Below are 72,089 nucleotides of genomic sequence, written 5' to 3'. Positions count from 1 at the left end.
GATTACCACCTAATCCTTGACTGAGTAAAAGAGTAAAATATTATACGGTGAATATCTAAGAATAGACATTAATGGCGAGGTCAATTCTCCCATTTGAAAAGCAACAGATGAGATCATTTGCTAAACTTCTAGGAGGCCGTTAAGAGTCACTGGCATAGCGCACTGGGAATCCAGTGTCACAGATCCTGGAGACATCACAAAAGTTAGAGATTTCATAAAATATGCAGAATACCCCTATTTACTGATCTTTTAGACCGAGGTTGACAGAAAGCAGATGATGTTGCTTATCTGTCAATTCAAGTTTTTATCTAGAGCACAATATTTATCAACCTAACTTCCTCTGTATTTGTTTGATTTGGTTACTAGGAATTACTAATAACATAATTCAGGAACATTCACCTCCCTGACAGAATGAAAAGAACATATTGCATGCATCGATACATGAGGGGAGGGCAGATGATTCCAGGAAATTTGAAATACAGACAAATTCTGCGCCTTGGATGATAGTTTGACCGTTCGCCATCCTGTTGAAAGCCAAATGGCATAGCCAGAATAAAATACTTGTAAGGCCAGCAATCAGCTGGATGAGCATGTGACCAGCCACCCTGAGACAATATCATCCTGTAGAGTATACAAGAACCATCAAATCAGTTGTTAAAAAAAAATCAATGCTGCCAGCTCAGAGTCTTTTCAGCCGGGTTAAATTCTGTTCAGAATCTGCAGTGAAAGCAAAATCTCAAAATAAATATTTCTTTTAAATTTAATCACAAACAGCAATTCTACACAGTGGAAATATTCCAGTACCTTCAGGATCAGACAAATACTCTCCCTGAATACAGTGACATTATCATGATTCACATTCAACTGTACCCTTAATAAAATGCTCTGAATTGCAACCTTCGTAAAGGAATCTTTGCTAATCCACCACATTGAACAATAAACATCAGTTTGTAGGCAAATAAAAAGCCTAACAGTTTGTCTGACCTTTCAGTCTACCCATGAATAGCAATGTAACCCTTAGGTATTTTGATTCTTAACATATGGTGCAATCTTGCACTTGATGACACAAATTGACATTTCATGCTTAAGGCTCAACTTCCAATCATTCAACAATGCTGTTCAAATATGCACACATGAATGAAAAAGCCTCTGTCTTTTTTTAATCAAAACTCTTTGATAATTGTGAATTCAAATCCTTACGTTCTCAATGAGAAACATTACAGAATGATAGTGTTTAACCTTAGCTTGTAAATTTAACAGCATCTTTTGGAAAAAAAACCCAAGAAACATTAAGACTGAATTTTACTGGAAATCAGCGAAGTGTACATTTTGGAGAATTGCATGGTGGTTTCCCTTCATAATTCCCCCGTAAGTTATCTCATGCAGTTCCCTGCTGTTCACCACAATATCTCCATCTTCGATGATGGCAGAGCCCAACACACAGGTTCAAAAGATAAGGCTGAAGTATTCACTGTAGTCTTCAACCAGAAGGGCCAAATGGATGATCCAGTGATACCCAGCATACCAGTCTTTAGCCAATTCTATTCACTCCACCTCATATCAAGGAATGGTTGGAGGCACTGGATACTGCAAAGGCTGTGGTCCCTGACAACATTCTGGCAATAGTAATGAAACCTTGTGCCCCAGAACTTGTCACTCCACTTGCCAAGCTGTTCCACTAAATTATAAAACTGGCATCTACCTGACAATGTGGACATTTGCCCTATACATAAAAAGCAAGACCAATCCAATCTGGCCAATACTGCCCATCAGTCTATTCTAAATCCTTATTAAAATGATGGAAAATGTAATTAACAGTGCTATAAACTGCTCACTGATGCCTGGTTTAAGTTCCACCAGGGCCACTCAGCTCCTGACCCTATTACAGCCTTGGTTCAAACATGGATAAAAGAGCTGACATCAGATGAGAGTCACATCAAGGCAGCATTCGATCAAGTGTGGCATCAAGGAGCCCTGGCAAACCTGGAATCAATGGGTATCAGGGGGCAAATTCTCCACTGGTGGAGTCATACCTGACACAGAGGAAAATATCTGTGATTGTTAGACATCAGTCACCTCAGCTTCAGGACAGGAGTTCCTCAGGGTAGTGTACCAGGCTCAACCATCCTCAGCTGCTTTATCAATTACTTTCCCTCCATCATAGGGTCAGAACTGGTGAAGTTCACCGATGCTGGCCCAATGTTTAATACCATTTGTAACTAATAGAGTCAAACAGCACGGAAACTGACTCATCGGTCCAACTGGTCCACGCTGACCAGACAACCCAATCTGGCCCAGTCCCATTTGCCAGCACTTGGCCCATACCCCTCTCAACCTTTCCTATTCACATACTCATCCATGTGCCTTATAAATGTTGCAATTGTACCCACCTTCACCATTTCTTTTGGCAGCTCACTCCAAAGGTGCCTGACATTTTGCATGTAAAACGTGCCTCCAGGTCCCTTTTAATCCTTTCCCCTCTCACCTTAAACCTATGCCCTCTAGTTTTGGACTCTCCTACCCTGGGAAAAATGACCTTGTCTATTCATCTTAGCCATGTCATTCATGATTTTAGAAACCTCTGCAAGGTCACCTCTCAACTCCGAGGTTCCCGGGATAAAAGGCCCAGCCTATCCAGCCTCTCCCTACAATTCAAACTCTCCAGTTCCTGCAATATCCTTGTAAATCTTTTCTACACCTCAAGTTTAATACCATCCTTCCCATGTCAGGGCAACCAGAATTGGAAACTCCTCAGATACTGAAGTAGACCGTGTTCAAACACAAAAAAATTTGAACAATATCCAGGCTTGGGGTAACAAATAGCAAATAACGTACACATTACGTAAATGCCAAGCAATGACCATCTCCAATAAGAGAATCTAACCAGTTTCCCTTGAGATTCAATGATGTTACCACTATCAACATCATGTGAGTTGCCATTGACAAGAAATTCAACTGAACTCACTGTAGTTACAGTGACTACAAGAGTAAGTTAGAAGCTACAAAGCTGCTTTGGAATAACTCACCTCCTGACTCCCAAGAGCCTGTTCATCATCGAAAAGACACAAATCAGGAAGATGGAATGCTCCCCACTTGCCTGGATGAGTTCGGTTCCAACAACACTCAGAAACCGTGACACCATCCAGCTCAATGCAGCCTGTTTGATTGGCACCACATGCACAAAAATCTGCTCCCTCCACCATTGATGCTCAGTAGCAGCAGTCAGTGTATTATCTGCAAGATCCACTGCAGAAATTCATTTAAAATCCTTAGATAGCACCAACCAAGCCCATGACCGCTCCCATCTAGAAGGACAAGAGCAGCAGAAATGAAGGAAAACCACCATCTGCAAGTTCCCCTCCAAGCAAATCACCGTCCTGGCTTGGAAACATATCACTATTCTTTCACTGTCGCTGATTCAAAATACTAGAATTCCCTCCCTCAAGGCATTTTGGGTTTATCGACAACATATGGACTACAGTAGTTCAAGAAGGCAGCTTCTTAGATATGTTTTATCGAAGACAAAGTTGCATTGTTCTTTGAGTGTTTTATGTTGTAAATATAGTAAAGTAGAGATATGTACACTCTGCATTACATTTCTATTACTTGGTGTGCATTTTACACTGATTATGTGGACCTTTTGATCAACTGACATTCCCGGTCCCAAAGGGGCCAGTTAATAAAAGGTCTGCTTTTAACAGCATTTACAATGCGTATTGATAACCTTATTTTTGTTTAAATGCAGTAATCCCTTTCATAATCCTTGTTCTTCTTTTTTGTTAAAATAGTCATTTTCCAATTTCAGTCCACAATTGAAAATACAGAAAAATAAAAGGATATGTTCTTTTCCAGATTCTATTGTCCCTTCGGCATGAATGCAAGGATAGCATCAATGCATTGAAAAGAACAAAGGCATCAGCAATTTCAAGATCAACAGAAACCTGCTGTGGACGCCAAACACAGCAGGTCAGGCAGCATCCAAGGAGCAGGAGAATCGACGTTTCGGGCATAAGCCTGAAGGGCTTATGCCCGAAACGTCGATTCTCCTGCTCCTTGGATGCTGTCTGACCTGCTGCACTTTTCCAGCAACACATTTTTCAGCTCTGATCTCCAGCATCTGCAGTCCTCACTTTCTCCTAGTGGATACCAAACAGCCTACATATGAAAAAGTTGCAGCAGAAGATTCACACTGGGATACTGAGAAGGCCAAGAGTACACTGCCCTCATTGTTATTTCCTCCTGATGACTGAAGCCAAGTACAGGCACAGACTAAAGATGACCTGGGAAGATGGAACAGAACTGAGTCACTTGCTGGAGCGGCATCTGTGTTCTGAAGGAATGGTGGCCATTCCATCCCACGGGCTGCCAAGATATCAGGTAGATCAACAGCTAGATGATTTTATGGACTTGTTTAGGTAGGCCAGAGAGGGTTACCTGTTGGTTTTGGTGCCTTCAGCAGCAGCAGAGGAAGAGGGGAGGATGTCAGAGCCAGAAGGCAAGGGAGATGTTGGTACCAGCTGGGAATGTCAGGTAAAGCACCGGGGGGGGGGGGGGGGGGGGCTTGTGAAGGGGAGTTGCTAAGGTCATTAGGTGGGGAGGTTTGGAGCCAGGTAGAAAGATTGTCAAGCTGGAAGGGTTTCAGGCTAATGATGTAGAGTGTGTTGGGTTATACAGGATGGGGTTGGTGTGATATTGAATTGTGCTGGGCTGTGGTGTTCTGGTTGGATTGGGGTGTGAAATTGAGTTGAGTCCAGATGTGCAGGGCTGGCAGGTAGCTGCCAGGGTGACAGTTGGCAGGGGAAAGAGTGTAAGAACCAGGGGAGGAACAGCTTAATAGTTACCCAGGAATTACATTGCATTTTACTGAACATTTGCTTGGGAACTGTTCAATTAATGGAAGCAGAACCCTCCAAATCTCCAATATTGAGGGTTGTTATCAGAGGGTACCACACATAGGGAAGTTGTTCATCAGAACCTTCAATTTCCCAGGCAACTCTACACTGAGTCTGTTGTGTCTGAGATGCTATAAGCTCCTGAGGTACAACGGCAGTCTGCACTGCTCCAACAATGCAAGCCAGTACTTCAGGCCAGATGATCTCTGTTTCTCCCATCTGATGCTGTTTGGCCTTTCGACTTTTCCCAGCACTTTGTATTTTTTGCTGCAAGAAAGAGTGGATGGGAGATGGTGGTTTAAATACAAATCTTAATCTCAGCTTGTTGTTAAATCATAGCCTGTCAATTCAAATATAAGCATCAATCCCCTAACACTAAACTAGTTAATAAATTGTGATGTTTGCTTGACAAGGAGTTAAAATAGAATCTTCTATGAATTGATAAATGTCCTTGTCAGGGTGTCAATGCCAGTGGTTTTACTGCCTTTTCAGAAATCATGAATTCTAGTCCTCTAACATCCAATCTTTGTCTCCTCCACATCCTTATAGGGGGCAATAGAATTCTTGTTTCATTTAATTTTTGAAGATATAGTTTCTTCACGTTCTTCACAGTCATAAATCTAAACAACAGCTTTCATCTATTTCGTTCGATGGATTCACTGTTTGTTTTTTTAACCTCTTGATGTTCTTCACTATCTTTTCATACCTCAGATAAACTTCTGTGTTTCCCAGATTGCTGACACCATCTTCAAGAAATTCAGGAATGTTCTTCTCCATTGGAAGTGATTCAAACTATTCAGTGAATCTTTCTGGGATGCCTGGAGCCTGAAGGACGGGCAGGGAAACATAATGGGGTGGGATGCAAAACGTCAGTTTCCTGACAGCATAATGTTCTCAGCATCTTTCAGGTGGGTTAGCTTTGATGTCCAAAACCCTGTTTTGCATTCACTAGCAAAGCATTTACACTGATTAACACCCCAGCTGATATATTTGCAATCATAGAGTTGTTAGGCAAAAATGGGAAGAAAAAGTTCATACGCCCAATTATATTAAAGTCCTCTATTGAAGTTACCTCATTTTGGTTTAATGTTGGCAAGGCAATGGTGCTTGTAGTCTTGCTGAATGTAGTGAGGGTCATTTTAATGCCATGGTCCTATGTGCTGCTGAATTACAGTATTAACTGGGCTTCAGAACATCAATTTCGAAATCAGTGAGTGTTTGCATTCCTGTGGGATTTTTCTGGGATTGCACTGCAGCATTTCACAACAGGACTATGGGTTTGAAGCTCCTACTCTGTAGTGGATGCTTCCTGACCAATGACACGGACCATGGAGGAAGCTGCCATGACATGGGCAGAGCAGTCATTTTGAGATAAAGATAGTCACTGTTATTCCTTTGTCATGAAGGAGGGTTGGTTTATCTACCATGATGAGTTTCATGAGTGAACTGCTTTAAAATAAAACACTACTTGAAGTGACCTGAATCCAGAGACAATAAATAAATGGGGAAGGGTGCCTTCTGCACTTCTGCAGCATCATGATTCATACATTTCACAATCATGGAGCTTTTTAAAGAATTGGTGGTACTGTGGTGTGAAAAACACTTTTAAATTTGCACTAGAGATTAGGGTTGTGTATTTAGAATCAAAGAGTCTTAGAAATGTACAGCACGGAAACAGACCCTTCGGTCCAACTCATCCATGCTGAGCAGATATCCTAAATTAATCTGGTCCTTTTTTTTAAATATAAAACATTTTAACATTTATTTGAGAAGCTATTCCATTTAATGATTTAGAGATTTGCCAGTGTAAAAAAAAAATCAACTTTGCAGGCATAACATTTTCCTAATAATGAAGACTTGATAAAATCATTCTTCAAATTTTACACTGATATGGGAATCTATCACACACTTAAAATTATTTCGTTTGAAGTCACAATTTTCAGAAGCACACTTAAGTAAGGACATACTGTGCCTGGCAGAGTAGATTGCTTCCTCCATACTCTTCCAGACCCAAGCCATTTCTTCGCATGTATACTAATACTAGAAACTTCCCTTAATATTCTATGTCAAAGTCTAGAAAGGCATTTATTTGTAGAGTTCCATGTTACGATAATACCTCAAACTTCAAGAAACACAATTTGAAAGTATATCTATTTAGCATCTGTTACTTTGACTGTAAGTGAACCATCAGTTATTCCTCATAACTAATTCAATGAAACACATACCAGACTCAAAATACTAATGCTGTTCCTCTCCCAAAGATGCTGCCAGACCAACAGAGCTGCTCCAGCATTCTATGCATTTATTTCAGATTTCCAGCAAATATAATACTTTGATTTTTCTGGAGCACCTTTTATTTTTGTGCTTTTGAAAATTGTGGACTGAAATGGAAAAGAACTGTTTTAAAACCAATGTTTTAAAGGATTGTTGCATGGTTTGAAACACAAGTCATTTGACACTTGTGACAAGCATCGTGTAAACAACCAGGAGAAAATGAGGGCTGCAGATGCTGGAGATCAAAGTTGAGGGTCTGGCGCTGGAAAAGCACAGCAGATCAGGCAGGAGCCGAGGAGCAGGAGAGTTGACGTTTCAGGCATAAGTCTTTCATCAGGAATGAGGCTTGTGGGCTGGGGGAGTGGCTGTGAGATAAATAGAATGGGGGTGGGGCTAGGGGAAGGTAGCTGTCTTGACCATCGTCTTTCCCACCTATTCGCTCCACCCTCCTCTCCGACCTAGCACCTTCTCCCGCACCTTCATCTACCTGTCGCATTCTCAGCTAGCTTCTCCCCAGCCCCACCCCCATCTCATTTATCTCTCAGCATCACCACCCCTTCCCCCACACTGCCCCTTCCTCCACTCTCTGGCCCACAAGCCTCATTCCAGGCCTTATGCCTGAACCATCGATTCTCTTGCTCCTTGGATGCTGCCTGATCAGCTGTACTTTTCCAGCACCACACTCCCGACTCTGATCATGTAAATAACCATTTGAGCTAGCAGTAATTGCAATGGTTGTAGGTAATTTGGAGCTCCAGGGTTTCTGTGTACAGATGCAACTGGATAACAATAGGTTGATTGGTCAATGGACTAGTGACCATCTGTCAATGACAAAGTCTTTTGCCTAACAACAACCATAAGGCATTGGTAGTTAACTGACTAGCTTGGGGCAGGAAACAAAAGATGGAGAAAGGTTTTGATCTCTACCCACTCAGGTGCTGTCTTTCTATTTCCTGTGGTCAAAACTCACTATACACCTGAATAAAAACAATGAATTTTTCCTTCAACAATTGCAGTAAGCAATGGCTTTTAATTGATAAATTAAAAGGACCAGACACCCTCTACATCTTGCATATCAATGGATGTAATTGGAATGGGGAAGCCAGTCAGCAATGTTTGGAGTAGTGAGAACCAACTTGAGAGAACTTATGGCCAAAGTTGCTGTATTGTTTTTCTGTATTTCCTTTGGACCCCTGCATTTGTCTGTACATCTGTATATCTGTGTGTGGGGAGTTTAGGAGAGATGAGAATTTTAATTGGTAGTGTGATTTGTTACCAGTTTATATTTGTTTACCTGTACTTGGAGTGTAATCACTTGTAAACAAAAAATTCAGTACAGACACCTGATCTGTGCTTTCTATAAATCAAAATTAAGGAAATTTCTGTATTAATTTTAAAATATTTAACTTTTGTGATGACTTTGGGAATATTGTGGCTTGTTTCCAGTGTGCTATCCCAGTGAGTTATGGCACAAAACAAATATACAAATATTTACTCAAGTTGGGCATAGGATTGGGGATAATGTACTGATATAAATAGAGAACTAGTTGACAGACAAGAAACAAAGAAAATGAATAAACAGCACATTTTCTGAGTGGCAGCCAGTGACTAGAGGGGGTACCACAGGGATCAGTGCTTAGACTCAGCTGTTCGCTATATATATATAATATATAGATAAAGCAACTAAATATAATATCTCCAAGTTTGTAGATGACATGAAGCTTGTTGGGAGGGTGACCTGTGAAGAGGATGCAGCGATGCTTCAGTTGGTTTGGCCAAGTTGGTGAGAGGTAAATGCTTGGTAGGTGAAACATAATGTAGATAAATGTAAAGTCATCCACTATGTCAGCTAAAACAGGAAGGCAGATTATCATCTGAGTGATAATAGATTGGGAAAGAGGAGACCTAGATGCCCTTGTACTCCAGTCACTTGAAAATAAGAATGTAAGTGCAGCAGACACTAAAGAAGGCAAATGGTGTGTTGGTCCTCATTACAAGAGGGTTTGATTACAGGAGCAGTAACGTCTTGCTGCAAATAAATCAGGCTTGATGAGACCACATCTGAAGTATTGTGTGCAGTTTTGGTCTCCTTATCTGAGCAAGGATTTTCTCACTGTAAAGGAAATGCAACAAAGGTTTACCAGACTGATTCTTGGGATGGTAGCACCGCTGTAACAAGAGAGTTAGAACTATATTTGCTGTAGTTTAGAAGAGTGAGGAGGAAATTATAGAAACCTATAGAATTTGAACAGGATCAGGCAGGTAAACACAGGCAGGATAGCCCAATGACTGGGGAGTCCAGAACTACAAGTGACAACCTAAGGATGCAGGGTCACTTATGTCTGGAGAAATGTATTCATCTAGAGAGCAGTGAGCCTGTGTAATTCTTTGGCACAGAAAGTAGTTGAGGCTAAAGTATTGAATATTTTCAAGAAGAAGTTAGATATATTTATTTGTTTTAAAGGGATCAAATGGTATAGAGAGAAAATGGGAACAAGGTACTGAGTTGAATGATTAGCCATGATCATATTGAATAGCAGACCAGGCTTGAAGGTCCAGATAGCCTACTGTTGCTCCTATTTTCTATCTTTCTATATCAGTTCTTAACATAAAATGGAATCAGACAATGAAGATAAAGTACACTTAAGTGCCAAATCACATTGTAGTAATAGTTTGATCTCATCCTTTGATATCATCTAAGTTTTTGTAATGTGTTGGTCGATGTTTATGAGACCTATTTCATTTGGACCATCTGCAAATTGAACAACTGACCCTGTAAACATTAGATTCAGAATCAGGTTTCACTAACTAAAGTTTCTTCACCTGGTGTTTACATTCAATGACAGCTAAGTGAAGGGCCTTATATTCAGAGGAGACTTCCTGGATGGTGACAACTACTGAATGCCTGATTCAGTGTCACAGAAAAGACTATGGTCAAATGTTACAGGTGCCTCACACTCAAATGCATTGTGTGACCTACCTTAAGTTAGATTAGTGGAAAAGGAACAAAGAATGAGTTGTCAGAGCTCAGTCATTCAACTAGCTGGTTGCAATAGATATTGATAACAATGGTCCTGTCAGAGTTTTGATCCGTCTTGATAATGTTTATAATGGCATCCTACAGTCTGACTACACAGTCCCTCAAATCAAACACAGGGATTGTGCAACACCAGGAACTGCACTGTTCAGAGTTATCCAGGCAGCATGTCGTCAGCTTATCGGAGTGATTCCTGCCCACAGCTAGTACTGACAATGCTGAGCATTACCCACGCACAACAGCATGGGGTCAAAAATCAATAGTTTGTATCCATGATTAAAGTTAGTTTGATCATTTAACTCTAGACTGGACGTTTCAAACGAGAGGCATCTTGCAGCTGGAGTAGGCACTGAGGGATGTAGAAATTGAATCTGATGTGGTTTTCAGATGCTGCACTATAGGCCTTGATACAGCTGGTCAAAATTAAAAAGGACATCCCAAGTTGACAGGGGGCAGAGACCCTCTAGCTCGATGCTCAAAATGTGGAACAATATAGTCATAATGGTCGACATCAATGTCTAACCCCACGAACTTGGATATGGTGCCACAAGACACTCAATGAACTTACATGAATATTTAAGATCTGTAATTGCAACTTCAAATGCCATATCCTACCATTAATCTCACTTGCACGGCACAAATCATCATTCTGCATTTTTTCACTCCCAGCAATCTCAACCAAGGAGGATATATTCATTTGCTTTACCTTATTTCAGAGCTCTGCCATACACATCCTTACTTCACAACCTCCACACGCTACTTACTTTTCAATAAGGCAACCATATCAGCTAAACAAGCCACATGAAGCAGATGGTACTGACCATTGTTAGAATTCCAATTGTTAAGGCCATGGCCAGCAATTGGGCTCAAATTGTCAAAAATTGATTCTTCTATCTAATCCTTCATGTCATGCATGTCCCTCGTCCCATACAGTGCTCTTATTTAAAACCCGCAAAGTTTGTCCAAGCATGCACCTTATTTTCCACCCTTCGTCATGTCCTAACCATATTCTGTGTCTTTTTTCCCTTCAGAAACCACACAACTGCAAACTTATCAGGCAGTGTGGCAGCAACAAGAGTGATGACAATGACACAGCACTGTCACATGATTCCACACGTGCAACCATCAGCTCAGATACTGACATTTTCTTCATATTGAAGGTCGCACTCAGGGAGGGGGGGTGGGGATGGGAGATGGGCATCCTGGGGTGTGATAAGGCAGTAAAGTTGGGGTGTAAACAATGGGGAAATGATAGCATGTGTGTTAATTTACAGAAGGGTCCGGTTGCACCTGCAAACTGAAATGAGCACATCAACAGGGCAACTTTCGAAAGAATGTTGAGGTGTATGTGTATCAAATGCATTGTTGAATTGGAAAGCTTGCTAATAAGCCTGTGGTCAATGGAGCCCAGCATGGAGGAGTCCAGCACTATTTAGACACAGAGCTGCATAAGCTCGTGATTCATAGCCATCCAAATACTTCAATGAAAGTCTAAGTTCTTCCTCACATGCTGCAGTAACTGGACAGCACTGTTTTGGAACAATGGAGCGAATGTAAACACGCAGAAGGCATGTGGTAAGGGAATGTGCTAAAGCACATGGATGACTTCTTAACTTAAACATGGAATGATTACATTTACAAATTTGATTTTCATTGCTCAGTTTGCAATAGCTGTAAGTTTTGCATCGTGGCCAAGCAGATAGTGTGATCCTGGTAAGTAACAGGGAATGTATGACATTGGACTTTGGGTGAGTGAGGAACTAGGGTTGCTGTTACTCATTTGCACGCAGAAGTATTTTTCATAGAAAGGTGCTGCCTTGGCTTCCTCCTCCCTTCTTCTTCCTTCAATTGGTCTTATTTTAGTGCCACATACTTCTGAACTTCAGATGCTCTTGGAATAACTGGTTATAAGAAGATGGCACTTTTTGTTTTTGTAATCCTGTGTAGAATATACCAGCCCAGAAACTGCTATATCCCACACTGCTGAGTACTGCAGGGATCTTTCATATCACAGTCAAATCTAAAGAGGCCTGGCTTCGGTAACCTGGTGATGATAACATTTAATGTGACAGCATTTCTTTCATTTTAAGCATACTGTCCATTCCTGTTTGGGTCATAAATCAGATTGTCAGTGGATGACCCTTGATGTCTATTCAACAACCTCCAAATGCCTGTGATAGCTCAGATAAAATAGCACAGGATGAAGGCATCAGGACTGTTACCAGGATATTGACTATTGACATACATGATTCTGTGCCTAACGACACATACCTCCTGTTTGCCGAGTGAGTAGATTTTTTGCTGGTTCGGATGTAGGGTAGTATTGATATACAGTTGGTCCAATGTTATGTGTGTGCAGTCAATAGTACCTAGTACAACAGTAAGTATGTAATGCTCGTGAATTCCTCGCGCTACCTGCTTGGCTCTGGTAAGAAAGAATTAAATGTAATTAATTATTATTTAGTAGACATCTCTGAAAGGTCAGTGGATGCCAAACGGTGAGATGCAGCAATACCTCCAAAACCATCCAAGAAGAAGACAGATGTAAAAAACTTCATTGCCATGGTTACCTTCACAGCTTTAGGCAGTATGCAAGCAGTCCTCAATTGCAAACCAGTTCATTCTGGAGTCTGTCACAAGTCAACTTGCACACAGCTGGAATATAATGCAGAACAATATAAAATATCTAGGAAATGTTCATATGTCAAAACTTTAAAATTATACCCCTTGTACGGGATGGCATTCGTAAGTCAGATGTTCATAAATCATGGAGTCCCAATAGTCTTTACTGTGGTCTTAATATTTGTTTGGAACAATTAACAGGTTTCTGTGTAGAACAGGTAGCTCACAGAACATTTCCCGATAATGTTTGGGTGGGAGAGTTGCTCCTGAGCACCCTGAGAGCCCTTTTCACTCGCGTCTTCCCTCTTCCAGTAGCTTTTCCGTTCTTTATGAATTTTGTTAATTTTCTCAACCGTGCTGCGCCCCATGAGGAATTCTCCCATCTCTGAGAGACATTGGTTTGTTCAGAAGCTTTAAAGCCATTTAGCACATACTACACCACTCCCAATGGACGTTTGTAACTTGAATCACTAAAGAAAGCATGTGGCACATGTAGAATTTGTATCAGCAGCCAGAATAAGCGATGCAGTTGAAATAACTCCACAGAGGCTGGTATCCCATCACCAAGTCACCATTATTTACACATGGAGAGTCCTTGACACTGATCCAGTTCTCTTAGCGTGACACTCCTGTTTCTTTTTTTTACCACCAGGAAGATAGGAAAAGCACCCGAGTGGCCAGTGACAAGCACTGCCCTTCAACCCAAAGGGCAACGCTGTGTGATCAAAAAGGTGAAGGGGAGGGTAGGGATTAAATCAAAATAGAGTTGGATGGGGAAATAATACACTCCACTCCCTGCGGCACCCACCTCTCCCTGAACAACTCCAGGGTGTTGGTGGACACCGTGTGCTCCTTCTCCAAGGACACCCGGGCTCTAACGTAACCCCGGAAGAGGGGCAGGCAGTCGGCCCTAACGACCCCCTCCACGGCCCGCTGCCTGGACCTGTTGATGGCCAGTTTGGCCAGGCCCAGGAGCAGACCCACGAGGAGGTCTTCAGACCTGCCCTCCCTCCTCCGTACCGGGTGCCCGAAGATCAGGAGCGTGGGACTGAAGTGCAGCCAGAAACAGAGGAGGAGGTTTCTAAGAAAATCAAAAAGGGAGTGCAAACGCCCACACCCAATATAGACATGGTCCATGGACTCCACAGCGCCACAGAACAAGCAGTTGGGCCGGGAGTTCGTGAACCACCGCAACCTGCGGTTGCAGGGGACTGCTGCGTGCAGCACCCTCCACCCCGGATCCCCGAGAGAAAGGGGGAGGACTCCCGCGTAGAGAGCCCTCCACTGGGGATCCCCACCGCCCGGTGGCAAATGGGCACGCCAAGGCGTGTCCGGACGGTGGATGAGGGAGAAGAGGTGGACAGTGTGCAGCAGCAGTCGATACAGGGCCTTCCTTTTAATATCCCTGAAAGTAACAAAATTAAAATTCCAGAGGCGGCTCAGGTTGTGGGGCACAGGCTCCCGCGGGAAGTACGGGACCTTGGGGCCAATGTGAGACACTCCTGTTTCTTGTTTTTAAATTAGATTACTTACAGTGTGGAAACAGGCCCTTCGGCCCTACAAGTCCACACTGACCTGCCGAAGTGCACCCACCCAGACCCATTCCCCTAAGTTTATCCCTGCACCTAACACTACGGGCAATTTAGCATGGCCAATTCACCTGACCTGCACATTTTTGGATTGTGGGAGGAAACCGGAGCATCCGGAGGAAACCCACGCAGACACGGGGAGAATGTGCAAACTCTACACAGTCAGTCACCTGAGGCAGGCATTGAACCCGGGTCTCTGGCGCTCTGAGGCAGCAGTGCTAACCACTGTGCCACCGTGCCGCCCACTCCTGTTTCTATCTGTCAGCCAAGGCTCTCTGATTGGACCGGATTAACAGCCCCAATCAGGAAACATATATTCTATAAGGCCCATCTGGCTGACCTCATTACAATCACTACAGCACTAACAAACTAATAAACAATGGACAATCCATGAAACAATGATCATTGGTCTACTTACTGTTGCTAAAAAAAAACACAGTCATGTGAGCTTATAAATGGGCATTGGATGAATCTTGAAAATAGTATGTGTGGAGTGCATGCTGATTGTCACAATCCTCTATCCGCCCCTCCAGCAGATGTTCATGTATACATGCTAAAACTCCCACCATTAGAACATTTGTTGCAATTACTCTACAAATGTCTGTGTATAGCAAGGATGCAGTTTCAAATTCAAGGGCTGGAGCTCGGAATTGGAGTTCCACAGGGTCATCTGTTGGGATCACTGCTGTTCACAGTCTACGCCAATGGAATCAAAAACACAATTTCCAAATTTGTAGATGACATCACATTGTGGGTTTTGTCAATACTGAGGAGGATTGTGATAAACTGCAGGACGTCAATAAACTTGAGGAATGGGCAAAAAGTTGGTAAATGAAATTCAACACATAAATTTGATGTTGCAGCTTTGGCAGGAAAGAATAATGAAGCTAATTATTACTTGGGAGCTTGAAGTTGGAGTGAGATGTAGGAATAAAAGTAATCTTGGAATGCAAGTACATCAAACGTTAAACATTTTGTTGAACAAGACCACGGAAACAGCAATATAATCATTAGCCTTTCCTTGAAGGATAGAATTGTTTTATAAACACGTATTGAACCATAGTTAGATGATGATGTTCAGGTCACTGCATGGTGGTTTGGGTTGTCAAATATTAAAAAGAATATTAAACCACTGGAGATTTTCAAAGTAGTTCTAGAAATGTGTGACTACAGAAATCAGGTCAGAGTTCGCAGATTTCTTTCGTTCTCTTTCTTTTTTTCCCTTCTTGTCAAAATTAAGGCTGATGAATGATCTAACAATTTAATAATTTTAAAAGACTTTAATTACAGGCTGCGGATGCAAAGAAAAGAAATCATAATTAGAGGCTATCAATATAAAATAGTCACCAATAAATCCAGCTGGGAATTCAAAAGTAGCCCCTTTACTCAAGAATGGGTGCATATTTGGGACTAATTGTCACAACTGAAACAAATAACTTAAGGGGAAACTTAAAGGAGCAAGTCAGGGTCTTGTGGCACAGAGGTAGTGTCACCACCTCTGAGCTAAGAAGTCCAGGTTCAAGTCCCCTCTGCCACAGTGATATGTAATAAGATCTGTGAATATGTTGTTTAGGAAATACCTTGAAAGGAGAATGTGAAAGAGGCTGAGTGATGGATTTAAGTGCAGAAAAGTAAGAAGATATTTGAGGGCGGAATGAGTTGATTCTATACTATATACAATCTGATTTAATGTCTCTTGCTATATTCCATATACATTATACTCTTCCCACTAATATCTTGGTTCTCCTTTAATTCTAAATTTGTCCAATACTGAGGCTTACTGTTCTGTCTGAGAATATTATCAGCCTATTCATTTTATTTTATATTTTGTTAAATTCCTCTTGTTTGCCAAGGCTTGATCATATTTTCTGTGTAGTCTTTTGCCATCTGAAAAGAATGTTGACTTCTCACAAATTATGAATTAGTTCTTTAAATGTTCATCATGTCATCTTTGCCATTATATTTTTTAATGTAATTTCCCAGTCTGCTTTAGCCAACTCCTTCCTCAGAGTTACAAAGAACTGAATCTTACTTTTTAAAAAAAAATCTAAATGTGAGTTCCATTATATTTTTGTTGGGTTTTCATCCTGAGGCCTAGTACATTTTTCCACTGTATCTTCATAAACTTGTCTTATTAACTATCTACTGCACACCTATGATGTCTGTCATGTCTGCTTCTGGCTGCATTCTACCACCCTGCATTTCCAGAACAATTCACCATTCAACAGATATCCATCTAAAGACCAATAAACTTTGCATCCGTGCCATCTTTAGCAGGCCAATGTGCACCAGAACAAGCAGAGCATTTCAAAGCTGCCTTACTCGATCAAGGACATTTCTAGAAGACATCAGAGTTGGCGAAGATGGCACTGTCATTCTCTGACAGAGACCTGGGGGTCGTAGTCAAGGTGCTGGTGTCCTTTTCCTGGAGGAACGGTAGATGAGGCCATGCCACCAGATCCTGGTTGCTTAAGCTGAGGTGACCCATTCAGGCAAATGCCATCTCCACACTGTGGAGGAACAGCCAGAAGTGTCGTAAGAAGGTCAATGATCTTCAACATCTTCCCTCACCAGCAATCAACACCAACCTCCCAGACCACAGACCCTCCATGCCCCTCTGTCCAGCCTACTCAGTGACTCAGGTCACCTCACCGGTTTCATCCACCTGTGAAATACTAATAGCTGTGCCACCCACTTTGACCTCACTCGGTACTTCCCTTTCTCTCATTACAGGAGAAGACATCCTGTAACAAGGTAGAGAGAACTATCATGGGAGCAGAGGTGCCTGACTTTAGGCTTCACACCCTGTGCAAGGAAGGAATCTTGACCCTTGCTAAAGGGACTGCTCCTGTGAGGATTCTGATACATCCATGCCATTGCACTTGAGCAAATAGCACTCTTCACTCTCAAATTTCACCCCTTCAGCAGCGTCATTCATTACACACCACTTCTAACCATTGGCAACAGTGCTTCCTCTCTCTATTGTGTTGCAGTATGTCCATCATCTCCACAGTGAAATGGCCAGCTCACTTAAAAGCCACCTCCTTGAGGGTGAGAGTACAGAGACCTCAGGAGAAACATCAGCATGGCTACCTCCAGCAAGCCCCCGCCAGCTTTGACATTGACACCTCAGTGGGGCTGTTAGAATCAGAAGAAGTTGGAGTAAATCTGCTGAGCACCTCTCCGCAACCCCTCCACAGCTGGCCAATGATGAAACAACCCACCATTGGCACTGGGAGAACTCATGGACATGTTTATATCAGCAATAAGAAACTTTGTCCATGTGCGCAGGGAGGAACAGGAGTGGCACGCTACAGTATATGGGACTTATTACCCAGAAGCTACAGCAGTACAAAGATCATGCGACTGTCCGGCTGCCATGGAGAGCGAGGTCCAGCAGCTTTTCTGTCAGTCAGAGAGTTATGCACAATCAGATTCCATCACTTCAGAGATTGGTCTTCAGGACTGAAGGCATGGTGACGAGTCTCCACTCAGGACATCCCAGAGGCCTCTCTGCCTAGTGAGATTACACTATTGGCAAGGCAAGGCATGGGTGGTGCAGTCATGTAGGTAGGCACCAAGTGTGAACAAGCAACCAGCCCTGAAATGCAGCCTGATCCAATCCATGTATGGGATACCTGTATAAGCCGCAAAGTGCCTCAATGTTAGTTGCTGTTGCACTCTGCAGTGTAAGTCTGTGCTTAATGAGAGGTCTGCAAATGTGTCAGAGAGTTGTCATGATGATTGTGAGGATTTCAAACATTCCAGGTGTCAATGCTAGGACAAGGAATGCAAGCAGCTGTTGTCCATGGATTTTCTCTGCGATACTATTTGGTCAAAAGAGCATGGAGATCAGGGAGCCGCGTACTCACTCTGGTTTTCACCTCGCATTTTTTGGACACCTCGTTGAATGTTGGATTCCGAGGATAATTTGGAGGTCAGTTTTGGAGAGTGTGAAGCAGATGGGGGTCAGGTCTGAAAGGACGGAGCAGGATAAGGAGGGAGGGGGCCCAGTTTGTGATATGGTTTCTGGAGCAGGGAAAGGAAGATTCGGAGCTAGTAGTGGGAGAACTGGGTTGGGTCCTGGGCAGTGACGGCACGTTATTTTGAACTGGTGATGGGGTATCAGCTGGACAAGGTGGGTCACGTCCAGTGATGGTGTAAGGGAGAGGGTCAGGTCAGGAGCTTGAGAAGTCAGGGATGGGGGAGTGGTCAAGTGTAGAGGGTGTAGGTGGTCTCAGGGGTAGGGTAGGTGCTAATATTTATTTATTCTCTAGAATCTTTGACTTTTTTTTAGTTTGGACCCTAACCTCCACAATTCTCCAAGAAAAGTATCCTTGTTCTGTTTCTGTGATAGATTTTAATGTGGACCATAGCAACATTTTGCTCCCCCTCAAACTCCAAGTACATTTCTGAATTGGAAGAGATGTCTTTAACCTCAACATTGATCAGGTGACACAACATTCTGAGCATTCACTGCTACAAAGGCCATTCCCCAGAATATACTGTCTCCTTTGAAGACTGCAATCCTTTTCATTATTATCTTCCTCCCTTGACAGCTGGAACCCTTACTTACTGCCACATTATTCTCAATGACCGATTAATTGCCTGATCTAACTTGACACATTTGATCTTTTAGCTTCAGTGGAGATGTAAAATGAAACAATATTGAATCAGAGACAAAATTATTAATCAATCCTGGAGATGGATCAAAACCCTGGAATTCCCTAATTAAAAATACCATTGGTGTTCAAGTGTAGAAGTTCAAGAAGATAGCTCACCTCCATCTTTGCAATAAATGTTTCCCATTTTAGGAGTGAATGAATAAAGAAAACCTGCTCTGTGCTTCAACTTCCTGTCTTTTCAGTTTCAGAAAAGTAGAGAAAGGATTTCGTTGTAATTGGAGTATAATTTTGCCTCATTGTTTTTATCAGTAGAGTAGCTATAATAGACGTTTTAAAGCAAGTTATAAATGACTTATGGAACTTCTTTAGCAAGGTCATTAAAGATCATTAGCTCCTCTCCACAGGACAGCAAAAGCTCTTTGAAGTGTGTATGGAAATTAGTCCGAGTGCTAGCGAGCATACACAAGAGGAGAAGGTGAATGAATAGTTCTCCTTTTAATCCTATATAAACACCTCAGACCATGTTCTTTATAAAACCGCCTGCCATTTTTTTTCAACAGCTTTCACGATAAATATAGCTGCAAATGGTATTCTGATGCACCGTGACTTTTAATATCATGCAAGTTAGACAGATTTAGACAGTTTGATGAATTTAATTATTGTTTTTCTTAATTTTGGAAAAGTATTGAATCTCAAAATTGTCAAATGACAGAGTATCTATTAAAATAGAATAGATTTTAAGATTCACAATAACAAATCAAAAAGGGGGAAGTTTGAGATTTTTAAAAGGGACTCGTGAAAAACTTTAGTAAAACTTTGTTAAAAAGTGATGCAATGACACAAATTGAGCTTACTGCAGGTATCAAGTTGCATAAACAGATTACTAAAGTAGTAAAAATGATGCATTTCTTTGACATAAAATATTTTCCAAATTCTTATACGTGAAGCCAAGATCCTTGATTAAAAAAAACCGTGACATAAAAGAAAACAGATCAACATAAAATGCTTCATGGTACAGAACTTCAACATTGCTGTCAGATAAACAGTGACTAAAACATTTTGTCTTGTGTTCATAATGCCAAATTTTAAATGACCACATCCATTTGAGAAAAGATCAAAAACTGTCATGAACATTTGAAATTTGACATTGTTGCATTCCTCTTAACATTTCTTAGACTAAGGTACTGAAATCCTTCAATTAGTTTTACAGCCCTAGGATTGTGGAAGAGACATGAATTATGAAATGAACAAAAACCATACACTTTCGAGTGTCCAAGTAGAATAATCAACTAAAGGTATTCAGGGATTTTCCATTAGAGACTCTCAAATTCAATTCTACAGAGAGATTTACAAAGCAAATTCATTCTGTTTTCAACTCGAGGAAAACCTTTAGCAAACCGAAAGCCCCGTTATAGGGTCATACAGCAAAGAGTCTGGAAACAGATCCTTTGGTCCAACCATCCATGTTGACCAAGTTTCCCAAACTCAACTAGTCACTGCATTTAGCCCATATCCCTCTAAACCTTTCTTATTCCTATATCTGTCAAAATATCTTTTAAATGTTGTAGCTATACTTGCATCTACACTCCTCTTACAGTTTGTTCTACACACGGACCGCTCTCTATGTGGAAACGTTGCCCCTCAGGTCCCTTTTAAATCCTTCCTCTCTCACCTTAAACCTCTACCCTCTGCTTTTGAATTCCCTAAGCCTGAGGAAAAGACCTTTGCTGTTCGCCTTATCAATGCCCCAAATAATGTTACAAACCTCCGTACGGTTACCCCTCAACCTCCTGCACTCCAGTGAATAAAGTCCCAGCCCATCCAGTCTCTCCTTATAACTCAAACCCTTCAGTCCCAGCAACATCCTTGTGAAGCTTTTCTGCACTCCATTGCAATTTAATAATGTCCTTCCTATGGTAGGGCAACCAGAACTGTACGCAGTGCCCCAAAGTTGGCCTTTCTATACGATCAAGCTGAATCAACAATGCTTCATAAAGGGGAAATCTTGCCTGACAAATTTATTAGAATTCTTTGAGGATATAACTAGCAGGATAGATAAAGGGGAAGCAATAGATGTTCTTCATTTGGATTTTCAGAAGGCATTTGATAGGTGTTGGAGGTACAATATTAGCATGGATAGAAGATGGGCTAACTCATAGAATAAAGGAGACATTTTCAGGCTGAAACCTGTAAATAGTCGAGCGCCACAGAGATTGATGCTGGGAACACAATTATTTGCAACATATTAATGATTTGGATGAGGAAAGTGAATATACTGTAGTAAATCTTGCAAATGACACAAAAATAGATGGGAAGGCAAGTGGTGAGGATGACACAAAGAGTCATCTATAGTTTGTAGTCATCTGTCATTTGTAGTTCCTTTGGGTCACATAATTCTAATGATATATTCTAGAAGGCTGCACAAAATCAGATGAAGCATTGGTAATGAGAGCAGTCTATATTCAAGAAATGCCCCCTCTTAGAATTTCTGATTGACATGAGTGGGACCGATTGAACGTCCATTGAACCACAGCAGGTCCAATAATTTTTCAAATAGCCCCATTTCTTGGCTGTGTTTAATTTCTAACAATTAATATAACCTTTCTCAGTTTAAGCCTCTGTTGGATAACAGGCATTTGCATGTTTACCAAAAATACAGTTCCAAAATAATAAAACACAAATGAAATAATGCGAAAAGTTGTCACAGTGGCTCTATTATGATTAGTTATAAGTACATTAATTGGCAGCCAATCAGACTGCATAGCAACAAAACATATAAGAGATTACAATTGAACAATTGTTTAAATAATTCATGCATTGTTGTCTGCAGCATGCTCCTTACTTACCTTTAATTGTAGATATTTTAATCAAGCTGTTCAGATATATAGAGGAACCTTGATTATCCAGCATTCAATTATCCGTATTTTAGATTATCTGAACAAGATCCAAAGTACCTACGCTCGGTTATGTTTTCCGGCATTCGATTATCCGGCATTCAATTAACCGAATGAAATACTCCTCACCCATGTCCATTTGATAATTGAGGTTCCTCTGTATTAATACATACCTATAGAGCAAATGGAACATGAATCTTGGCCTTCTGATGCAAAGGCTGGGGAAATTTTACTACACCTTAAGAGCCCCTTAATCTTTCCCTGCATTCTCGGTAAACTCTACTTGTGTAGTTGATTATGATGAACATTGCTTATTACTGGAAATTAACAAGTCTACTAGTACCTTTTGTGGTTGAATAGTGATGGACAATGGAAACAAATTAAAACAGTGCAGCAAAGTATTGTTCCCAGAGGTGTGCACTACTACATTAGACAGTCAGACAAAGCTCAGCATTGGATATCATCAGGCAGAGAATTGAAGCTGGAAATTGGAAGAATTTCCCATTCAAGATGGACATTCCAATATAACATAATGTTGGGAAATGTGTTGCCAGAGGAAGCAAACTTGAAATATCATAAAAGCTTAGGCCTACAAAGTGACACTAGCTCATCAGAGTCACTTGCAGTGTTTGGTACTATGCAAAACCTAGAATCAAAATACAGTGGCCAGCCATGGAAAATGACGTGAAGCAGTTTGTCAAAATAGCCACAGTTTACAATGTGCAAGCAGGCACAATGCTGCAGTGCCAGTATGTAGCACATTGTTACAGGCTGGACCATGGGCAGATGAATGCTCATTTTCATCGGGAAAGGTCATCCAAGAAGAAAACACCAATAAAACCGACAAATGGAACAAGATGCAACTCATGTTGTATACTTCAAATTGAAGCAGCAATACGACCATACTTTAATTTTCAAGTATTCCTTTCTCACTGGATTTTCCCTCTGGGTTGTAGTGATTAAATAAAGAAGCTGTTACAATGAATACATGATTGCAAAGTCTATAAAGGCAGAAAAAAATGTATTACTAAAATATTTTAGGGGGAAGAGGGTGGTGTCGTGTTAATGTGCCTGGATGAGTAATAAAGAGTCTAGACAATGCTCCAGTGACGCGTGTTCATATCCCAGTATGGCAGATGGTGGGTTTTAAATTTTATAAATAAAGGTCTGAAATTGAAAGTTGGTTTCAGCAATGGTACCCAAGAGGTTATCCTTGATTGTCAGAAAAAAAACCACTTGATTCATTATTGTTCTTGAGAAAAAAATAAATCTGTTGTCCTTACTTGGTCTACCTTTCATGTGATTCCGGAGCCCACAGCAATGTGATTGACTCTTATCTGCCCTCTGAAATGGCCTAGCACGCTACTTGGTTCAACTCAAAAAATGAATGTTCAGATTATATTACAAATCAAAGAAAGTGAACTACTGAACAAAAAAAAACTTGAAATTATATTAGTTGTCATGCACTGAACTAATCTGACGTTCGTAATTGAATAAATTAGTGTTCACAATGAGTTATGAAAATTATTTGTTAAGATTAATACAGTATGTTTCCATGCATTCATTTGTGTAATGCCAAAAACACATGAGCATGTCTGGAATCTGATCAAGCAGGGACGTCAGGATAATGGCTTAGCAGGAGATGCTAAATTATATTTGATTAAGAAACTGGCTACTATCCAGGAACTCCAGGCAGCACAAGTACAGGAAGGTGCATGAAGCAGTCTCCATTAAGATAAAAGTGAGAGGTGGAGCTGGAAGGGGGAACACACACCCAGATTAGAAACTATTAGAAACAGGGGTGAGAACGAAAGGATTTATACAAGGTAAACACAAACCAAGAGACACATTTGTCTGTCATGGATTGGGAAAGATAGGCTTTCTCTCAACTAATGGGAAACTCTTAGCAATGCACAAAATGGTGGTGGCAGAGAAGGTTGGCCCCTCCATCTGCTTTTTCTCTTTCTTTTCTTTCTTTTCTATTTTCAATTTTTTAACTTGTTTTTCCTACTTAGTAACCTTCTCAGAAGTCACATGATATCAGGTTATAGTCCAACCCGTATATTTGAAATCACAAGCTTTTGGAGGGCTGCTCCTTCATCAGTTGTAGTCACTTTACAAGGATTTTGCCAGGACTCAACAGTCTGAGTTATAGGGAGAGGTTGGATAAGTTAGTACTTTCTTCTTCAGAGCATAGCAGACTGAGGGGGAATCTGACAGAATGTATAAGATAGTTAGAGGCGTGGATAGGATGAAGGCACTCAGTCTTTTCCCAGGGTCAAGTGACTGAGGACCAGAGGACATCAGTTTAAAGTTAGAGGGGAAAAAATAAAAGGGAACCTCAGGGGCAACTTTTTTGCACAGAGTGTGGTACGTACATGGAATGAGCTGGGAGTGGTTGAAGCGGGTACATTAACAACATTTAAAAGACATTTGGACAAACACATGGATAGGAAAGGTTTAGAAGGACATGGGACAAGTGCAGGGAATTGGAGTTAGCGTGGCTGGATGTTTTGGTCAGCATGGACCAGTTTGGGCTAAATGGTCCATCTCCGTGCTGTAGGACTCTATGATTCTCTGACATCGCTTCACTTCACGGTAACTTCACCTGATGAAGGAGCAGTGCTCCAAAAGGTTGTGATTTCAAATAAACCTGTTGGACCACAACTTGGTGTAGTGTGACTTCTGACCTTGCCCACCCTGGTCCAACACCGGCACCTTCGCATCATACTTACCTTCTCGAGAAAGCTCAGTTGTGGAAGAAGCGGTACCAAAGTTATTGTGGCTTCATCAGATCCAGAGCATGACAGTGGCTGTGGGCACAGAGCAGGGACTTTGGCCGTCGATGATTGAGGCCCGTGCTGGAAGACCTTGCCAAACATGGCAGTGAGGGAAGTTGCCTGCTAGACACAGCAGTGCTGAAAGCAGGTATCCTGAAGTTTCCCAGAGAGCAGGCCAAAGTGGAGGAGGTCAGGCCCTTGACAGGATTGCAAGCTCAATCTGGTTTATCACTTAGAGTCATAGAGATGTACAGCACGGAAACAGACCCTTCGGTCCAACCCATCCATGCCAACCAAACATCCCAACCCAATCTAGTCCCACCTGCCAGCACCCGGCCAATTTCCCTCCAAACCTTTCCTATTCATATAGCCATTCAAATGCCTCTTAAATGTTGCACTTGTACCAGCCTCCACCACATCCTCTGGCAGCTCATTCCATACATGTACCAACCTCTGCGTGAAAAAGTTGCCCCTTAGGTCTCTTTTATATCTTTCCCCTCTCACCATAAACCTATGCCCTCTAGTTCTGTACTCCCCGACCCCAGGGGAAAGACTTTGTCTATTTAGCCTATCCATGCCCCTCATAATTTTGTAAACCTCCATAAGGTCATCCCTCAGTCTCTGACGCTCCAGGGAAAACAGCCCCAGCCTGTTCAGCCTCTCCCTGTAGCTCAAATCCTCAAACCCTGCCAACATTCTTGTAAATCTTTTCTGAATCCTTTCAAGTTTCACAACATCTTTCAAATAGGAAGGAGACCAGAATTGCACGCAATATTCCAACAGTGGCCTAACCAACGTCCTGTACAGACGCAACATGACCTCCCAACTTCTGTTCTCAATACTCTGACCAATAAAGGAAAGCATACCAAATGCCTTCTTGACTATTCTACCTACCTGCGACTCCACTTTCAAGGACTATGAACCTACATTCCAAGGTCTCTTTGTTCAGCAACAATCCCTAGGGCCTTATCATTAAGTGTATAAGTCCTCCTAAGTTTTGCTTTCCCAAAATGCAGCACCTCACATTTATCTGAATTAAACTCCACCTGCCACTTGTTAGCCCATCTGGTCCAGATCCTTTTGTAATCTGAGGTAACCCTTTTCGCTGTCCACTACACCTCCTTGCCTTTCCAAATACATGTACATCCTGTCCCTCAGGATTCCCTCCAACAACTACGTTTGCCATTATCCAGTCTTCTGGCACCTCACCTGTGACTATCAATGATTCAAATATCTCAGCAAAAGGCCCGGCAATCACTTCCCTAGCTTCCCACAGAGATCTCAGGTACACCTGATCAGGTCCTGGGGATTTATCCACCTTTAACCGTTTCAAGACATCCAGCACTTCCTCCTCTGTAATCTGGACATTTTGCAAGATGTCACCATCTATTTCTCTACAGTCTATATCTGCTATATCCTTTTCTACAGTAAATACTGATACAAAATAGTTATTTATTATCTCCCCCATTTTCTGTGGCTCCACACTAAGGCTGCCTTGCTGATCTTAGAGGGGCCCTATTCTCTGCTTAGTTACCCTTTTGTCCTTAATATATTTGTTAAAATCCTTTGGATTCTCCTTAATTCTGTTTGCCAATGCTATCTCATGTCCCCATTTTGCCATCCTGATTTCCCTCTTCAGTATACTCCTACTGCCTTTATACTCTTCTAAGGATTCACTCGATCTATCCTGTCTATACCTGATATATATGCTTCCTTCTCTTTCTTAACCAACCCCTCAATTTCTTTAGTCATCCAACATTCCCTATACCTACCAGCCTTCCCTTTCACCCTGACAGGAATATATTTTCTCTGGATTCTTGTTATTTTATTTCTGAAGGCTTCCCATTTTCCAGCCATCCCTTTACCTGCAAACATCTGCCTCCAATCAGCTTTTGAAAGTTCTTGCCTAATACCGTCAAAATTGGCCTTTCTCCAATTTAGAACTTCAACTTTTAGAATCTGCTCCATCCTTTTCCATCACTTTTTTAAAACTAATAGAAATATGGTCGCTGGCCCCAAAGTGCTCCCCCACTGACACCTCAGTCACCTGCCCTGCCTTATTTCCCAAGAGTAGGTCAAGTTTTGCACCTTCTCCAGTAGGTACATCCACATACTGAATCAGAAAATTGTCTTGTACGCACTTAAGAAATTCCTCTCCATCTAAACCCTTAACACTATGGCAGTCCCAGTCGATGTTTGGAAAGTTAAAATCCCCTACCATAAGCATCCTAGTATTCTTACAGATAGCTGAGATCTCCTTACAAGTTTGTTTCTCAATTTCCCTCTGACTATTAGTGGGTCTATAATACAACCCCAAGAAGGTGATCATCCCTTTTTTATTTCTCAGTTCCACCCAAATAACTTCCCTGGATGTATTTCTGGGAATATCCTCCCTCAGCACAGCTGTAATGTTGTCCCTTATCAAAAATGACACTCCCCCTCCTCTCTTGCCACCCTTTCTATCCTTCCTGTCACATTTGTATCCTGGAACGTTAAGCTGCCAGTCCTGCCCATCCCTGAGCCATGCTTCTGTAATTGCTATGGTATGCCAGTCCCATGTTCCTAACCATGCCCTAAGTTCATCTGCCTTCCCTGTTAGGCCTCTTGCATTGAAATAAATGCAGTTTAATTTATTAGTCCGACCTTGTCCCTGCCTGCCCTGACTGTTTGACTCTCTTCTGCTCTCAACTGTGCCAGTCTCAGATTGATCTCTTTCCTCACTCTCTCCCTGGGTCCCACCACTGCCTCCCCACCCCCACCTTACTAGTTTAAATCCTCCCAAGCAGTTCTAGCAAATCTCCCTGCCAGTATATTAGTCCCCTTCCAATTTAGGTGCAATCTGTCTTTCTTGTACTTCTACCCCAAAAGAGATTCCAATGATCCAAAAATGTGAATCCTTCTCCCATACACCAGCTCCTCAGCCATGTATTCATCTGCTCTATCCTCCTATTCCTTCCCTCACTAGCTCGTAGCACTGGGTAGGGGATTAATCCAGATATTACTACCCTTGAGGACCTCCTTTTTAAATTTCTGCCTAAATCTCTGTAATCTCCCTTCAGAATCTCAACCTTTTCCCTTCCAATGTCGTTGGTTCCAATGTGGACAATGACCTCTTGCTGTCCCCTCTCCTCCGTGAGAACATTCTGTACCCTCTCTGAGACATCCTTGATCCTGGCACCAGGGAAACAATACACCATTCTGCTTTTTCTCTGCTGGCCACAGAAACATCTGTCTGTACCTCGGACTACAGAATCCCCTAACACAATTGATCTCTTGGAACCCGACGTACCCCTCATTGTATTAGAGCCAGTCTCAATACCAGAAACCTGGCTGTTCGTGCTACATTCCCCTGAGAATTCATCATCCCCTACATTTTCCAGAACAGCTTACCTGTTTGAAATGAGTATGTCCACAAAGACTCCTGCATTAGCTGCCTACCTCTCTTGCCCTTCCTGGAGTTAACCCATCTATGTGACTGTATCTGAGACTTTCCCCTCTTCCTATAACTGCCATCCATCACATTACTGTTGCAAATTCCTTATCACTTCTTTCTGTCTCTCCAACCGATCCACTCGATCTGATAAGATTCGCATCCAACAGCTGCAATTTTTCCTGCAAATCACTCAATATTCTGACTTGGAAATATATTGCTATTCCTCCAAGTGTTGCTAAGTAAAAATGGAATTCCCTCCTAAATGGGACTACCTACACTAAATGGATTTAAATGGTTCAAGAAGGCAGCTCACCACCATTTCCTTCTAGGGCAACTGGGAGTTAGTAATAAATACTGGCCCAGCCCACATTTTTTGTGGTGAATAAAATGTGTTTGGGACTGGATTTCTGACTTAAATTCTCTGGATGGTACGTAGCTGTGGTACATAGTTTTCTGCCCACTTTCTGGTTGTCTATTTCTTCCATTCTCCTCTGTCCTTGAAGAGGAGAGTCCACTGTAACTTTCATTTTCACCAACATGGCTTCTTTGTAATCTAATGAATGGTAACAATGCTGAGATCTGTGCATGCTGGTAGCTCTATTACTGCAGGTATCTACTAGGTTGGAGATTTTGGGAATCCAAGCTGAACTTGCATATTGGCTCTGCATTGCGATCATGCATTTGCATGGAATTGGTGATGCATTATATACTTGAGAGATACTTGTACCTTTGAGTTCTACTTGTTGGGGTGTATAACATTTTAGTAGTTGTATAGTAACACTAATTCTTTTGTCAATTCTGGTTTTCAGTGTACGAAGACTTGCCTTTTGGGGACATATGATGTTAATGGTCGTTAACGAATCAGCTAATCCTATGCAGTAGACTTAATGTGAGTTTGACAATATGGAATGTCTGCTTATCTTCTACAGGTTGGTTTATATTGTGTAGGCTGTTCACTTTATTGATATGTCTTTTTGTATGGTTAGATGTGTTTCCATAATTCCACTGTTTTGGTCAGCTGGGTATCGATAGGGGGTGTAGTTTGGTTTTTGAAACCAGATTTTCTGCAAATGGGTGTCAAATTCCTTTGGTGTTGCATACTCTAATCTGAAGAAACCCTGGGTAACTTCTAGGTTGGTGCAACAACTACATCTATGATGGACCTTGCTAATTTGTTGTCTGAAGCAATAGCATTGTTTGCATCCAAAGTTTCTAATTGATATTGACCTGCCACTTGGCTTCATGCTGATGTCCATCTCCCAGAAAGACATCAATGGTTTGACCCTTTTTAATTGCACAGAGGATTTTTTGGAAAGACTTTGATTATAGTAACGGTGATTACTAACTTGATTAGCCTCTCCATAAGGTCTGCGAAGAGAAATCAGACACATATCCTTTACAGTGGCATCTGGTGACAAAGTCATCATTAGGCAACAGTGTGTCTGTCTTCAATATGAGTTGGAGTCTGTTAATATATAAATTGATTTGTTCCTTGGGCGAGACTTGAAGTACCTTTGAGATCTTCACTAGATCATTTAATTATCCTCAGTAAGACCTTCCTTTCCAATAGTAAGTAATATTTTAAGAGACCTCCGCTCAGAATTATTTATGGCTTGAATAGCAAAGCTGAGTATGTAACTTAAATAACTGTGTTTAATCGAAGATGTAATTCATTGTTCAATCGTAATCAAATATCTTCCATTTCTTGTTGCAGGTCTGTGGCTTTTTGATTTATTGACAAAGAGTGCAGGGTTGATTGTTCCCTTTTTTTATTTGGTTTGCTTTTCTGCCTTTTTTTTCTTCTTTTGCTTCTGTTTTATTTTTCATTGTTGTGGGTTCTTTAAGAAAATTTTGCTGAGTGTGGGTCTGCACCTTTAAAAGATACAAGTCTGTAGTAGCAGATTTCAGTCACTAGAGGGTGTTCACATTAAATTCGGACGAATGATGACACACAAACTTTGGCTCCAAATGCAGGACACAAAGTGGAGTAGCTAACTGACCACTGCAAATGGTTAAGCTTCTCTACTTTAGAAAATCATCTTTTAGTGCTTAGAAGTTCATGTTTGTCAAGAGAAGAGCAGTACCCTTTGACTGTCAGTGTGAGTTTTAAGCCTTTTGGAAGCTTGTTACTTGTGGATTTTGCTTCTAAACCAATAAGAAGTATTTTAATTGCTCTGCGTTATATCGTATGTTGGGAAATGGGCTGAAACTTCCTTTTCGTTCCTTATAATAGAAAAGCATGACTTATAGCTTGGTAGGTTGTGAATTTTACATAGAAAGAAGATCAATCTGCCTCTCAGCTATTTAATTAGGAGAACTATACTCACAAAAACTTTTGGTTGGTTGTCTGAATGTTTTATCATCTGGGCTAACTAAACTTCAGTGAAGGTTATTTTAGAAACAATAACTGATGTTAACTAACATACTGCCGCTGTGATTTGAGGTGATGAGACATATTGATGATTTTCAATACTGTCCTGTGACTTGACACCTATATTAGCTTCCACAACATAAATATAAGACAGGGGGTGTATAGTCATGAAGAATTCAAAGAACATATTACAGCTTCTAACACTTATTTATGCACACAATAATTACAGGGACTTGCTTGTCTGGACTCAAGCTAAGAAATTCAGATATACTGGTACACATTTCACTCAATGTGTTATACTGCAAGAGAACAAAGCTCAGTAAACTGGTGACTAAGAGGGCTACACCATTAGGTCATATGCCATGATATGATATTGGGGTGACATCACCAGCTTGTACCCTAGAGGCATAGCAATAATCTACCATGTTACATAATATGACAGACACCATCAGCAATATTGTCCAAAATTCACTGATGCCAGAATAGCTGTTAGAGACATTGGAAGACACTTTGGCATAATAGCAGAATTAGAGAAAATCATTTTTTTTTCAGCACAGCAACCAATAAAGCAAGTTTTTACAGCATATGTTTGAGTACATCATATTGAAACCATGGCACTCTGGTCAGCCTGTGTTTTGAATGTATTGTCTATTCTGGTCATGAAGGGGGAAGGATAACATCAGTTGAACTTCTTCCTGAAAACATATGGAATGGCCTTGGTGATAAATCTTTGGAGTTCTCCAAAAAGTTGATTGGTACACAGGAGGGGGGAACGTTCATGGGTTTCAATGCATGGATAATCTTTGGAGAATAAGTGACCTTCATGTTTGTCCTAACTTTTGTGAAATTGGTCCAGATCCTCTTACTGCACACTTGAGTGACAATTTGTAATTTGAACAGAACTTGTCTTCATTGGAAGCATTCCATTTCTGTATCTGCAAAGCTCAGCTCGCCAAACAAGTTATAGCCCGACTGTTTAATGATACGATGGTTGGACTTAGCTGTCATCACATTCATCCAAACAAAATATATGGCAACAGATTCTTTTTGACTCATTTCTTGGCTTTGGCTATGTTTTTTTTTCTCCCTGTCCATTATCAGCTTGCCCAAAGGTTTCTGTCTTCCTCTACATGGACTACTTCCAGATGTCACTTCTTTCCACCATTCATTGCTCGTATTGCTTTCTGCAGATGTTCTTTTCCCTGTGCCATCCACACTTTGAAGGTGTTTCTTCAACCTCAGTCATGTTCAAACTGTGGTTGATTGGCCTTTAAAGATATATGCCTTGTTCTCTGGATTATACTCATGCAGGCGGTTTGTTAGTGCCCAAGAGTTGAAACAGTTTGCTCAGATAAATGCCACACTGTTAATACAACATCATCTCAGCTTCTTTGTATCCATCACCTCGCTTGTCTGCACTGTTAAAAGGTCATTTTAATCAGATGCAAAGCCAATTGTCGTTTAGAAGAGTAATTCATACAACACTCAGTATCATTCAAATTGAAAAATTCAGAATGTTTATATAACCACTATAACATTCTGTCACCCGACAAGATTTGGAGATGCTGGTGTTGGACTAGGGTGTACAAAGTTAAAAATCACACAACACCAGGTTATAGTCCAACAGGTTTAATTGGAACCACACTAGCCTTCGGAGCGACGCTCCTTCATCAGGTGGTAGTGCTACCACCTGATGAAGGAGCGACGCTCCGAAAGCTAGTGTGCTTCCATTTAAACCTGTCTCCCGACAAAATCTTGTACATTATTTGTCAATTGTTCACTTTGGACTTCTTCCCTGCATCTAAAGATTGACACACTATCAGACTCCTTTTCACTCTTTCAGTCCTCCCTTGCTGTTGCAAGTATCAACTTTCCACCACAGTTTTATTTCTTATTTGCATGGTTAGTAATATTATATTTGTTCCTACTGTCCTGTTAAATCTGTTCCTATATCCACCAATTCATCAGGTACAGTTGACTCAGGTATGACCAATACAATGGGCATGAATTTTAAAAGTGCTTAATTGCATTATTAGATATATATGGATATATATTCAGGTCTGGGATTTATGTTGAAATCTATCAGCATGGTATATGTTGCAATTGCCTTCACCTCATGCAGCTGAAATGCCTCTTGTATATTTACTGCCATTGATCTTTCTTCATATTAGTCTGAGCTACTGGTGGCAAATGAGGAAGGATGCCTACACAAAATCTTCAGCTCAAGTGTTGATAAACAGAGCAGCTTTGTTACATAGTACTAAATAGCTAGATACATCCTGTTTGTGCAACATGAGAATCTCTTGCAAGACAACAGGCTCAGCTTAAGAGCAAGGACATGTTGCCATCAGTGATGAGGATTTAGTACTAAAACTAATCTGCAACTTTGAAAAGCAAGTGATTAATTCCTCCCAGGAGCAGTCCTCTAACTGTAATGATGGACAGAACTTTTCCCATGATATCAGTTAGCCCTTTCATGCAGCAGTAATTGTCTTGCACAGCAAAGAGAGTCACAAACCAAAGACCTCTGATTTAAGGTGATTGGCAAATGATCAAATGATGGCACAAGAAAAAAATTTCTTTTATTCAGCGAGCAGTTAGCCTCTGGAAGGTACAGCCTCATAGGCTGATAGAGGCAAATTCAATTCTGGCTTTTTGAAGACGAAGGTAATACAGATACTTTCCAGAAACTGAAAATAAAAATGCTTAAGTTGCAATGAAAGGTTGGGAAATTGGAGCTAACTGAATTGATCTCGCAGAAAGCCAATGTGGACGATATTCTGATTTTTAAAAACTGCATCAGTTGCTTGCTATTCCCTGTGATGAGTTTGAAAAATGGAAGCATCTGTGAGCATATGAAAGATAAACCCTGTATTTTAACAAATTAGAACTGCTCCAATTTTCTTTTAGATCATGAGAAAATTGGGAATTGTTTGTGCCACGCAAAAGAAATTTGTGAGATAAACTTAAGCATGCATGTTCTTATTGGAGCCGAACTGCTGGCTTCCTGTCCTCAAAAGAGTTACTAAAAACACTCCCTCAAGAAGTAAGGATCTTAAAGGAACCTAAAAGGATAAGATACTGGCCCTGGATTTTGACAGTGTGAGAGCAATCTCTTACTTTAATGAAGTGTCACTGAATTTTGCAGAAAAATCTGACATTGTTAATGCTGAAGCCAATATTGAAACAGAAGAAGGCTTTTTATTTTACTTTTGAGACCATCAGTAAAACAAATTCAGTTAAGAATAAACAATAAAATATTTTTTAGCAGATTTAGAGAAGGATTGATTGGTCATTAAAGATTTGGTGCTGAGATGGTCCCACCTGGTAACCAACAGGCTGTAATCAATGCTGATTTTTGTTTTAAAAACGTCATTCATTCAATTTTTGACGATGGATTGAAATTAATGGAAGATAAAGGCACACTGCTCATTAGCACTATCTATAAACCATGAGAGATTGCAGCAACGTATCTTGACTGAAACGAGAAAATAATGAAAACTTTATATTTTCAAATATTATTTCTGATTTTTAATACCTTGGAAGCATCACAATGTTTCTCGCGGCCCTTCAGATCATGTTTAATGTATTCAGATCTTGCAGTACATCAGCTCAACGAGTTATAACCATTTCAAAGAAACCACATACACATAAAAACAAATATGTGCTGGTTTGATTGGAGAGTGACTTTTGTTTACAGATCCTGCTAAACTTTGGAGTCGGTGAAATAGGTTGGAGGAGCCTTTACTCTTTCCAATCATGATAAAGTGAATTTTTATGTTTGTCATTGAAGACTTATAGAGCTAAGGACAAATGAGTTCTGTTAATTCTTGCAGCCTTGGGGGCTCAGATACTTCACAACTGACAGGAATATTCTCCGAACACAAACCTCATTGAAGTTTTATGGATCCAGGTGATGGCTAACATTCTCATCCATCTAATGCTGTGTCCAATTTTTTTTTAGTAGCCAAGCTGGAATTCGATCTCGATGGAATGGATGAAATAAAGCATCCTGTCCTGCTTCTTTCTGCTATCAGGAACATGAATTCAGCTCATCATGCCTGCCTCACCGTTCAGTCAAATCATGGCTGATCAAGAACTTCAAAACCACCTTCTGGCAGGATTCCCATATCCTTTGATGTCATGAGTATGTGGAAATCTATTGATTCCTAGTCTTGATTATACTGGTGCGGGAAAAGCACAGAGGGTCAGGCAGCATCCAAGGAGCAGGAAAATCGACATTTCCGGCAAAAGCCCCCATGGATGCCACTCACTTGCACACTGCCGACACCGCCCCCCCCCCCCCCCAATAATGGATCCAACTGTCACCATCCCCACCCCCTCAAGGACTCTGAGGGGGACACTACTTCCACAGATGACTCCATCCCCATTCCCCTGACCACCACACCCACTCCAGTTACAGTCTCTGCCCCCAGTCCCAGCTCCGGCCCTATACCAGGACCCAGCTCCCAGCCCTGCCGCGTTTTCACCATCCACCCCAGACTTCCCCCTCACCGAGGATGAAAGATCGGTCCTCAGTAAAGGCCTTTACTTCATCTCCCTCTGTCCACAGTGATTTCCAGTCTTGACCATTCTCAATGATTGAGATTCCATAGTCCACTGGGGTAGAGATCACTGTCTGAGTGAAGAAACTTCTCAGCCTTATTCCAAGACTGTCTATGATTATAGTTCTACCCTTGCTAGGCAGGCGAAGAATATTATCTAAATCCACCCTGTCACTCCCTGTACGAATTTTGCACATTTCAATGAGTTCCATTTTCTGAAACTTTAGAGAATACAAACACTCTTTCTTCAATCTCTCCTCAGAAGTACAATGCCACCAAACCAGATATTAATCTGATGTGACTCTGTTGCAGTCCCTCTGTACCAAGTAAATCATTTCTTAGATAAAGAGACAAAAACTGAACCCACTGCTTCAGATGTGGTCTCAACAAGGGCTCTATATAATTAGAATAACACATTTATATTCTATACTCAACTCCTCCTGTAATGATAGCTATCATACAGTTGCCTTCCTATTTGCTTGCAGTTCCTGCATACTAGTTTTCAGTGACCCGTGAATAAGGGCAGCAAGATTCTTTGAGACAATACTTCCCAAGCTCTAGCCATTTAACAAGTATTCCGCCTTTCTGCTTTTTTACTACTGAAGTGGGTAACTTCATATTTATTTTGCACTATATTCCATTTTCATGTTCTTGCCATTCATCTGGGTTTCAATGGGCTTTAGAAAGGCTATTTACATTCCCTTCCCAAGATAAATTCACACCCAACCTTAAGCAGTCAGCAAATTTGGAAACGTTGCATGTCACCCCTTCATTCAAAATCATTTTCTAAAGATTGTGAGTGGTTCTGGTCCCAGTAGTGATCTTTGCTGTACCCCATTAGTATCAATCTGTCATTTTGAGAATGACCCTTTTATTCCTAATCTCCATTTTCTGCCCATCAGCAAATCAGTTGTGATGGCTTTAAGAGGTGTATTTTGTCCTTTTTTTAAAAAAATGAAGAAGTATTGAGATAGAGGTATTGAACTGTCTGCTCAAAGTCAATAAAGAAAATAGCTTGTGAGGTCTTGTTTTGTTTTTAAAAGTTGGAACAATAGAAGCAGCCTGAATGGGTGTAATCAAGCTCCCACAGAACCAGGATTTTTAGTTTTAGTATTCAGCAGCAGCTGTTAGGGTCTTGAAGCTGGATATGGAAACTTTTATTTCTCCAACTCTCCAGGGAAGGTAGCCCCAGCCTATTCAGCCTCTCCCTGTAGCTCAAACTCTTCAATCCCGCCAACATCCTTGTAAATCTTTTCTGCACCACCTCAAATTTAACAACATCCTTCCTTTAGAAGAGTGACCATATTAAATGATAGGAGGTGCTGGCTGAAACAGATGCCAGATTAGGGAAATAGTTACAGAATAATTGCAAAGTCTCACTAGGCAAATCTACACGAGTTTACAATCAAGCAATATTCCTTTGCCACTGAGAGAACAGTTTGGGCCAGTGATAGCCTATTAATTCCATGCTCTTCAATTATATATAAAAAAATTAAGCAATCCCAAAAACTGCATTACAGGAGGAGTTATACAAGGCTGAGACTTAAGAGCTCATGGCCAAATGAAGAGCCGAGACTGTAAGGGAGAGAAAAATGGATAATTTCAGCATTATGTGGATTGTCAAAGGGCACATTTAACTGTCATTTTTGAAAGTAGCCACAGAGTATTTATGTAGTTGTACTAAATGTAGCATCTTCCTAAAATCTCGGACTCTTTTTAAGGAAGAGACTAAACATTTGATTGCAATTATTGTTAAGTCTTGCCATTCAATCATTATTCCATCCTTACCAATACCCAATAGTCTGTTCTGGTATTCAGTACGAGTTGAGCTGCAGCATCCTTAGCAGTGATAGTTAACAATTCAGATGTGTTTGGACTGAACAATTCACTGAGCACCAATGTGCCATGTGAACCAGGAAAGACGGAAAAGGGTCTAGCTCTCTTCCACAAAGGAGCACCTATTGGAAGGAGTGGTTAAACAACAGAACAAGTAGCCTCCTGTCATGAAAATGGTTGTCAGGCTCACATCATATTTGTTTGAGAAAGTAAAAATTCTTCAGCATCAAGAAACTTCAAATTTCATTTATGCAAATGGTTGGACTTGGGCAGATTGAATGCTGATTTGAGATTGTAACACCTGGGTTATCCAGGCAAGTTGGAGATACTTTGTCACTGGACGAGATAAGGCTCAGATGAGGAATAGAATTGTATCTTTTTACTTAACTTCTATTCGCAACTTCTTTCAATGATTGACAACAGTGGAGTGGAATTGATTCTGATGAATTCCTCAGCTAATGATTTAGAAGTGCTACAGTCTCAACTAACCAAACTAGCTAATGTTTAGGTAATTATTAGGACACTTAAGCTATACTTATAAGATGAGGGAGTTAGCACCAAAACCATCCAGGTGATTTCATTCTAGATATGGGTATCCCAAAAATTATTTCTGAATTGCCATAAGCAGTTGCTTAATTGTTCTGTTTACCTGTTCTCTTCACTATCTGTTGTCTGACAGAGTAATTAAACTAGCTTGAGTTAACAGATGTATTTCAGCGTCAGCTATAGTAACCCAAATTGATTTCTGGCACATACATTAGGCTTTTAAGTCATGGATCTTTCTTGGTATAAATAGTCTAACAGTGAGAATTTTGTATATTATAGCAGTAGCTATTTCTGAAAAGTATTCTATTAGTTGTCCAATACTTTTAAATAGTTTGAGACTATAAAAGGGGTGGTATAAATGAAAGCCATATTAACTTATCCAGTAAAAATAGTAAATGTTTTGAGTCTGACACTTTGTCACTGGACTCAAACCATTATCTCTGCATCTTACATTCAATAGATGTTGGCAAACCTGCTGAGTTTCTCCAGTGCTTTGTTTTTGTTTGTTTCCAATCTCCAGCACCCACAGTTCTTTGTTTTGTTATATTAATTTGTCCAATATTTAAGGGGCATTAATGCACCAAGTTGTGCTGGTGGATGGCATTTCAGTAAAGGAGTTAATGGAGAGACTGTGGAAATATATAAAGTAGGTATATTGGTCATGTATGTAATGCTAATTTGATGGTAGTTTGGAGCTCAATGATCCAGTTAATGCCTACTGTTGATTATGCATGGATAAACTTGCATTCATCAGCAGAAGAACAAAGGGTTCATCTACTACTTTCAGACTTGTAGTTAATTGATTTCTCACTGCTAATGCTGCAATTGTACAAGAGTTTGGTGCTTTTGAGACATATTTAAAGTTGCTAAAGTCTGCAGGGATCAGTTTGACATCTGCTAACAGAGTTAATCTTGCATTGGTACAAACCAGTCACAGATGTCGGCATTCCTAGTTGGATTACAGCATGGCTGGGAGAATGAGCAAAGTGAAGGTACTGAATGAGGAAGGAGGAGCAGTGGGAGACTGGCTGACAGCAGGAGGTCGTATCTATCCAGAGTGATTAGGAAACAAGTCTTCTGTTCAAACCTTCATGAGGAACAGTGTGTCAGATGCCAGTCTTCAAGAAGAACATTGCAACTGCGACCTATCAGTTGTTGTGGCCACAAGTGCAACCTCAGCATAGGGCAAGAGCTGCATGGTTACTGGCTGTCAAGGTGATTGTAAAAATGAAGTATTGGGGTCCCTCCAGGCTGAACTGGAAGAGAGAGAAAAAGTTACAACATTGCAGTCTTTAACATTCAGTATTGAGTAAGGGAGATTCACTGACCTTCCATTCAAAGGAAACTGATTATATTGCATCTTCTATTGCCAGAGACCAGCGTGCAGAATGAGATGCTTCTTTGTGAAGATTGTCAGTTTCTTCATGATGCAAGGTGGCATTGTTTGTACACTGGGTACGTTTATGGGCAGTGCGTATTAACTCTGAAATGTACTATAACCAAATGGCATTTCACATTATACATTGCCGATCCTCTTGGTCATTTTCAAGGCTATTGAATTCTGGGCGCTTTATGGCATATCTCTCTACTGTGGGTAGGAGGTCTTTCTGCTGAAGTTAAATGGGGGTCTATTCAGTTATCAAGCCCTCCCAATGTCTCAAATATACGTGAATAGAATCTTGTATAGGTAAGAAATGCCTTTGGTTTGTTTGTTCTCGATATTTAAATACTGGAGCAGTTTGATTCTGTATAGTACCTATGTATATAAAGATTTTTAATGAATAAATTATATTTTGAAAATTAAGAAAATCATGATGGATCTATGAGATTAACGACAGAAATCCACCAAGGCTACTTACCAGCACCTTTGATGGAGACTATGTTTGGTTCCTCCCCTGTTTGGTTCCCTGCTAGCACCACCCTCCTCCTTGAGAGAAAGGGGCACCAGGAGTGAGGTCCAGATCCCTTGCTTCTCTCTGGCCTTGCTGTTGGTGCAGAGCACCAATGGCTTGCAGAATGGAATACAGTCCACACATTTCCAACAGCCCCTGAGTATTTGTCTGGATCTCACCTTCCATGACAGTCAGGCGCATGCATGCCAGGATATGCTATTGGTAATGTTGGTGGCCTCCTCTAGTCCTCTGAGTGTCTCTGACAAACTTGGCTAGTGTGCTGCTGTGACTGTCTGTGGGTTTGCTTGAAGTTATTAGTGGCCTCCTCCATGAGATCATCTTCTGTCAGGGCCTGAGTAGATGCCTGGTCTCTTGCATCAAAGACCAAAGAGATTTCTTCCCAGAACAGTTGCAGTGATATGCCATTGACGAGCTCACCATATTGTGCTCTTGAGTATAATCCAGCTATAGTACTGAGCTTTCCTCAGGAAAGGGCTCACATTTGTATCCCTACGCCCCACCTCAGAGATTCCAGATCTGCCACAACGTGGAGCTCTGCTTCCACCACCTCTGCCTCTGTGCCTCCTTCTTTGACAAAAACTCCCAACCTCCCTCTGAGGACCCCTTCTCCCACCTCCAACCTTCCTTCTCCACTTGGTCACTATCTGTCCTGGGCCTCTTCATTGCTGACTGCTGACGTGACATCAGCTAGCTTGATTTCTCCAACACCCCCCTCACATACTCCAACCTCACCCCCTCTAAACATGCAGCGATCCACTCTGGTTCAGTATCCAAACTGCTGACAATGCGGGGCAGTGGTAGACTGGAGAATGGACCTCAATGTCACTCTTTGATGCTATGTCCTACCTCCCCCTTGCCCACGATCCCACCATGATCCATCAGGCCAAAATCCCCCACACTGTCCATGCCCTCATTCCTCTGGTGATCTCCCCTCCACTGTCTTTAACCTCATAGTCCCCCAGCCCTGCACTGCCTGGTTCTACCTGCTCCCCAAGATCAACAAGCCCAGCTGGCCCATCGTCTCCACATGCTTCTGCCCCACCAAACTCATCTCATCCTACCTTGACTTCAACCTCTCCCCTTTTTGGTTCAGGCACTTCCCACCAACATTCGCAACACCAACCACGATCTCCATCTCTTTAGTGATTTCCAGTTCCCTGGTCCCCAGCACTGCAGTCGTTATACATGTCCATACCCCATAAAGATGACCTTCAGGACCTTGGCTTCTTCCTCTCCAACAGGCCCATCCAAACCCCCTCCACCAATAACCTCCTCTGTCTCGCTGAACTGGTCTTCGCCCTCAACCAGTTTTCCTTTGACTCCTACCATTTCCTCCAGGGAGTGGCCGTGGGTACCCAGATGGGCCCCAGCTACACCTGCCTCTTTGTCGCCTACATTGACCAGTCTCTCTTCAGTACCTACACAGGCACTGTGCCTCAACTCTTCCACCGTTACATCGATGACCCCACCCTCAAGTTCACCTGGTCCACTTCGGACACCTCCCTCCCCTTTCTTGACCTCTCCATTTCCAACTCTGGCAACAGTTTCCAGACGGAGGTTTACTATATACCTAACTAACTCCCATAACTAATTGGACTACACCTCCACCCACCTAATATCCTGCAAGAACTCCATCCCTTTCTCCTAATTCCTCTGCCTTCACCTCTGCCACATCTGCTGGGATTAGGAGACATTCTACTCCCCAACTCCCAGATGTCCACCTATTTTGAACAACGTGCTTTTCCTCCCTCTCTCATCCAGACAGGCCTTCACCGCACCATCTGCATTCCCTGTTCCACTGCTCTAAAACCCACCATGAAATGCAATAAGGACAGAGTACCCGTTGTCTTCATTCAATGCATCATCCTTAAACAATTTCACCAACTCCAACTAGACCCTACCACCAAGAACATCTTCCTCCCTACCCCTCTCTGCCTTCTGCAAGGACCACTCCCTTCGACAATCCTTGGTTTGCCCCACTTTCCCCATCAAACCCCCGAAACCCCCGGATACCTTCCCCTGCAACCGGAAAAGATGCAAAACCTGCTGGCACACCACACCCCTCGCCTCCATCCTGGGACTCAAACAGTCCTTCCAGGTGAGACAGAGGTTCACCTGCTTCTCTTCCAACCTAGTTTACTGCATCAGGTGCTCCCGATGTCTTCTCGACATCAGGGAGACCGAACGTAAACTCAGAATGGTTCACTGAGCATCTTGGATGGGCCCACAGGGGCTGACTAGACCTCCCAGTCTCCACCCATTTTAATTCTCCTTCCCACTCCCTTTCTGACATAACCACCCTTGGGCTCTTCCATTGCCACAATGAAGCAAATCGCAAATTGGAGGACCAATACCTCATCCTCCGCCTGGACAGCCTGCACCCAGAGGGCTCAACGTTGAGTTCTCTAACTTCAAATAACCTCCCTTCCCATCATCCGACTCTCTTCCCAGCCCCTTCCCCTCCCTTCCACTCCTCCCAGCCAGCTACTGGGTTCATTCCTCCCGTTGAGCAACCAGGTTGTACCCTCTACCTGTCTTCACCTATCCGCACTTCACCACCACCCCTTCTCCTGCCTGTCCCTTTATCTGCAGCTCCCCCTGCACCCACCCCCAGTCCTGAAGAAGGATGACACCCAAAACATCTACTTCTCCACCTCTTGATGCTGCCTGGCTTGTTATGTTCTTCTAGCCTCCTGTCTGTCTACTTTAGCTCCATCTGGTGGACATGGTTTCTTTTGCTGGTTCACATCCAGATTCCAGTCCCCAAAGTGTGGTGCCAAGCGTTTCTGTCTGGGGCAACTCATGGGGGTATCAGGATATGAAGGTCACATCCTGGCTTGCAGCATGTGAAGTGGTGTGCAGCTGTGGTTTAAATACAGCATTGGAGTCATGAACTAAGCAAGTTCCCAGCGACGATGAGCACTTCCACTTCTGCTGCTGCCAGATTGAATGAGAATGGTGCCATGGAGCCTGATGTGTAAACATTGAGGTGAACAGAGGGAAATTGCATGAGAAAAGTTGTCATGAGCCATGGCAACTCAACCTCTATGAATCTCCCTGAAGAAAACATGAAGGCAAAGGTTGAAAGAGACATTACCTGGCTCCAGACTGTTCTCAAAACTTCAGACCTAGGTTTTGGCTTCGTCCTCTGCAATTGGATCCTCATCTTCCTGACTCACAGACTGCAGTCAGTGAAGGTAGACAACTGCACCTCCTCCACAATAACACTCAACTCTGGAGCCCCCTAATGATGTGTGTCTTCAGACCCCTACTGTATTCCCTGTAAACCCACAACTGTGTAGCCAAATTCCGGATGAATGCCATCTACCAGTTTGCTGATGACACCAGTGTGGTACGATGGATATCAAACAATGATGAGTCAGAATACAGAAAGGAGATAGAGGACTTGGTGATATCGTACAATGACATCAATGTCAGCAAAACAAAAGAACTGATAATTGACTTTACAAAGAAAGGAGGAGGAAACGCTACTATCTACATCAACAGAGCAGAGGTTGAGAAGGTCAAAAGCATTAAGTTCATGGGAATGAGGATAACCAACAACCTGTCCTGGATTTCCCACATAGATGTGACAGTCAGGAGGGCACAGCAATGCCTCTTGCTCCTCAGGTGGCTGAGGAAATTCAAATGTCCACAAGGACCCTCACCAACATTTACAGTTGTACCACAGAAAGCATACTGTCTGGGTGCATAACGGCTGAAAATGTGTTGCTGGAAAAGCGCAGCATGTTGGGCAGCATCCAAGGAGCCGGAGAATCGACGTTTCGGGCATGAGCCCTTCTTCAGGACATTCCTGAAGAAGGGCTCATGCCCGAAACGTCGATTCTCCTGTTCCTTGGATGCTGCCTGACCTGCTGCGCTTTTCCAGCAACACATTTTCAGCTCTGATCTCCAGCATCTGCAGTCCTCACTTTCTCCTGGGTGCATAACAGCCTTGCACAGCAACTGCTCTGCCCGGGGCCGTAAAAAGACTATAGTAGGTTTTGTACATAGCCCAGACCACCTCAGAAGCCAACCTCCAATCCATGGACTCCATTTACTCCTCCTGTTGCCGTGGAAAGGCTGCCAACATCATCAAAGACTCCTCCCGTCCTGGTAATGCTCACCAACATCCTCTTTCATCGGCAGAATATACAGAAACTTCAATACATGCACCAGCAGGTTCAAGAACAGCTTCTTCCCTGCTGTTATTTAATAATGAATGGATTCTTTACCTTCAAGTAACATCAATCTTGTTAATGTTGCTCTTGTCTCATGCACATCCTGTGTGCCTCATCTGCCTGTAATGGTCATAAACAAAACTTTTAACTGTACTTAGGTACACATGACAATAAGTCAAATCAAATCAAACAGGGAGTGGTTGTTACAAATCGTTTTTTGAGCTTGGAGCTGAGAAACCTATTGAGGCAGAGTAGAAGGAATTTTACACTGCAAACGATCTTGTTGGATCTGATGCTGGAGTTATTGGTGTTTTTATGGGATGCCTGAAGTAGTTAGAGTTCTCATTCTCTCCGAGTAACATTCCTTACTTCAATGTGACAACAATCAAAATAAACAAATTAATTCAAAGAAGAGAAACACAAATGAGAGAGAAAAAAATTTTGACAACTCTTACAGCTGACGTTGTGCCCTTCTTCAGAACTGGTATAAAAACATCTTACTGTGATTTTGCATCGTACACCATTCCAGCAAGTATTATAATAAGACATATCGTTTGTTCGAGTTGTCTCATCTGAAGCTAAGAATCGAACACCTTTTGTCAGCTGTTGAATTGTTAAAGTGAATTTCCTCATGGCTGCATGCATCCTTCAGATATTGTTTGCACAGCTTTGAACATTCCCTATAGTCAAATGGATCACTGTGACAGAATTTTCTTTTCTCCTCTGAATCTGTCTTCAACAGCATTTTATTTTAATTTGGAAGCATGGCTTCACTGGTAATGTCACTGGCAATTAGTGTTTTCTTTTGGTTGGAAAAGAGGCATATGATCAAAAAAAAATCTCCTCAGTCCACACAAGGTGTGCACAACCAATTTCCCCTGATATTAGGTATTAACTGCTGTGACAGAACTATTGCACATCATCTGCGTTTTATCAACTTTAATGGCAATGACAAAGATTACAATAATGGAGGCAACCTTCTGTACATTCTGATTTGGTAGATAATGTAATTTGAAGTAATTATGACATTGGTTAATTAATTTTGGTTAAATGAGTCATTTTATCAAGAGATGAGACATCTTATCCAGAGATGAGACATGCAGTGAGCAACTTGGCATTTAAACAATAGGCCAGCTGTCGTGCATTCAGGAAGTAACAGCTCTCCAATCATCACAAGCTCAGATTCGAGGTCTGCCGTCAGGATCTGCAGTGGAACTAAAATCCCATGAGTGGACCTTCTGCTCAAGGTAGGTGGAAAGAAACATTGCTGACAATTTCAGTGAAAAGAAGAGAAGAAAAAACAATAATGGAATTGGACACAGGAGAGAATGAGAGTGGAAATTAGAAGAGACAAGAATGAGGAAGGGAATGGAATGAGTTGATCACCATCCTGGCTTATTTCAGCTCTGTGGGTCCTGCCAATTGTAGCCAAGTCTTTCTGCTTACTTTCAAAACATTTTCCAAAAGACTGAAGTAGGGAACCGTCAACTGAATGCTTTAAAAATTGCAGTATAAATAATATTACATTATTACAAGCTATCCCTCATAGTTGTATACAATGAATCCCAAGATTAGTGATGAGACTGATTCATGATCAACAGACTTTATGGCAGCTAGGGCGTGATCATTGTTTGAAGTGCCTGCTTGAGAGAGGTCATTGATGTTTGTGCGCCTGCCCTCTCATTTCAAATGTAGAATTTTCTACAAGCAGCATCACACCAGCAGATTTCAGGGAATGATGGATTCCTTTGTCAGCATGAGCTTTCTGTAAAAGCTAATTTCACATGGTGCATTGTCTCAGTTATGGTGTCAAATCCTTTAGTGAGATCCACAAAAGTAAAGAGGTGAGTACTGTACTGTTCTCAGCATTTCTCTGGAAGTTGACAGAGTGGGAAAATTTTACCTCTGCTTGCCTGACACAATGATGTGCCTCTAACTATTGTTTTGGTCCTTCAATGGAATCTTGTTAGAATGAGTTTGACAAAGGTCTTCCGCGAATGCTAGTAAGTGAGATGTCCCCTTTGTTGTTGTAATTGTTTCAATTGCCTTTGTTTTTGAGTGATGTGCTTTTGTTTTGTCATGTGTAACTCGTACAGCAGAGTAGGAGTTGTTCATGGAGATCTGGCAGCAAGTGGGTTTTTCTGTACTTGGATACTTTTACCTGCTGTTCCATCCTTTCCAGGTGCTTTACTTGGAGTCATGGCGTTGGTGGTCTTTTCAAGCTCAAGTATTGAGGGTTCTGCACCAAGCTCACACCCGATAAGTTACTGCAGAAGGCCATCAAGCTCAGGCAGATAGATCAATAAATCAAAACATTAGCAATATGCAAGTTTTCACTATATATAAGCACAGCCCGATTTGATTTTTCACTGCTTAATATGTGAGAAAATTTTATCAGTGAGCAAATCCTAAGCATGGAGCTTAAGGGAAGAGAATGTGAAGGATGGCATTCCTGCTCGAACAACAGTGTGGACCTTTCAAATATCATATTTTTAAAAAACTTTTTATCTTTCCATAGGTAAATTAATTCTGAATTAAGGATGACTGCAGTAGGAATTAAGAAATATTTACACTGTTGCATTAGGGAGAAATGTGTTAATGCATATTGGTAAATAGAACAGAATGTGAACTTTCCTTTTCACCTCCCTACTTTTGAATCTGTGATGCTAACACTAGATCTAAAAAAAAATGTCAGGATCACTGCATCCTGGCAGTGATATCTCTCACTTGGAATTGAAAGGGAAGGAATCCAGCAAAAAAAATAAATGTGAAGAGCTTCAGTTGCTAGGAAAGCAAATTTTTCTTTCAGTACATGTTATCTGAAATCTTCACTTGCCTTTCACCTTTCATTATTCAATCTTATTCTGTAATCCAATTATTATGATCATAATACCTTTCTAATACCTTATACAACTAGCACAGAAATCAGTCACAAAGCTTTGTTCTTGAAACCATGCAACTTTCTCTGCTTCAAGTATGGCTGCTGTTGATTTGATTGTGTTATGTGCAAGTTCTTGTAATTTAAGGGAATTTTGATTTGGAACCCCTGTGTGGCCATTCAGTTCATGTGTTTGTTGTTTTTTGGCATAGATTCCATATCAAACCACAATCCACAAACCTGACTGCCCCGGCTGACCCATTGTCTCAGCCTGCTCCTGCCCCACCGAACTCATCTCTACATACCTCGACACGGTCCTGTCCCCCTTAGCCCAAGAACTCCCCACCTACGTTCGGGACACCACAAACGCCCTCCACCTCCTCCATGATTTTCGCTTCCCCAGTCCCCAACACCTTATCTTCACCATGGACATCCAGTCTCTATACACCTCCATCCCCCATCACGAAGGACTCAAAGCCCTCCGCTTCTTCCTTTCCCGCCGTACCAACCAGTACCCTTCCACTGACACCCTCCTTTGACTGACTGAACTGGTCCTCACCCTGAACAACTTCTCTTTCCAATCCTCCCACTTCCTCCAAATCAAAGGAGTAGCCATGGGCACCCGTATGGGCCCCAGCTATGCCTGCCTCTTCGTAGGATATGTGGAACAGTCCATCTTCCACAGCTACACTGGCCCCACCCCCCACCTTTTCCTCCGCTACATCGATGACTGTATTGATGCTGGCTTGTGCTCCCACGAGGAGGTTGAACAGTTCTTCCACTTTACCAACACTTTCCACCCCGACCTCAAATTCACCTGGACCGTCTCAGACTCCTCCCTCCCCTTCCTAGACCTTTCCATTTCCATCTCGGGTGACCGAATCGACACGGACATTTACTATAAACCGACCGACTCCCACAGCTACCTAGACTACACCTCCTCCCACCCTGCCCCCTGTAAAAACGCCATCCCATATTCCCAATTCCTTCGTCTCTGCCGCATCTGCTTCCAGGAGGACCAGTTCCAAAACCATACCACCCAGATGGCCTCCTTCTTCAAGGACCGCAATTTCCCCCCAGACGTGATCGACGATGCCCTCCACCGCATCTCTTCCACTTCCCGCTCCTCTGCCCTTGAGCCCCGCCCCTCCAACCGCCACCAGGACAGAACCCCACTGGTCCTCACCTACCACCCCACCAACCTCCATGTCCAACGTATCATCCGCCGTCATTTCCGCCACCTCCAAATGGACCCCACCACCAGGGACATATTTCCCTCCCCTCCCCTATCAGCGTTTCGAAAAGACCACTCCCTTCCTGACTCCCTCGTCAGGTCCACACTCCCCACCAACCCAAACTCCACTCCCGGCACCTTTCCCTGCAATTGCAAGAAATGCAAAACTTGCGCCCACACCTCCCCCCTTACCTCCCTCCAAGGCCCCAAGGGACACTTCCATATCCGCCACAAATTCACCTGCACCTCCACACACATCATCTATTGCATCCGCTGCACCCGATGTGGCCTCCTCTATATTGGGGAGACAGGCCGCCTACTTGCGGAATGTTTCAGAGAACACCTCTGGGACACCCGGACCAACCAACCCAACCACCCCGTAGCCCAACACTTCAACTCCCCCTCCCGCTCCAGCAAGGACATGCAGGTCCTTGGACTCCTCCATCGCCACACCATGGCAACACAACAGTTGGAGGAAGAGCGCCTCAACTTCCGCCTGGGAACCCTCCAACCACAAGGGATGAACTCAGATTTCTCCAGTTTCCTCATTTCCCCTTCCCCCACCTTGTCTCAGTCAAATCCCTCGAACTCAGCACTGCCTTCCTAACCTGCAATCTTCTTCCTGACCTCTCCACCCCCACCCCACTCCGGCCTATCACCCTCACCTTGACCTCCCTCCACCTATCGCATTCTCAATGCCCCTCCCCCAAGTCCCTCCTCCCTACCTTTTATCTTAGCCTGCTGGGCACACTTTCCTCATTCCTGAAGAAGGGCTGATGCCCGAAATGTCGATTCTCCTGTTCCTTGGATGCTGCCAGACCTGCTGTACTTTTCCAGCAACACATTTTCAGCTCTGATCTCCAGCATCTGCAGTCCTCACTTTCTCCTCCATATCAAACCAGCCTGCATCTTTAAGAATTACATGAAATTACGACATGTCCATTATATTCACGGTTACCTTATTTCAGTCACTCCTTCTGTGTAATAGAGTCAGTATAGTGTCTTCTGTCAGTCAGCTGTGCATAATGATATACAGCAATATCAGTGAGCATTGCACGGCAATTGTAGCATTGTACGTAGTTAGTGTTGTAAATGAACACACTGAGGATCATGTTATGTGGACTAAGGTATGGAAAACCATAAAGTGCATCATGATGACAATGATTGTGGTTGTACATGGACATTAAAAGCTTGTCATGACAGCGCATTAATGTCAGTCTGTGAACACTAAGCATTGAAAAGGTGGCAACAGTGCAGCAGTTGTTAAAAAAAAGTTTTTTTTTTCAAAACAGTCATCCATCAATCTGTCCGAGATCAGAGGTAGACTTGTAACCAAAACTGAAGTGCTAACAATCAAACTACAAACCTGTACTCCAAACACAGTGAGTACTTCATCTCTTTCTACATCAAAAATGTCAGTTTACAAGAGGTTCAGAACAGCTCTGATCTTTAAAAAAAACAGAGTTAAAAGTTTCTGAAAGGACAGCTCCAACTTACAAGAATTTTACAGCAAACTATAGCTTAAAAGAGTAGGTCAGAAGAATAATCTATTTTTAAAACATTTTATTGGTATCCAGGCATCAATCTTTTCATTTCTGTTCTTCTGAAATAGCATGAAAATTAGAAAAGATATGCATGACATCATGACTGATCTTTTTTTAGAAATGACTGGTTTTCACCTGCAAATCTCAAAGAGAGTAGATAATAAATGGAAAGAGAAAAATAAATTTTAAAAAGCGTGAACTTGTATTACTGAAGTATCTATTGTAATTTTAGGAAACATTAAACTGCAAAAGAAAGATGATAAGCAAGTAACCATGGACTGCTAATTTATTTTGTCAGAATTTCAGTTTTTTTAAAGGAAGAATCATTTTCTACTTTATGGATCAGCACTTGGCTGACGATGAGGAATAGGCAGTCAAGCTTCTTTCCCCTTTGGCTCTAAAGGCGTTAGGATGACTAAAATCCACAAAGACTCTGAAAAATATTTAATTTGAGAAGAACAACTTAAAGTCTGAGTAAAATTCAGTGTTCACAGGCTTGAATTCATGTTAGTTTGACAACAGCCAGGTGAGAAAATTGACCAATTTGTGTTCAGTTTTTGATGTGATATCTCCAACACTAACAGCTGAAAGGCCTTTGGAACTGGTCATTGCTCTGTATCCATCAAATCTTCAGACAAGGCGAACTCAAAAAAATACACCAATGACGCTCTCCAACATGAATGATATAAATTTAACACAATTGTAGCTGGCCAGCTGCCTTTGCAAGTGCTTGGCTCTGGAACAGTATTGTAGCTGTCATTGGAAAAGTCAAGTCTTGTATGAGGTGCGGCTTGTATCATTCACTAAAATAACGTCCAGTATTCTGTTAAATAGTCAAGCAATGATCCATAAGATGACAATGGGCTAAAATGAGCAAGAAGCCCAATTGCCCAGAGGAAGTAAACGACAACACAATCTGTGCCAAAGACCTTTTCACATTACCATCCATGCCACCAAATCGTGTGAACAAAGTCCAAGAGGTAACCGCAATGTTGCAGCTTATTGACCCCAGTGAGACAGTGCACGTAGGAAACTTAACATTCTGCATGGACATACGCGAAAGGTTGAAGCTTTAAGAACATCTAACTTACATTTCCTGAAGGAAAAGGACAGCATACATTATATAGGAGAAAGCCATTCCTGAAGAAGGGCTTATGCCCAAAACATCGATTCTCCTGCTCCTTGGATGCTGCCTGACCTGCTGCGCTTTTCCAGCAACACATTTTTCAGCATACACTATATGCCAAGATCAACACTGGGATTAGTACAAATGATATCTGTTTACACAGCTTACATGGGGTGTCACAATTTCCTCTTTGCAATGTGGTACATAAAATAAACTCACTGGTTACAATAGGTTTGACATTCCATGCATTAGCGTTTTCCATCTTAAATGTAAATACAGTTCCTCAAGTTGGAAACATGAAACCATTTTATATTAAGGGGACAGTTGGACTGGCTATAATCAGTCCGTGTATATATAATATAACATATATAATACACACAAACAGATCTCCATATTATTACCACTTACAAAGTAGAAAGTCTGTCATTTTGGAACACCCAATATACCATTGATCTTTTACATCAAAAGAGCAGAATTAGATTATAACCAGCTGAAATATGTCAAAGATTTGATCATAGGCAGGTAGCTTAACTATACGTAGCACATCCCAGAGTAAGCGCATTATTTCTGGCCATCCTAAAATGAACCTAGACTCTCCAGGAATGTAATCTTCAAGGGCAAACAAGACATAATTCTGCAAGCTCTGCATTAACACCTGTATACATCTCCCACAAACATATGGGTCACAAGGACACAAAATGAAGACATTGGAGCATGAATCCATATATTGACACAGGATTAATAGGAACATCGTTCATTTAATCAAGTTGTGTAAAATATGCCAATTCAATCAACCTCCATCAAGTGAGTCTTTCGTTTCAAGATTTCTTATGAGTCACTATGCAAGGTCGTTGATATTTTCTATGTCTAAGGACATGATTACATCCTGGTGACTATATTAAATTGTCTTTTTGGTGACAAATTAAAAATACCATTAGAGTCATAGACATGTACAGCATGGAAACAGACCCTTTGGTCCAACCCATCCATGCCAACCAGATATCCCAACCCAATCTAGTCCCACCTGCCAGCACCCATATCCCTCCAAACCCTTCCTATTCATATACCCATCCAAATGCCTCTTGAATGTTACAATTGTACCAGCCTCAACCATTTCCTCTGGCAGATAATTCCATTCACGTACTACCCTCTGTGTGAAAAGGTTGCCCTGTAGGTCTCTTATATCTTTCCCTTCTCACCCTAAACCTATGTCCACTAGTTTTGGATTCCCCAACCCCAGGGAAAAGACTTTGTCTATTTATCCTATCCATGCCCCTCATGATTTTGTAAACCTCTATAAGGTCACCCCTCAGCCTCCGACGCTCCAGAGAAAACAGCCCCAGCCTATTCAGCCTCTCTCTATAGCTCAAATCCTCCAACCCTGGCAACATCCTTGTGAATCTTTTCTGAACCCTTTCAAATTTCATAACATCTTTCCGATAGGAAGGAGAACAGAATTGCATGCAATATTCCAACAGTGGCCTAACCAATGTCCTGTACAGCCACAACATGACATCCCAACTCCTGTACTCAATACTCTGACCAATAAAAGTACACATATCAAATGCTGCCTTCACTATCCTATCTACCTGTGACTCCACTTTCAAGGAGCTATGAACCTGCACTCCAAGGTCTCTTTGTTCAGCAACACTCCCAAGGACCTTACCATTAAGTGTCTAAGTCCTGCTAAGATTTGCACCTCACATTTATCTAAATTAAACTCCATCTCCCACTCCTCAGCCCATTGGCCCATCTGGTCAAGTTCCTGTTGTAATCTGAGGTCACCTTCTTCGCTGTTCACTACACCTCCAATTTTGGTGTCATCTGCAAACTTACTAACTGTACCTCTTATGCTCCCATCTAAATCATTCATGTAAATGACAAAAAGTAGCGGACCCAGCACCGATCCTTGTGGCACTCCACTGGTCACAGGTCTCCAGTCAGAAAAACAACTCTCCGCCACCACCTCCTGTCTTCTACCTTTGAGCCAGTCCTGTATCCAAATGGCTGGTTCTCCCTGTATTCCATGAGATCTAACCTTGCTAATCAGTTTTCCATGGGGAACCTTGTCGAACACTTTACTGAAATCCATCCTCTTTGTTACTTCTTCAAAAAACTCAATCAAGATTGTGAGACATGATTTCCCACACACAAAGCCATGTTGACTATCCCTAATCAGTCCTTGTCTTTCCAAATACATGTACATCCTGTCCCTCAGGATTCCCTCCAACAACTTGTCCACCACCGACGTCAGGCTCACCGGTCTATAGTTCCCTGACTTATCCTTACCACCCTTCTTAAACAGTGGTACCACATTAAATTATGCAACAACTTTTGACAGATGGATTATTTAGTAGATTTGATATACTTCAAAATGTTGTGTCAAATAATGATCCACAGTACACTTGTACACCCTTTCAAGATATGTGCAGGAACTGGGATTGTTCCAAGTTATTAACTCTTCTCACCATCCTCAGCCACATGTTCTTGGAGAATGTTTTTTTTATGTACGTCAAAATCCATAATCATTAAACATATCATTGGTAAATTGCCAATTGTCACGGCAGCTGAGTAAAATCTATGTGCTGCTTCTTTCAGTAAAGGTTTACCCTAACCAGCAGTTCCTGATTTGGGATACAGAACCATATGGTTCTTCCTTCCCACACTGTCATGATTCAACCATATGTACGTTGTAGAAAAAAGGGAGATAATAGTGCAACACTATGATTGATGAGAATACAGACAGTTATGCCAATTTGAAACAATTTCATATAAACCTTTACTTAAACTCCTGGATTTTAAAATGGTACCACATTGTTCAGTCTAAATGTGTTATAATAAACAAAGGTCCAGTTCTACAAAGAGATAGGAAATGTTTCGGAACTGCATGTCATCAACCACTTACCACACAGGATGATGACTTGGATATTGAAGATAGCATGCCAGATAACAGTTTGATTTCTATATATGCATCATTGTATATGTTATTGGAAAGCTATGCCGATTCTTTAATAGGAAAAGAATGGATGTTATGTTCCAGCACAGACTGAAGACCAGACAAGCCTATAACTTTAAGACAATGATGTCACTTCATGACATGTGTACTGCTGGCGTATTGAGGTACTTGCCTCACCTTTCATCACTTTCTCTTTGTCATGGGGTCAGTGTAGATTCTCCAGTCAGTTAGTTCTGTTTATTTAATGGACAAAAGCATCAAACTCAGTAAACACAAACTCAGACTGTGTGAGCCTGATGTTGTAGCCATGTAAATATTTAGTAATATAAATAAACCTGAAAACATTGGTCTCAACAAGAATGCAATTCTCTGTTGCATATAGTATGTTGTCTAATTTATAGAAAACTAAAAAATTGCATCAATTTCTTTCCTTCTTGATGTTTTTCTTTGGTTTTTTTGTCACTCTTTGTCACACTTTCTCCTCTCATGCAATCACCATTTATCACTCCTCGAGGTGATGCAGAAAAACATACTTGGGCCAATTACTGGCACATGGACTCCTTGTTGCCTCCTCTTTAAGAGCAAGAGCCATCATTGAACCAAAATATTTTCTCACTGTACATGAATTTACTTAATATCATGTTGTTACATTCCCAATACAACATTTTTCTGAAATTTTCTTGTAGGACCTTTTATAGAGTACCTATACATTTTAAAAAATAGACTGCCAGTTACATCAATTGTATTATCTACATTGTCATGTCTTTATTTTTGAAAGCAAAATATGATTGAACATGAGATTAAGTTGGTAGTACACTTTGGAATCCACTTGGAAATGTAAAATAAATAATAGTCTTCACTGTTCACCGTTTTCAGTCTTGGGTGTATAATTGGGGCTTTGACTAGTACTGTATTGTGCAAATGCTGAAATGTGCATCTCCTAATCCATTTGTTTGTGGCAGGCTTCATGAGAGAAACTTTCAACTTTTCCCAGAAATGAGGTTTATCTCTTCAGAAAGGAAAGATGGTATTTCAAGGGCAATGATTGGGGTGGCACTGTGGCTCAGTGGTTAGCACTGCTACCTCATAGTGCCAGGGACCCGGATTTGATTTCAGCCTGGGGTGACTGTCTGTGTGGAGTTTGCACATTCTCCCCGTGTCTGCGTGGGTTTCCTCCGGGTGCTCCAGTTTCCTCCCACAGTCCAAAGATGTGCAGGTTAGGTAAATTGGCCAAACCAAATTGCCTAATGTGTTCAGGGATGTGTAGGTTAGGTGCATTAGTCAGGGGAAATGTAGAGTAATAGGGTAGGGGAATGGGTCTGAGTGGGATACTCTTTGGATGGTCAGTGTTGACTTGTTGGGCCAAAGGACCTGTTTCCACACTGTAGGAATTCTAATTCTATGATGATTTCTGATGAGAAAATGATAAAAGAATTGAAAAAGTTGCAGATGGGGATTTTCTGTTTATATTTTAGATTTCTAGAATGATTAGAATTTTATTGCTTTTAATGATTTCTTTTGTTGTATTGAGATTGTTTCAAGACACTTTTTCATTTTATTATCTTAATTGTTTCACTTTTTGCCACAATGCATGCATAGAACAACCAGATATTTTCTCAAGGAAATCTGCGGTTTTGAGATGAATTCCGAAGATTGGGGAATGGTTGACAATATTTGTGTGGTCCTCCATATCCATACGAATGTCTCTATATTTAAACCTGACCACACCTTGCTTTTTAAGATGACTACAGGCTCATTGGCACAGATAATTGCAAAGCTTAAAGTTAGGCTGGATGTACTTTTGGAATGCCCAAGTGACAGCATGACATGCCTTGCATGATATGCATGAGAAAAGACATGACAGTGATCATAAGCTAATTAAGTGTGATTTGTACACCTATAAGATGTTACCAAGCAGTTTTACTGGCATTGCCGTACATCACTCGCTGATCAGAAGTGTTCTCACAGTGTTTAGGTCAGATGCAGAGAGTACCATCTGCTGTATAGACATCAGATATTAAAATGCACCGTTGGGCTCAAACAGAACTACTCAGCTGCTCATTTTCTGTCTGTCATTCCAAAATTTGTACTGCCTTCAAAAAGGACATTAATGATTTCAATTACATAATCAGCCTATCTGAAGATTTTCAGGAGTTATCCTGCTTCCCACCTCCATCCTTCTGATATTTTGTCACGCGTGTGAGAGAGATATATACTCCAATGAATATAAATGTGCAAATCACCTGATCAAAGAATTTTGAACAATAGCACTGTACAATTTGAGCTGCCTTTAGTATCTCACTATTTTGTTCATTATTTTCAATATCTGAAGAGACTGAAAGGAAATAGAAAACTGGTAAATATGAATATTTGAGCTGGATGTGATCAATATTGAAGGTAATAAGAATACAAACAAGTGTTTACCCTTCAGAATCTTGTGAGTCAATGAGAGTATACTCTCCAAGGGCATTGATCTGAATTCTGTTAACTGTTTTTCTCATCTAATACTACCTGAACTGCTGAGTTTTTCTAGTTTCTTTTTGTTCTTCTTTCAGATCTCTGCATCTGCAGCTTCTGCTTATGTATTATACACTCTGGAGAGGATAGGCCCAATTTACTCAACCTGTTTGTTTAACCCCACTGTACCACTTCCAAAGCAAGCATATTCTTCCTTATTTCTAGAGAACAAACATGCACACTGTACTTCAGACATGCTGTCACCAAAACTGCTTAGTATACAGCAATCTCTTTGCAATGTGCTATTTCTTTTCCTAATTGCTTGCTCTATCTTTTTGCTAAAATTTGGGTTCCTTGAATGAATGATCCCAAATCCCCTGAACATCATTATTTATAAGATTCATGCCTTTTTTAAAAAAAAAATTCTTTCCATTCATACAACTAATGTGATTAACCACACATTTCTTCTTGTTTCACCTCACCTGTCACCTTGTCGTCCATGCACTTATACCTATCTTTTGCAAGTGGTTCTTGTCCTTCTCACACCTCACATTTTAATCTAACTTTGCATCATCAGCAACTGATCTGTTAGATACAGTTGAGTTGAAAGGGAATTGATCTGAATTCTGTTAACTGTTTTTCTCATCTAATACTACCTGAACTGCTGAGTTTTTTCGAGTTTCTTTTTGTTCTTCCTTCAGATTTCTGCATCTGCAGCTTCTGCTTATGTATTAAGTTTATTACTAGGAGAAAGTGAGGGCTGCAGATGCTGGAGATCAGAGTCAAAAAGTGTGGCGCTGGAAAAGCACAGCCAGTTAGGCAGCATCTGAGGAGCAGGTGAATCGACGTTTCAAGTGTAAGCCCTTCATTAGGAATGTGATGAAGAGCTTATGCTCGAAATGTTGACTCTCCTGCTCCATGGATGTTGCCTAACCGGCTGTGCTTTTCCAGCACCACACATTTTGACTTAAGATTATTACTGTTTATCTCTTCAACTAACATTCATTCTTGTAGACTGTAAAAAGTAGAGTTCCTCAATTATCCTTGCAACATTCCATTAATCACAGACTACCAATTCGCAAATGTCCTGTTATCCCTAATCATTATCTCTGTGAATTCCTCTTTCCATGCCAATAAATTACTCTAATCTTGTGCATCACCATCAGTGCGGCACCTTACTTCAAACCTTTTGGAAATCCAATACACCTGTCCATTCTCCTCAAAAACCTACAAAGCGTATTTCTGTGCTGTAAAACTATGTTTGCTTTGTCTAATTATACTATGACTTTCTAAGTACATTGTGAAGACTTTCCATACAAATTCTAGCATTTTTATGATAATTGATATCAGGCTAACAATCTTCTTTCATCCTCCTTTTTTCACACATAGTACATTTGCTGACTTCCAACTAACTGAGACCATTTTAACATTGAGGGAATTTTGGGAAATTATAGGTAATTCTGCAACTTCCTATTTTTGAACTTTAGGTTGAATGCCATTTGGTCCTTTGGATTTTTAGATTTTAGGCACTTCAGTTTCTCCATTACTGTTTTTATCTGTTATAGTTAATTGTCATGTGTTACAATCTCAAATCGTCCATTGGCCACCCCCCATTTTTTGCACATAATTTGACTTCTCTGTGGACAGACACAAAATAATTTGCTCATCTTCATGATAATTTTTCCTGTCTATAAAGGATCACTATTTACTCTAGTTGCTGTTCTCCCTTTAACATACATGTGGAAGCTCGTACAGTCTGATTTTATATTTCTAGTTACTTTCCTCTCACTTTGTTTGTTTTCCCTTTTTATTAATTGTTTAGTACATTTTTCCTGTTTTCTAAATCACTCCAAATCCTCATGCTTACTACTATTTGTTTGGTGCTTTCCAAATTTTGTCCTTTAATCTCATAATATGATTGTCTTTTTTTTGTGACACTGCATCTACCTCCTTGGGGCCAGACTTATTCAATTGACTGCCAATAACCTGCTCCATTTTGAAAAGTTTTTTTTTATTTTTGGAATGTCTCCTTTTCCACAATCTGCACCTCCCCACCCTTTCCCCAACAACCATCTGTCTTGTCCATTTCCTCCACAAATGCCAGTACCACAACAATAGACTTGGGAGCACATTCTCTCCTGTGTTGTGCCATAAGTCATCGTCTTGTGTTCAGTCTCTCTTACAGATGCTGTTTCAGCATCTCTTATAGCCAATATGTGTTTCCCCTTTAAAAGATGCAGGCTGGCTTTACATCGTGCTGGCCAGCTTGAGGTAATGCGAGTCTCCCATAATTGTAGATTCTTCTTGAGCTTAGCAGCTACTCAACAACAAAGACTGGGCTGCATGCAGTGATCTTGGAAATTAATTAGCAGGCAATACAGTGTTGGCATTCTGCCTGAGTCAGAAGAAACAGGCATAAGTTAATAGCACATCAGGATCCCTAAACATCTCTTCCAACCTATCAAGTTTAGACCAAAAGGGTTTCTGCTGAGATAAAATCACTTCTTCCTTTTCTTATCTTGAGCATGTCCTCCAAATTTTTATTGAATAACTTTGTATTAACTCAAATTTCCATACCATTGCTATTTAATTCTGATTTTGTAACTATTATTGTCTCTTTCTTTTAAAGAACGGGGAGGGGGTGGGGGGCAACTCTATTAATATAATCTCTTATAATTGCAATAACATTTAGAGGACCATACTCCAACTTTTGGTTTGCTGAGCGAAAGAAATAACCACAGAAAGAACAGTTAACAGTCATCTTTTTCAGAAGCCATCAGTATGATCAATGTCAATAGTTTTGAACTGACCATGTCATGAATGACCACAAATTTCTGACCAAATTATCCGGAATACGTTGAATCTGCTCTCACCTGCATTAAACAATCATAACTTTCAGAAGGACAACAAAATATCATTGAAATGATATCAATGATCGATGTCAATCCAAAGATGTGCATGTACGGAGAATTGGCCATGCTAATTTGCCTATAGTGTTCAGGGGTGTGTAGGTTAGGTGAATAAATCAAGGGGAAATGCAGAGCAACAGGGTCTGGGTGGGTTACTCTTCAGAGGGTCAGTGTGGACTTGTTGGGCCGAGGGGCCTGTAGGGATTCTTTAAAAAAAGTGTGATGACTGAATGAGAGGGGTAAATTAACTCCCCTCTTTCCAATCTCCTCTATTAGCTGTAACAAATTTTTAATGATACCTTTAGCGTGAGATTGTCCAATCAAAATGTAGTTATACAGTTCACCAAAAACAGTAAGGAACCAATTACTTTTTTTGAGTAAAGAAAGAACAATTTTATAGCTTGCCTAATGATAAAATCAAGACTACAAACATACCTATGCAGAGATGAAAAGTATCCTGAGCAGTAGGAATAAGTTCAGTTATTGTTTGGGCTCTTGATGTTTGTCTTTTGTTCTAGTTAGCTAGCACCTTTTCTTCTTGAAGCTGAGACAGCACTTTCTCCAACCGGTATCAGTCACACTTAAAAAAATCTTCAATGTTCTGCCAAACGTAGCTCTCTAAAACATAGCTGATTTGTGAATTCCAATGTCTGACTGTGATCGTTCTCAACTGTATGTTGATTTCCAATATAATTGAAAAGCTGAATATATTGTAAACTGAATCTTACAGTACAGCTGTAAATCAAAATAGGAGATGAGAATGTCTTCATAATTGCATAAGTTTCAGTGTGTTTTGAAAAGAGATGTACAGAAGAGCATACAGATAAGACAATAATGGAGAGCTACGAAGGACAAAATGATTTCACAAATCACAAATCCCGAAGTGGTAACTGTGTTATAACATTTGACATCTAGTTATAAATAGGAAACACTGACATACTAAGTGAAAGGCACAACAACAAATCACTAGAACAGAAAGAATGGAATTGCATGCATTATGCAAGACTTTTAATATCAAAAGTTTCGCCCTTTCACAATTTTTTTTGTTCTTTCTAATTCTAATGTGTTTATTCTGAATCCCGTTGCCTTCGTGTGGTTTCAAAGTGTGAATCCACCTGGGGAGATGTGGTTTGATTTCATATAACAAGCAGCATTGATTGTAGGAAGTCTGGGCAGATTCTGCAGGAAGTATAAACGTCACTGGCCATGAATCAGTTGTAGCCTAAACCCACAGTTTGCCAGTAATGATTGCATCAAACCAATCAAAGCATTTATGTGATTGACATTTCGATGTTTGATCTGCATCATTCAGCTTCTTGGAATGTAAAGTAATTGTACAAAATGTTCAGGGCAAGCAAAAAAAATTCTAATTCTATGAAACGTGTAATCATCAGTGACAATGGCAAAATACTTATTCTTTTTGCATTTGCACCAATACATAAATAAATGATTGAAGCAGTGGCGATTTTTTTTTCAAAGGCTAATTTCAAACTTTCTCAAAATCCATCAAAACTGTCTTGTTTTTTGTTTTGTCAAGAGCTTCCAGGAATGTTAATTTTCATGCTGATTGTAATACACAGTTTAAAATGTGAGCTTATTTTTCATGCAGCTCACTCTGGAAAAAAAAACACAAACACAGCAGGTTGGTCTTTGATGATCGCTTTAATAAAATCACCTTCTTTGAGGCTTAAACACAATGTGACACCACCGTCAGGTACAAGGACTTGAAAAACACATAATCTGAATACAAGTCATTTCTATCTCAACATTTCATTTCTATCAGTTCAATTTTCACAGAACTGTTTTGTGGACTCAGCAGCTTCTTCTGGACTGCTGAAGAAATATTTAGTAGCTCCACAGTGAGTTCACCCTGACATTCAGTGTTGTGTTTCTGTTCCTCAGTTGTCTCTTCACTACATCCATTTCTTTATCTCCCCTCTGAATTTCAGTGGACAAAAAAAAAAATTGTTTTTATTGCCTTACCTCCATTCAACCCAGCAGACTCCAAGATCTCACACTGGTTTTTGAAAACAACATGATCAAACAGCTTGCGGCACGCTTTAGGATTTCATTTGTGATCTGAGAAAGCGCTCGGCTTTCGGTAACTTAATCTACTTATGTAACATCAAGCAACCCCAAGAAGATGAAGCAACTGTTTCTGAAAACTGTTTCTGGAGTTTTAAAGCCAATTTTTTTTCCTGCACATGAGAAAGCACATAGTCTATGAATAATATCTGTTTTCAAAGTGTATAAATAACATTTTTTTTCTAATCCAAGTATCCTGTCCATTTTTAAGGTATAGGTCATTTGCCTGTGGTTGAAACATAAATCCTGACTCCTGTTGTAGAGTCTTTTAAAAGCAGGAAGAAAAGACTTTGCTTTGTTTATTTTTCCATTTGTTTCAAGTTTTTTTAAAAACTGAGTTTCAACTGCCAAATAGCAATAAGATGGCAGGATTCAGAGCAGACATTTGTATGATTTACTAAATGAAGCAAGTTATTGACCAATGTAAGGTACTTTTGAACATGGCTGCACCTAGTGCAAAGGCACAGAAAATTTCTGGGAAATGGGAACTTTGGGAAAGTTGGCTTTCGGCATCTGGTATCCAAATCTTTCTGCCTTGCACATTGCGCATGGTGCTCATTCACTTCCACCTTAAGCCAAATTTTAATTACAGCCCTAAAACTCTTACAGAAATATTTAGTGGACAACTTAAATAAGTTCTTGCCGCTTTTGCTTGGGTTGCGCCCTCTGGTTTCATAGATAATTTTTAATAGATCTAAGGCAAACAACATGTGTTTGCTGTTTCAGTATTGAGTATCTTTAATCTGTTTATTTGTTTCCGTGGTCAAGATCTTGTGGATAGTTAGAGACCCAGTGAGTGAGCACAAACATGTGTTGGGGTCTCTTGGAATTCCCAATGCATTGACACGGTGGGAATTGCCTGGATGTTAGAAACCTGACAAGCATTTAATTGCTCTCTAGGATGGGAATTCCTTCTGGAAACACCTTTTGACTCAGAGTTAAAGTTAGAGATTTTGCATTGTTCCAAGTTGTTTATCTGAATGTTTTCTTTGGAAATATGAGATAGAAAACTCCTAGTTTGACTCCTAGATAACTATATACCTGATAGCTCCGACATAGTTTATTAATATGTCTACTGAATTACAAGGGCTTATACACTTAATGGTAAGGTCCTAGAGAGTGTTGCTGAACAAAGTGACCTTGGAGTGCAGGTTCATAGCTCATTGAAAGTGGAGTCACAGATAGATAGGATAGTGAAGAAGGCGTTTGGTATGCTTTTTTTGGGTCTGTGTATTGAGTACAGGAGTTGGGAGGTCATGTTGTGGCTCTACAGGACATTGGTTTGGCACTGCTGGAATTTTGCATGCAATTCTGGTCTCCTTCCTATCGGAAAGATGTTGTGAAACTTGAAAGGGTTCAGAAAATGTTTACAAGTATGTTGCCAGGGTTTGGAGGGTTTGAGCTATAGGGAGAGGCTGAACAGGCTGGGGCTGTTTTCCCTGGAGCGTCAGAGGCTGAGGGGTGACCTTATAGAGATTTATAAAATCATGAGGGGCATTGATAGGATAAATAGACAAAGTCTTTTCCCTGTGTTGGGGGAGTCCAGAACTAGAGGACATAGGTTTAGTGTGAGAGGGGAAAGATATAAAAGAGACCTAAGGGGCAGCTTTTTCATGCAGAGGGTGGTACGTGTATGGATTGAGCTGCCAGAGGAAGTGGTGGAGGCTGGTACAATTGCAGTATTGAAAAGGCATCTGGATGGATATATGAATCGGAAGGGTTTAGAGGGATACGGGCCAAGTGCAGGCAATTGGGACTAGATTAGTTTGGGGTAACTGGTCAGCATGAACGATTTGCACTGAAGGGTCTGTTTCCATGCTGTACATCTCTATGACTGTACAACTTTATGAATCACATTGCCAGCAAAGGATACAGAGGAAGTCATTGTGTCAGAATCTCGGGTCAGAACCTCAAAGTATTGTGCACATTTTAAATTTGTAGTTCCAAAATGTGTTTTGTAAAGGGAGCTTCTGCAGTCAAAAATTGCTCAAGATGTAAATTAAGTGGCTGTTTGGAGACAGAGGCCCATGGAATGTCATACCCATAGATGCAAAGGGAACTTCAATAGCTGTTCAAAGAAGGGGAGAAGCCAGTCAAAACAGACTGGACTATAATATCTTGGAACTGGAAAGACAATGAGAGGTTAATGAACCCCTCCACACGTGCCCTACCCCACCTCGCTCAACTGCAAGTCATTCTCTATCGAACCACAGATTCATTTTCACAATGAATAACATACAATCATAAGACACAGTTCACTGATTTCTCAGCAACAAACCCAAACAAGCAGACAAAACATCTCCAGAAACGCTAGCCACTCTCCCCTACATCAGAAACATCTTAAAAATGACTGCCAGACTACTCAGACCCCTTGGCATCATGGTAGCCCACAAACCCACCAATACACTAAAACAGCAGTTGATAAACTTGAAAGACCCCATACATGCAACAAATAAGACTAATGTAATTTACAAAATAACTTGCAAGAACTGTAACAAACACTACATTGGACAAACAGGCAGAAAACTAGCCACCAGGACACATGAACATCAACTAGCCACAAAAAGACATGACCCAATCTTACTAATATCCTTACTAATATCCTTATTGAGTTCTTTGAGAAGGTGACTAAGGAAGTGGACGAGGGTAAAGCAGTAGATGTGGTGTGTATGGATTTTAGCAAGGCGTTCGATAAGGTACCCCATGGTAGGCTACTGCAAAAGTTACGGAGGTATGGCATTGAGGGTGCATTAGAGGTTTGGATTAGGAATTGGCTGGCTAGAAGGAGACAGAGGGTAGTATAGTTGATGGTAAAGGTTCATCTTGGAGTGCAGTTACTAGCGGTGTTCCACAAGGATCTGTTTTGGGACCATTGCTGTTTGTCATTTTTATAAATGACCTGGAGGAGGGGCTTGAAGGCTGGGTGAGCAAGATTGCAGATGATACGAAAGTCGGTGGAGTGGTGGACAGCAAATAAGGATGTGGCAGGTTACAGCGGGATACAGATAAGTTGCAGAGCTGGGCAGAAAGGTGGCAAATGGAGTTCAATGTAGCTAAGTGTGAAGTCATTCACTTTGGTAGGAGTAACAAGAAGACGGATTACTGGGCTAATGGTAGGCTACTTGTTAGTGTGGATGTGCAGAGGGATCTTGGTGTCCATGTACACAGATCTCTGAAAGTTGCCACCCAGGTAAATAGTGCTGTGAAGAAGGCATATGGCGTACTGGGCTTTAATTTTAGAGGAATTGAGTTCCGGAGTCCTGAGGTCATGTTGCAGTTGTATAAGACTCTGGTGCGGCTTTATCTGGAGTATTGTGTACAGTTTTGGTCGCCATACTATAGGAAGGATGTGGAGGCACTGGAACGGGTGCAGAGGAGGTTTACCAGGATGTTGCCTGGCATGGTAGGAAGATCGTATGAGGAAAGGCTGAGGCACTTGGGGCTGTTCTCACTGGAGAAAAGAAGGTTTAGGGGAGATTTGATAGAGGTGTACAAGATGATTAGGGGTTTAGATAGGGTTGACAGTGAGAACCTTTTTCCGTGTATGGAGTCAGCTGTTACTCGGGGACACAACTTTAAATTAAGGGGAGGTTGGTATAGGACAGATGTTAGGGGTAGATTCTTTACTCAGCGGGTTGTGAGTTCATGGAATTCCCTGCCAGTATCAGTGGTGGGCTCTCCCTCTTTATGGTCATTCAAGCGGGCATTGGATAAGCATATGGAGGTTATTGGGCTAGTGTAGGTTAGGTAGGCTTTGGTCGATGCAAGATCGAGGGCCGAAGGGCCTGTACTGCGCTGTATTGTTCTATGTTCTATGTTCTATGTTCTATGTTCTATGCATGAAGAAGGGTGCCACTTTGACTGGGACAACACATCCATCCTAGGCCAAGCCAAACAGAGACATGCATGAGAATTCTTAGAAGCATGGCATTCCAACTGGAACTCTATCAACAAACACATTGACTTGGATCCCATCTACCACCCCCTGAGAAAAAGAACAGAAAATGACATCACCATAGAAAATGCCATCACCACAGGAAATGACATCACCAACCCAAGGAAACCCAAACATACAAATAGAAAGCAGACTACACCACCATTGCTTCATCTGGAGGCTCCCTGAAAATGTTACCTAGCATGGTGATGCAATGTCTGAAAATGCATGGTGGCTCAGTGGTTAGCACTGCTGCCTCACAGTACCAGGGTACTAGGTTCGATTCCAGCCTCTGGTGACTGTCTGCGTGGTATTTGCACATTCTCCCTGTGTCTGTGTGGGTTTCCTCCCACAGTCCAAAGATGTGCAGGTCAAGTGAATTGGCCCTGCTAAATTGCCCAAAGGTTAGGTGCATTAGTTAGATGGAAATGGGTCTGGGTGGGTTACTCTTCAGAGGGTCGGTGTGGACTTGTTGGGCCGAAGGGTCTGTTTCCACACTATAGGGAATCTAATCTAATTTAAAAAATGGACCTTCCAGCTCAGTGAGCAAACCTACATCTAGAATCTTCAACCTGAGCTATAAATCTTTTCAAAACTCGCTAACAATCATGAGAATTAGAAGGGCAGTTTCAACTGTCATGGAGTGTGCTCATGGAATTAATTTTTTTTGTGTACTAGTGGTGTTCAACAGTTAGCATGATGAAAAGGTTACAATTAAAGATTTATACCTGATTCACCACAATGTTGATGGAAATAAGTCTCTCATTCCAAGTGCTGAGAATCATCTAACTAGCAGCAGATGAACGGAAAACAGGACAACTTAAGGAATGTCATTCTTCCTGTATGCCACAATTGAACTGGAAAAATAAAGAACATAAAACCAAGTGTTCAATTACCACATTAGTGCTATTGGTAAGTCCACTGCAATGGCTACAACATTTTACCATCTGCTTTTTTCAATCAAGTCAGAGTGATCTATATATCCTAAGTAAAGGCAAAATGCTATGTACCTGAAAATTGGAAACAAGCTTAGAGAATGCTAGAGAAACTCAGCAGGGACGGCAGCTTCTATGGAGAGACAAATAGTGTTCGTGTTTCCAGTCTGGTTTGACTTTTTTCAGAACTGAAATCTGTTAATGTTTGTTTTTTAATACTTTTGATACACTAGAAGCCTGGTGCAAAAGACAAACAGTTTGTTAATGAGGGAAAAAAATGTAAAACGGGTGTAAATTAAGGTGTGAAAGGGTGAGAATTGGTGCTCTTTATTCAGTCCATACTAAACAAGACAAGGTTATGTGAGGGAGGGGGGTGATAGTAAGAAAAATTTGCAAACAGACATAATATGGTCAGTTTCTGAAGTTATTGAATTTGATAGAGACTTCTCAGCTGTAAAATGCCAAAGCAGAAAATGAAATATTGTTTTGCGACCTTGCATTGTGCTTTGTTGGAACATTTCAACAGGCCTAGGCAAAAATGTTAGCATAAGAGAAAGATGGTTTCTTGAAGTAGCAACTTTTGTATCTTTGTATCTTTATTTCTAGCTAGCTAGCAAACCTTTGTTTGAATATCTTAGAGCAGTTGCTTTGCAATGAACTAACCTTTATCTTATTTCAGACAGGAGCTTTATTGCTGACCTGATCTGAGTCACACCATCTGCATGTACCTGACTCCCATCTGCTGACATCTAACTATGGCCTGTGCTCCAACTATCATGTCTGATCTCCCTCCAAACAGCATCGTCTCCTCATTTTGTTCTCTCTCAAACACCAACTGGATCCCACAAACATGATCACTCCCTATTACGTTCTCTGCTGGATATTCATGCTGCAGGCTGCTCCAACTGAGGGGTAGCCAGTCTATCAAATCAGTCAAAACATTGTTCGGCTGACGGTCGGCAGGAAACCCGGGGTGTGCGGTGGTAATCTCAAATTTGTCTCTAGAAATTTTTCCATTCACTTACAGAATGTGTTCTAGTCTCTTGCTATGTTCCTTGATAGTTTACAATTCATATCCTATTTTCCTTTGATTATCAGAGATGTTGGTACTTCTTTGCTGAATTCTAAAGTGCTCCCAATTTTCAGCTGTGCAACCATTTTGACAAGTTTTTGAGCCTCCAATTTTGATCTAATGCAGTCTTAAACTTTCAGTTAGCTGTGATTGATTCACTTCTCCTTTTCGGATTTTGTGCTATAAAAATGAAAGCAAAGTCATCATTGCAGGTCTGTGGTTGCCTCTTTGTTGATGAACACAGTTGTAACAGCAGCTTCAAGAAGTGTGTCAATATACCTCCTCTTTATTGGTTCTGCTGGAATGACAGCATGACAGTTAAAAACTATCTGGAATCTGTTTCACCAGAATAGTGAGGCTCTCTGGACACTATTATTCTACAGACCTGGGGGTTGGAGGGAGAGAGAGAGAAAACACAACTTTCATGTGCTGGTTGTAGCAACTTTAGTCACAGCTGATGGTCGAAGCTATCATCACAGAGTCCGCTGAGATCTCTGAACACTCAATGAATCTTTCAGCCAATCTTTAATCACAATTAAACAAAATTGCTGCTGATGTTGACTTTGATAGAGTATTGTTTGAAAAAGCGAGTTCAATTTTGCTAGATTTCACCATACTGTCCTTGCAGTCTCCTATACTTGACTGCAGAAGCTTTGAAATGTCAGTGGCCATTCCTGGAATACCTTGAATTATTTATTGATATTTAGTGATCAATTCTTAAGGAACACATCGAGCTGTCTGCTTTTGACTGCAGTGAATCAACAAGAGCTGTTATGTGTCTTCTGGGAGGCGTCTTGTAAGATTGCTCAATTTAAAAAGACAGATTATTCTTATTTACAAGATATGTACTATAATTACAAGCCATGTCAGCCCTATTTAGCTATATTTCCTTGTTAACATGTGACACCATCATGGTAACTTACGTTTCCTTGCATTTGTCTTGATTAATTTGGAATCTTTCACAGATAATATCTTCCAAAACAATTGTGAGGAATGCAAGCTAAAATGAGGAAAGATTTAGATATGGTTGGAAGTTAGATAGAAAGGTTATACCTAGCCACAATACAAGTTTAGTATGATTTCCTTTATTGGTCAGAGCATTGAGTGTTGGGGTTGGGAGGTCATGTTGCGGTTGTATGGGACATTGGTTTGGGTCATTGTGACATTGGCCACTTTTTGATATTGCACGCAATTCTGGTCTCCCTCCTACTGGAAGAATGTTGTGAAACTTGAAAGGTTTCGGAAAAGATTTACAAGGATATTGCCAGGGTTGGAGGGTTGGAGCCACAGGGAGAGGTTGAATGGGCTGGGGCTGTTTTCCTTGGAGTGTCAGAGATTGAGGGTGACCTTATAGAGGTTTATAAAATCATGAGGGGCATGGATAGGATAAATAGACAAGGTCTTTTACCTGGGTTGAGTGAGTCCAGAACTAGAGGGCATGATTTTAGGGTGAGAGGGGCAAGATATAAAAGGGACCTAAGGAGCAACTTTCTCATGCAGAGGGTGGTGTGTGTACGGAATGAGCTGTCAGAGGGAGTAGTGGAAGCTAGTATAATTACGGTGTTTAAAAGGCATCTGGGTGGGGATATGAATAGGAAGGGTTTAGAGATATATGGGCCAGGTGCTGGCAAATGGGACTAGATTTGGTGAAGATTTCTGGTCGGCATGGACAAGTTGGACTGAAGGGTCTGTGTCCATGCTGTACATCTCTATGATTCTAAGTTCAATAAAGAACTGCAGATGTTGGATATTTGAAGCAAAACCAGAAATTGCTGGAGGAACTGGTCTGCAGGTCTGCCAGTATCTGAAGAGAGAAAGCAGAGTTAACATTTTGAGTCCAGTGATCCTTCTTCAGAACCAGAATACAAAGGTTTTGTGGGGACCTTTATCTTGCAGTTCCTGCTGTTAGAGATGATAAGATATAATAGTAGAATTAGGTCATTCAGCCCATTGAATCTGCTTCACCATTTGATACCTTTATAGAGTTGGCTTACTCCTAGAAATTTGGAAAGGGCTTTTAAAACAAATGAGGAAACCTTCTGGGAGACCTTTTCAAGATTTCATTAATACTTTCTTTACATTCATTAAAAAGGTTAGTGTAATTGTATGGAATGGTATATATTAGTTTCACTCATTCTGCACACACAATCTGTAGGTGGAAACAATGAGTTCTATTCCAGCTTTTAGAGTGACCAAATGCATCTACAGTATATCAGTGGCCTAAAATTGTTGTTGTATTTATTGCAGTCGAGAGTGTGCTGTTGGGAAAGCACAGCAGGTCAAGTTGCATCTGAGGAGCAGGAGAGTCGACGTTTTGGGCAAAAGCCCTTTCCTGATGAACTGCTTTTGCTGGAAATATGGATTTGGGGCGGCACGGTGGCACAGTGGTTAGCACTGCTGCCTCACAGTATCAGAGACCCGGGTTCAATTCCTGCCTCAGGCAACTGTCTGTGTGGAGTTTGCACATTCTCCCCATGTCTGCGTGGGTTTCCTCCCACAATCCAAAAATGTGCAGGTTAGGAGAATTGGCCATGCTAAATTGCCCGTAATGTTAGGTGAAGGGGTAAATGGGTTTGGGTGGGTTGCTCTTCGGAGAGTCGGTGTGGACTTGTTGGGCTGAAGGGCCTGTTTCCACACTGTAAGTAATCTAATCTAATCAAGTGCTCCTCGGATGCTGCCTAACCTGCTATGCTTTTCCAGCACCACACTCTCAACTCTGATCTCCAGAATCTGCAGTCCTCACTTTCGGCTAGTTGTATTTATTGCAGTCAGGCGATAAAATTTCTTATCTAAGAGCAGCACCTCTGCAGATACTGAACAGTAGTGTATCCTCAACCACTAAACATTAGAAAGGTCGAAGCCAAAGCAAGGAAAAGGATGATTCAGGATTAAAAAGCAACCTGAACAACCCTTATTCAGAACCAAAGATGTAAGTGGCAAATATCGCAAGGTGCCAGCAGTGGTCAGCTGGGGGAAAAAAAGCCAAGGAAATCTTATATGAAAAATTATTTGGTTATCATGAGTTGGCTTGGGGTATGATGTGGTCATCAGACAAAATGAATGAAAGATGTGAAACAAGATACTGCATTATCAATTGTGGCAAGGGAGGGGTCAGGGCAAGATCAGCTCCTTTCCCCCAGCCCCACTTGCACCCTCGTATTTATCTCTCAGCACCCTTCCCTCTCCATATTCCTGATGAAGGGCTTCTGCCTGAAACGTCGACTCTCCTGCTCCTCGGATGCTGCCTGAACTGCTGTGTTTTTTCCAGTGCCACACTTTGCAACTCTGACTCTCCAGAATCTGCAGTCCTCACTTTCTCCTAATTCCTTATCTTTGAGACATCCCTCACCATTCTGAGAAGCCATGACTTGGTAGGTGCCAGTGTTGTACTGGGGTGTACAAAGTTAAAAATCACACACCAGGTTATAGTCCAACAGGTTTAATTGGAAGCACTAGTTTTCGGAGCGCTGCTCCTTCATCAGGCTTTTATGGAGGTTAAGATCGTGCTCACAGAATTCAAAGCCAAAGGAGTCACGGAGATGTGATATTGTAAACCATTTTAGATTAAAACTTTCACTTTTTATAATGGGGTTTGCTGGTTTCTGTTCTTTGATATGTAAATCCCAGAACTCCTTTGAAATTACATTCTCAAGATAGCTCAGCTTTTTAAACAATACGTGTGAAACTATCTGTGTCCCAGTGCTATGTCAGACTGACAAACCCTCTGTATAGTTTTTGAGTTTTACGTGGATTCCTACAGTTTTTAAGCAAAATAAAATGTAATTTTGCAAAAGCAAATTCACCCCACCAGGTTATATATGTGCGTATGTAGGAACGACTGAGTGAGTGAGTGAGTGTGGGGATATGAATGTGTGTGTGTGTACAAAGTTAAAAATCACACAACACCAGGTTATAGTCCAACAGGTTTAATTGGAAGCACACTAGCTTTCGGAGTGACACTCCTTCAGGAGCTTCCAATTAAACCTGTTGGACTATAACCTGGTGTTGTGTGGTGTTGTGTGATTTTTAACTTTGTACACCCCAGTCCAACACTGTCATCTCCAAATCACATGTGTGTGTAAACTTGGTTAAGTGTACAAAGGTTAAAAAAAAATCACACAACACAAGGGCACAGACCAACAAGTCCACCCAGAAGCACAAGCCCCTGCAGCGCCCCACCCACCCACCAGGCAGCCATATATAACCAGCTGATGAAGGAGCGGCGCTCCAAAAGCCACCACCTCCAAACAAAGCTGCTCGATCACAGTCTGATGCTGTGTGATCCCCAACCTTGTCCACCCTAGTCCAACACCAGCACCTCCAAGTCTTAGGTAAGTGTGTGTGAGAGTGTGATGGAATATGTGTGAGAGGGTGCATGTGTCAGTGTGAGTGTGGGGGGTGTATGTGTGTGCATATGAGAGAGAGCTTGTGTTTGAGGGAGAGTCTGCTTGGATGTGTGAGTATATGTGTGTGAGTGTATTGTGCAGTGGGGTCATCTCTAGTGTGGCATGAACCCAAGGTCCCAGTTGAGGCCATTCCCATGGGTACCAAACTTTGCTATCAGCTTCTGTTCAGCCACTTTGTGTTATTGCCTGTCCTGAAGTCCACCTTGGAGGATGGTCACCCAAAGGTCTGAAGCTGAATGTCCTCGACCGCTGAACAGTCCCCGACTGGGATTGTTGCACTGTGTCCATTCATCCACTGTCATAGGATCTGCTCGGTCTCGCCAATGTAGCGTGCCTCTGGGCATCCATGCCTGCAGCGTATGAGGTAGACCACATTGGCTGAGTCACATGAATACTCGCTGCATACATGGTGGGAGTGTCTCCAAGTGTAATGGTGTTACCCATGTCGATACTCTGACATGTCTCGCAGTGGCTGCTGTGGCAGGATTGAATGGTGTTGTTGTCCTGAAGGCTGGGCAATTTGCTGTGAATTATGATCTGCTTAAGGTTTGGCAGTTGTTTAAAGGCGAGAAATGGAGGCGTGGGCAAGGACTTGGTGAGGTGCTCCTCTTCATTGAAGGAGTCTTCCACATCCATCAGTTTCACATGCACTTCCACAAATATCTTTTATTGTATCCATCCATTGCTCCGAGTGTACTTCCCTCTACATTGGGGAGACTGGACGCCTGCTCACAGAGTGCTTTAGGGGACATCTGCAGGACACCTGCACCAATCAACCCCAGTGCCCCGTGGCCAAACATTTCAACCCCCCCCCCCCCCCCCCCCACTCTGCCAAGGACATGCAGTTCCCCGTGCTCCTCCACCGCCACTCCCTCACTACCCGACTCCTGGAGGAAGAAAGCCCCATCTTCTGCCTCGGAACACTTCAGCCCCAGGGCATCAATGTGGACTTCACCAATTTCCTGATTTCCCCTCCCCCACCTCACCCCAGTTCC

Source organism: Chiloscyllium punctatum, chromosome 25 (assembly GCF_047496795.1).
Source record: "Chiloscyllium punctatum isolate Juve2018m chromosome 25, sChiPun1.3, whole genome shotgun sequence".
In the NCBI taxonomy this organism is placed as follows: Eukaryota; Metazoa; Chordata; class Chondrichthyes; order Orectolobiformes; family Hemiscylliidae; genus Chiloscyllium; species Chiloscyllium punctatum.
The sequence above is the reverse complement of the archived record's forward strand: the minus strand, read 5'-3'. Positions refer to the sequence as shown.